This window comes from Urocitellus parryii, chromosome 9, assembly GCF_045843805.1.
Source record: "Urocitellus parryii isolate mUroPar1 chromosome 9, mUroPar1.hap1, whole genome shotgun sequence".
Lineage (NCBI taxonomy): Eukaryota > Metazoa > Chordata > Mammalia > Rodentia > Sciuridae > Urocitellus > Urocitellus parryii.
In genome coordinates, this window is record NC_135539.1 from 20,712,370 (window position 1) to 20,780,258 (window position 67,889).

The 67,889-nt window shown below is 48.9% G+C and overlaps 5 protein-coding genes across 12 annotated transcripts; all 5 read right to left on the bottom strand.

Annotated features, from left to right (window-relative positions):
* Positions 1-4,228: 4,228 nt before the first annotated feature.
* On the bottom strand, positions 4,229-26,063 carry LOC113178314 (major vault protein). 3 transcript variants are annotated; one of them, XM_077802578.1, is made up of 15 exons: positions 25,987-26,063; positions 15,864-16,010; positions 15,523-15,718; positions 13,914-14,037; positions 13,663-13,794; positions 12,241-12,335; positions 11,715-11,951; positions 10,128-10,409; positions 8,866-9,110; positions 8,571-8,768; positions 7,085-7,471; positions 6,022-6,138; positions 5,739-5,865; positions 4,862-5,050; positions 4,229-4,479 (listed from the first exon to the last, which is right to left on the bottom strand). In XM_077802578.1, exons 2-15 carry the CDS (start codon positions 15,986-15,988, stop codon positions 4,261-4,263), a joined length of 2,673 nt encoding a protein of 890 aa, XP_077658704.1. In that variant the 5' UTR covers positions 15,989-16,010; positions 25,987-26,063; the 3' UTR covers positions 4,229-4,260. The 3 variants fall into 3 exon arrangements, with proteins under 3 accessions (XP_077658704.1, XP_077658702.1, XP_077658703.1); XM_077802576.1 differs by lacking the exon at positions 25,987-26,063 and adding an exon at positions 24,861-24,937; XM_077802577.1 differs by lacking the exon at positions 25,987-26,063 and adding an exon at positions 24,829-24,889.
* A 197-nt stretch (positions 26,064-26,260) lies between these two features.
* Pagr1 (PAXIP1 associated glutamate rich protein 1) lies at positions 26,261-29,185 on the bottom strand. Of its 2 annotated transcripts, none has more exons than XM_026400422.2 (4): positions 29,146-29,185; positions 28,291-28,775; positions 28,005-28,087; positions 26,261-26,463 (listed from the first exon to the last, which is right to left on the bottom strand). In XM_026400422.2, the coding sequence occupies exons 2-4, from the start codon at positions 28,767-28,769 to the stop codon at positions 26,264-26,266; spliced, it is 762 nt and encodes a 253-aa protein (XP_026256207.1). In that variant the 5' UTR covers positions 28,770-28,775; positions 29,146-29,185; the 3' UTR covers positions 26,261-26,263. The 2 variants fall into 2 exon arrangements, with proteins under 2 accessions (XP_026256207.1, XP_026256206.1); XM_026400421.2 differs by having other exon boundaries at positions 28,291-28,788; positions 29,146-29,176.
* Positions 29,186-30,623: 1,438 nt separating this feature from the next.
* Positions 30,624-32,894, bottom strand: Prrt2 (proline rich transmembrane protein 2). Its single transcript, XM_026400467.2, has 4 exons — positions 32,873-32,894; positions 31,250-32,194; positions 30,823-30,955; positions 30,624-30,657 (listed from the first exon to the last, which is right to left on the bottom strand). Exons 2-4 carry the CDS (start codon positions 32,129-32,131, stop codon positions 30,647-30,649), a joined length of 1,026 nt encoding a protein of 341 aa, XP_026256252.2. The 5' UTR covers positions 32,132-32,194; positions 32,873-32,894; the 3' UTR covers positions 30,624-30,646.
* Positions 32,895-34,117: 1,223 nt separating this feature from the next.
* Positions 34,118-39,812, bottom strand: Maz (MYC associated zinc finger protein). Of its 5 annotated transcripts, none has more exons than XM_077802518.1 (8): positions 39,543-39,812; positions 39,125-39,195; positions 38,408-38,470; positions 37,480-38,330; positions 37,014-37,077; positions 36,565-36,736; positions 35,532-35,756; positions 35,126-35,213 (listed from the first exon to the last, which is right to left on the bottom strand). In XM_077802518.1, exons 2-7 carry the CDS (start codon positions 39,158-39,160, stop codon positions 35,554-35,556), a joined length of 1,389 nt encoding a protein of 462 aa, XP_077658644.1. In that variant the 5' UTR covers positions 39,161-39,195; positions 39,543-39,812; the 3' UTR covers positions 35,126-35,213; positions 35,532-35,553. The 5 variants fall into 5 exon arrangements, with proteins under 5 accessions (XP_077658645.1, XP_077658641.1, XP_077658644.1 ...); XM_077802516.1 differs by having other exon boundaries at positions 38,408-38,494; XM_077802519.1 differs by lacking the exon at positions 35,532-35,756 and having other exon boundaries at positions 34,118-35,213; positions 38,408-38,494; positions 39,543-39,653.
* Positions 39,813-39,894: 82 nt separating this feature from the next.
* On the bottom strand, positions 39,895-52,892 carry Kif22 (kinesin family member 22). The gene is made up of 14 exons (XM_026400333.2): positions 52,874-52,892; positions 47,409-47,604; positions 45,731-45,858; positions 45,490-45,644; positions 45,093-45,302; positions 44,780-45,010; positions 44,506-44,659; positions 44,267-44,402; positions 42,428-42,596; positions 41,654-41,822; positions 41,220-41,287; positions 40,313-40,525; positions 40,162-40,221; positions 39,895-40,036 (listed from the first exon to the last, which is right to left on the bottom strand). Exons 1-14 carry the CDS (start codon positions 52,890-52,892, stop codon positions 39,989-39,991), a joined length of 1,956 nt encoding a protein of 651 aa, XP_026256118.1. The 3' UTR covers positions 39,895-39,988.
* Between the last annotated feature and the right edge of the window lie 14,997 nt (positions 52,893-67,889).

Genomic DNA, 67,889 nt, shown 5'->3' on the forward strand with positions numbered 1-67,889 from the left:
TTTTGAAACAATCCTTGTAAATTTCTGAAATTAGGCAGATTATTTCATAGACATCAACATTTTTTAGTTGTTTTTTTTATCACCTAGGAAAAACTTATAAGCTTAATTTTAAAGACATCTTTTATCTGTTTACCCAATTTAAATTGAACCATTTGAATCACGTGAATCAAAGATATTTGGATCCATTTTTTAAAAATTTTTTTATGAGCACTCCTCAATTATCTGCCAATTGTCATATCACTGCATGATATGTGGACATACACACATACAGACATACAACATGTAACACAAGTGTAACACATAACAATAGTAAAGGCCTTGTAGCCTTTACAAGAGGCTAGAGAAGCTTTAAAAAAGGTTGAAATTGCAATTAAAAATACACAACCTACTAGAATTAATTCTCAAGAACTGGTATATTTATAAATATTTCCAACTGCTCATGCCCCCACAGGAGCTATATGGCAAAGATTGGGAGTTATTGAGTGGATTCATTTAGCCCACTCTCCCCAAAAGACATTAACTCCTTTTCATGACTCTATTACTCAATTAGTAATTAAAACTAGAATGAGAGTTTTACAACTAGTTGGATCTGAATCTGATATAATCATTCCATTTTCTCTTCAACAGAATAATTGGCTTTTTAAGCTTCTAGTTTATGGCAAGTAGCTTTTGCTGATTTTCCTGGTCAGATAGAAAGTCATTACCCTTGTGATAAAGTTATTCAATTTGCATCAATAAGACCACTTATTTTTCCAAAGATTGTATGTGCCCAGCCCATAGGTGGAGCCCTAATGGTGTTCACTGATGGTTCAAGCTCAGGTAAAGCAGGTTTTTATAGCCATGTCCACACAGAGGTAATACAAACCTCATATACTTCTGCCCAAAGAGCAGAGCTACAAGCTCTCATTTGTGCCTTAAAATTACATTACAAATGAGCCTATTAATATTTATTCTGACAGCTTATATGCAGTTGGAGTTACTAAAAATATTGAAACTTCACTCATTGGATATGCATCATCACAAGAGCTATTTAAATTATTTCATAATCTACAAAAGGTGATGCAAATGCAAAAATACCCAAGTTTCATAGGACACATACAAGCTCATACTAATCTTCCAGGACCTTTAACTTCAGGTAATGCGATTCAAGAGACTGAAAATCGACCTGAAGAAGCCTTCCCTCAAAAGGAGGAGATATCGAAGAAGAATGAAGATGACCCAGCAAGACCCAGCTGAAAAGGTGATCTCATGGGAAGATGTGAAAAAGCTGACAACACATGCTTCATGAATGATTCGACTCCTAGGGAGAAATAAGACCCCATTGATGATGGTAGCCCTGCTGGACTGACAGGTAAAAGGGAGTCGAGCAGACACTAACTGGACATATTTCCCAGGTCCACCCTTAGTATACCCAGCTGTGTGGACTAGAGAATTTACTCCAGTGTTTACTAATGACACACATATTACTCCTAATCATGTGACTAGATTTAATTATTCTGGCTACAATGCCCAATTAGCTTTGTGTTGGTCCCACGATAAACATGCTGTCTCAGAATATCATTTGAGGAAAAGATAGCGATTGGGAGACCTAGACTGATTAATTGTACTACTGATGGAGACTTAAAACCTTATACTAGATCAGTGATCAAAATGGGAGTTTCCCATAATAAACCAGTCATTTCTGCAAAACCTTCACAAATTCCTCATTGTCCTAATAGTTCTACAATAGAAATTGGCACCCTTCCTAGATGGATAGATTGTGTAAATACCTTTCCAGTGCAACATACAGTGTCTAAAGATAGTGGGTATATTTTAGACTGGTCTCCAAAAATTGATAAGACAATTGTGAAAAAGTTCTGCTATGACACCTACAGGATTTGTTAGCAATATTTTGACCTACAGTGAGAGTGGTATTCAAAAGGATGTTTGGTGCTTTATTGCTGCCTCAGAATTCTTACATTTTACAGACAAGCCTTTACGGAAATATATTGGCAAGAGCTGTAAGGAAGTGTCTTGCTATGGCTTACAAGCTGTGTCCAATCTCCTTACATTTTAATAATTGGAAATGTAAAAGTTAAATGGATAGATGACAGATATATTGTAACATGTAACAAATGTAACCTAACCAATTATATTACTAGATTATAACAGAGGAAAAGGAGTGCTGGTACTTCATCAGCCCTCTTTTGTTTTATTGCCAGCTAATATTTCAGAGTCATGGTATGCTGATGCTGGTTTTCAAGTCTTATAACAAATTCATACCCAGCTAGGGAGACCTAGACGTGCCATTGGAATTATAATTGTGGGAGTTATAGCCTTGGTTTCTTTCACTGCATCCACAGTCACAACTTTGGTGACTTTATCTCAAAATATTCAACATGCAAAATTTCTTAATAATTTAGCTCAAAATACTTCCAAGGCTCTGCACAATCAAGTAAATATTGATGAAAGGATTGAGACTAAGTTAAATGCCTTAGAGGCGACTGTTATAAATATAGGTAATGAACTTTCAGCTTTAAAGAAAGGCTTATATGCCACACAAGTTATAAATATATGTGTGTTACAGCTGCCAAGTACAATGCTTCTCTCTGGGATTGGGAGAAGGTTAAAAACCATTTGTTGGGTATTTGGCAAAACAACAATAATAGCTTGGATCTTTTGGAACTCCATCATTATATCTAAGATATTCGAAATAATAGAGCTGATTTTTCAGATCCTTCTAATCAAATATTAAAGGAATTAAGTGGATTTAACCCTGGAAACATTCTTAAATACTCAGAGACAAGGAGATAAGGGAGTTAATTCATATGAGTGAATTACTTGGATAGATCACAGATGCTAAGCTGGGTACAACTGAAATGACAAGGGATGGGGGCTCAAAAAGTGGTTGGAGTCAAGGTCACTGAAGCTTTAAGTGGAGGTTCCAGAGGTGGTGCCATTGCTAGCAATGTTAAGCAAGGTGGAGGGATGGCCATGGTCAAGGTGGCCATGCAGAAAGGAACATACCCACCATGCATAATCTTACTTGTTTCTGTCACTTGTCCCCAGAGGCCCTTGGTAATGTACAGCCCTAATACAGCAGCACTTAATACGTGCCAGGTACCAGATGAAGAACCTTAAATTAATTATCCCTAGAGGGAAGAAGTGGGAGACTGGGGGGGGGGGAGGGGCTGTCACTTGCCTATTCCACAGACACAGCCAGCTTCACCTTGCTGTGAGCCGAGGATGTACTCCCTTGGACTCGGCACGCTCAGACTTGAGTGGAGCCACTGATCATACAAACGCAATTCAACTTGGAAAGAAATGAGGCTCAGGAGGTCAGGCCACAGAGGGGAAATACGAATAAGACCTTGAAAAGGAATCATTCTTATATTTGTGTCAACCCCTTTCCAGTGGGGGATTTGCTGGCCCACTGCATAGATGGGGAAGAGATTAGAGAGGTTGTGCAGCCTACTCTAGCCACACAGCCCAGCCCAAGCTTTCCTCTCCATCCCTAGGATCTTTTAGCTTCCTCAGTGGAGATGGGGCGGGCTTGGCACCTACAGCTCTACCTGCCACAAGGAGCTGGTGTGCTTAGACTGATTGGGCCTGGGTCCTCCCAAATAATGGGCCCTTACTGGTTGTGGGGGAGGTTGGAAAAAGAGTACCCTTGGTGCTCCTGATTATCCCAGACCAGAAACTAGTTCTTAGAACGGTTGGGCATAGTCCTCTTCCTCAGTGTAACATCCCCATCTGAGAAGGGAAAAGTGTACAGGTGCTGGTACTGGCCTGGCACACCTATGGGTGCTGTAGGCTGCTGGTATGACCAGCAGGTGGCGCCAAAGGGGAGTTGCCTAAATAGGCTGGGGGTGAGGGGCCTCCATGGTGGCTGGGGGTAGATTCCAGAACTGCCAGGCCACCCTGGGTTCTTAGAGGCATGAATGGAGAGGTTGCCAGTCCCAGCCATCCCAGAGAGCTTGGCAGGCAGACTGCGTTCTTCCATGGGTGACATCATCTTCCTGACCTGGGATCTAGGAAAGTTGACTCCCTAGAGGACAGACAGCTTGCTAAGGCTTTGCGGATCCCATTGTGATCAGGGCAACTTTGGGCTCATCTCTGACTCCGTTTCCTCTCCACTTTCCAGATGTGCATAGTCTCTAGTAATTACCTTCCAGATGTCAGGGGTACACTTCCCTCCATTAGTGAGCTCCTCGTAGCCCAGGCTTGAGATAAAGAATTTAAATGCCCAGAAATGTCCACTTTATTGGTCAGTTGTAAGAGCTAAGGCACAATTTGGTTGCCTCCAGCAGTCTGAGGGGCGGGAGGTCCCTGAATATGTAAACCCTCCTGGGGGCTGAGCCCACTAGCCGCCTTTCGGGCCTGGGGCTGACCATCAGACCCTAGCCCCAGCAGCCCAAAGGCTGTGTTGAAGAGGTTGATGGGAGAGGAGCCATCAGTGATCAAGGTGGATTTCAGACCAAGGGACTGGAGCAGTTTGACCTGGAGGTGAAGAGGAGGAGGAGGAGGAAGGAAAGACAGGGTCAGATGTTGGTCACTTCTTGCACTTCCAAGTGACCCTCCTGAAACCAACGGATTTGAAGTGTCAGCTCCCCTTCATCCCATCACCCAGCCTGCCTTCCTTGGAAGCATCGGTCACAGACCAACACCCCGGTATTCACCGTCTCCCCAAAGAGAGTTCCAGCTCTCTGCTGAGTCTAATACAGTGCCTGATGTTGACACACATGACACTGTGCTCAAGTGATAAAGGGACATCTTTTCACTCCCTCTCCATGACACTCTGGATGTTATTTCCTTTCTGCCTTCTTAGTTCCAAGGCTGGTACCAAGTCAAACACTCCCCTCCAACCTCCCCTAACCCTCACCTGCATCTCTGGCCCGGCCACAGCCAGGTCCCTGATGGTGCTGGGGCCCAGGGCCTCTGTCATCTGCTTGAACTTCTTTGCCTCCACCTCAGCCAGTTGCTGGGCCTTGCTCACTTCCAGCTCCAGCTGAGCCCGGGCATAGACCAGTTCCAGCTCTCGTACTTTCTGGACCCGCTGGAGCTCAGCCTCCTGCAAGGGAAGAAACGTGGCTGGCTTAAGATCATGTGGTCCCTGGGAACTGTCCAGAAGGTCACCCTAGCCAGCGAGCCTGAAGGAACTGAGGCAGAGGGCACACAGCTCTAATCTTTTAGTCAGCAGGGTGTGAATCCTCGCTATGCCACTGCTTAGCTAGCGACGCACAGGCGCTCCTTAATCTGAGCATCAGTGCAGTGGTGCTCATGCCTGTGATCCCAGCCACTTAGGAGGCAGACACAGGAGGATTGCCAGTTTGAGGCCAACCAGGGCCACTTAACAAGATCCTGTATGAAAATAAAAAAGGGTGGGATGTAGGTCAGTGGTAAAACACCCCTGGGTTCAATCTCTGGTACCACACACACACACACAAAAAAGATAAGACCTAACTCAATGGGATTTCAAGCACAAAATAAGAACATAAATGTAAAGCACATGCTTCACATACTTAGCACAAAGCTGCCAGTGTTTGAGTACTCATCTGCAAAATGGGTATAATAATCTTTATTTTCAAGGAATGGGTTAAATGCATTGCTATAGGGCAAAGGTCTTTGTAAACCACAAAGTACTTGAAGAAGGCTTTATATTAGGGTGCTTAGTATCCTGCTTGGCTTCAGGGACCATAATGAATGGGTCTCTTCCAGGTTCCAAGGCCACACCCTTCCACAAGCAGTCCCCAACTCACCGTCTCAATGGCCAAAGCCTGTGCCTTCAGCTTGGCCTGCAGCACGGAGCCTTCGCCCTCAATCCGCGCAGCCTCTGCACGGGACTCGGCCTCGGCCTTGGCAGTCCCGGTGCTCTCTACCGCCATGCTGGAGGGGGAGGCAGAGTCCCATAAGACTCAAAAGAAAGCCCTGACCACTTGGGGCCTTGATTTAGGCCATGCAACATGCTGTTCCGTCTCAAACACACCCTGGTGCCCCCACCCACCACTTCCCAAGACCATCCTCCTGGGGTTCTCCACCCACCTCAAAGCTTCAAGCTCCAAGAGTTCTTTGCGAGCTTTTTCAGCTTCTGATTGGTCCAAGATCTTCTGCCTCTCTAGTCGGCCTCGGGCTTCTTGTTCCAATCTCTGGGCCTCGTGCCTGGATGAGATCAGGGACAGGCTGAGATGCTGGCACAGGGCCACAGCTGGATAGGACTGCCAAGGGCAGAGACTGCCAAACTATAGGGAGCCAAGACAGACCCTGGCCTGCAGAAGGCACTGGATACGCACCTCCACTCAAAACAGCGTGCACGCTGTTCGCATCTCCAGGGTGGCTCTAGACCTGGGGAAGGCAGCATGCTCAGGGCCCCTGCTTCAACCAATATCCCCTCCAGTGGGGAAAAAAAAACAAGCAAGGGCAATTTCAGATAGAAACAAGCACCTTGGAGATGGTAAAAATGGGTGTCTGGGCAAAGAGGGTGCTACTGCAGTCATGGGAGAAAGAAAAGGAGGAGACCTTCAGACTGAGATCAAGAGGAGGAGTCTGGTTTGAAAATGCTCTGGAGGAAGCATCTAGGCAGCGGATAAGACTGTGCAAAAGGCTGTTGGGCTGGGCGCAGTGGCGCGCACCTGTAATATCAGCTGCTCAAGAGGCTGAGGCAGGAGGATCACCTCAGCAATGGCGAGGTGCTAAGCAACTCAGAGACCCTGACTCTAAACAAAATCAGAACAGGGCTGGGGATGTGGCTCAATGGTCGAGTGCCTGGGAATTCAGTCCCCAGCACACCTCCCCGAAATAAAAGGCTTCAGGTGGGGAAGCCCTTAGAAGTTCATTTGCGGTGCCAGAGATGGAACCCACGCTAGGCAAGTGCTCTACTGCTAATCTGTACCCCCTGCGCCAGGAGCAAGGTGGGAAGCTAAGGGAGTACAGGTGGGATCTCATTCACATTTTTAAGGGGGTCACGTCATCCACAATGTAAAGAGGTCCTTGAGGACAAGGATGCAGCAGGTCGACATAATGGACTCTATGCTACTCACGCCCTGGGAGTATAAGATGGAGACCCCGGAGAGGCATTCCAGGCAGCTGAGCCCCAGGTGTCACTCACTTGGCTGCCGCCTCCTGGGAGTTGGTGGTGATCTCAATGGCCAGCTGGACACTGCGCTGCAGGGCGTCCCGGGTCCTCTGGTCCACAGGCTCCACCGACTGCACATCCACACTGCTCACTACCAGCCCATTCTGGGGGAAGACGGCCTGGTCCCGGGGCTTGGGCAGGCTCATGCCATCAGAGCCCTTGACTTCTGAGGTCTCAAAGCCAAAGACGGCTGTGCGAATGATGCGAGCCGAGTTCTTGTGGAAGTCATCGAAGGTGACGGAGGCCACGGTTCCTCGCACCCGGGAGGCGATGGCCTTACAGGCATCCCCCACAAAGTCAGGCACCGAGAAGAGCTTGGCTGCCTCCTGAGGATCATTCCGGTCACTCAATTCAAAGTGCCTGTGGACAAAGAGGCCCAGAAGAGAAACCTGTTTTCTTAACCAGGCACAGTGACACAAGCCTGTAATCTCAGTGGCTCAGGAGGCTGAGACAGGAGGATGGCACATTCAAAGCCAGCCTCAGCAACTTAGCAAGGCCCTAAGCAACTCAGCAAGAGCCTGTGTATAAATGTCCAAATAAAAAAATAAAAAGGGCTGGAGAACCACTTCAGTCCCTGCCCCCCCCCCCAAAAAAAAAGACTTTCTTTGAGTAGAATTTCAACACTCATCCCCTATAGCTGGGCAGGGCCCCTTACAATAGATAATGCTAACTTGTACCCAGTAAGGTCCCAAGGAACTTACCATGTTTCCATTTAATCTTCTCAGCTACCCTGGTAAGGGGGGATAAACATTCTCCCCATTTTACAGAGGTTAACCGACTCGCCCAAGATCATACAATGTGTGGCAGGAAGGAATTCTGAATCCAGGCAATCTGTCTCTTAATGATTATGCCACAGTGCCCTGGAATATGCCAGAACCATCCACCTCACAGGGTACTGGCTACTCTCAGCCAAGAAATGAGAAACACACACTTGGGAGTTGGTGAGCATTAGTTCTGCAAGTAACTTATCCTAATTCTAAGGGCTGCCATTGGAACTCTCATCATATACAGGGACTGTTCTAATTCTCTCAGCACCCTGTCAACAGCCCTGTGATGTAGGTGATGCTGTTGCACATAGGTAAGCTGAGGAGAGCACCAAGCGGTTTGCACAGGTCCATAGCTAGGGAGAAGCAGACCTGGGCTGTGGTTTCAGAACAGGTGCTTTGGCCACATGGTCTGCCCACTCCTGCCTGCTGTATCCCATTGATCTTTTAATAACCTTTCACTTGTGTTGTGTTAAATGTATGTTGGGAGTCTCCCTGGGGTAGTGTTCAGCTACTGGTTTCCAAAGTCCCAGAATGCGAGTGAGCCCACAACTTTCCTGAATTTGCTAATGCCTGGCTTCCCTCTGCACCAGGCATGAGTCAGGCATTCTGCCCTCATTAGGAGGCATCTCTCTTCCTCAGGGCACCCCAGGGCTGCACCCAGCAGGCCCTCACCCAAGACTCCCAGCCCTTACCAGTTATAGGCAAGCTGCAGCTGCAGTCTGGCATGATCCGCTGTTTCTATGGTGATGACATCTGTAAAGAAGTCAGGTCCCAGCAGCAGACAGAGGGCTCGGCGGGCATGGGGACGTTTGGGCCGCCCCGCTGACAGGGACAACACTGTGAACTGCTCCTCAGGACCCAGCGACACCAGCTCTGGCCCAAAGACCACCCTGAAGGGAGAGCCAGAAGTCAGGTGGGGGGAGAGCCAGAAGTCAGGTGGGGGGAGAGCCTCCCCTACCACCCCGGAGGCTGGGGCCAGCCGCTCACCGGGCTCTCTTCTCTCTGTAGTCGTACACCTGCACGGCTGCGTTGTGAGGGACGCGGTAGCTGACCACACGCGTCTTGTTCCGGGGAGCTGAGGGCTGAACGGTCTTAGCTGTGTCCTCCTTGCCCCTGTCTGCCAGAGGGTCATGCCTCTTGTTCAACAGCTCCTCCACCCCAGGGGGCAGCTCCTTCTCCCACAGGACTTCGTCCTGCGTCAGCATGTAGGTGCTTCCGATCACAGCACGTACCTTGAGAGGTGGGGACAAGCAGAGGTGTTACCATTGAGGGTTAGAGGGACGCCCCCCGCCGTCCTGAGCAGAGCTGATCCACCCTGGAGCAACACAGCGGGTCAGCATGGTCCATGCAGCAAAGCTCCATCTGGGCAAGCTACTCGAGCCTTTTGAGTTCCTCATCTGTAAATGGACATGACAGTGGCCACCTTGTGGGGTCAAGGGCCTGTTTCATGTGTCCAATTCAAAGAACACTTGGCATACAGCAAGTGCTTAATATTATTCCTGGGATGCTCGGAGGGTGTCACAGAGAGATGCAATGCTAGGAAGCACCTCCTCAGATTCTAATCTGAATTTCTAGGTTGGATTCTTAGAGAAAGAGGTTGGAGATGTGGTTCTCAGTCAAACCAAGGTTGAAGTTTTAGGTGAAGCAGCAAAAAGGAAATCTTTCACTAGCCTATGGGCATGGGGGAGGAGGGTATTATTGCTCCCAGGTCACACTCCAGGGAGATGTTCAAGCTAGGACCAGATTTGCAGTGGGGCAGAATCCCCATCCCAGTACCAGGTCATCCCTGCAGTTTGAGGTTTTAGGTTTTTTTGTGTTTTTTTTTTTTTTCTACCAGGGATTGAACCCAGGGGGCTCTTTACCCCTGAGCCACATCTCCAGCCCTTTTTAATTTTTGAGACAGGGTCTCACTAAGTTGCTTAGAGTCTTGCTAAGTTACTGAGGCTGCCCTCAAACTTGTGATCCTCCTGCCTCAGCCTCCCAAGTTGCTGGGATTACTGGCATGTACCACCATGCCCGGCTTCAGTTGCAGTTTTGAAGTAAGATATTTTAGACAAAGAAATGGCAAATATTCCATGGAATGCCCTCGAGTCCACCAGCAGCCCACGCAGATGCTATTATAGATATTGCTGGCGTCCCCTCCCCCACGCCCACCATGTGCCTCTCTCCAGCAGCATCAGATGCTTGCTCAGAGGAAGTCCCCACCATGGTCACATAGCAGTGACAGCCGCCCATCCCTCAGCAGTTACCCTTCCAGTCTTGACGTCCTGCACATAGATGCCCTCATTCTCGTCCAGAGGGATGGCCTGCCGCTCCTCCACCACCTCCACCTTGGCAGATGGCACATACTCCAGGGGCCCTCGGATGAGCCAGCGGTCCCCCGCCTGGTGGGAGACCTTCTCCTCCTCCTCCCCCTCCTCCAGGGACTGCAGAGCCCTCAGCAGCAGCCCCTGCTGCTCCGACAGCACATACACATCTTGAATGCCTCGCTCCAGCCTCTCCCCTGGCTGCAGGAAAAAAGACTTCTCTCCCTGGTGGGGACACAGGTGAGGAGAGGGTTAGGAGCAGTTGCCACCTAGGGCTACAGGTGCCTCCAGTGGCACCTCCCCAGCCCTGTGCTACCCTGGGCTTGTGCTGAGTACAGGAGCCCCAAAGCATGCCCCACCCCCACAGTATAACACTGTGGTGCACTATCTGGACTGTGAGGCTCTAAGGGCTATAAAATCTCACTTGGTCAAACATGTCTCTGAAAGACTGAACTGTCACACCTGGATCATTACAAGTTAAACTTTTTTTTTTGATACCGGGGACTGTACCCAGGAGTGCTTCATCACTGAGCCACATGCCCAGCCCTTCTTTCTTACTTGTTTATGTGGTGCTGAGGATCAAACCCAGTGCTTCACTTGTGCGAAGCGAGCACTCTACCACTGAGCCACAACTCCAGCCCCCTTTTTATATATATATATATTTTTAATTTTAAGACAAGTTCTTGGTAAGTTGCTGAGGCTGACCTCAAACTTGGAGTTCTCCCCTTTCAGCCTCCAGAACTGGTGGGATTACAGGCATGTACCAAGACCTCACCCAGCTACAAGTTAAACTGTTTAGAGTTAACCTATTCACAAGAGTTACAAAGCTGGTTATAGTGGTGCATGCCTGTAATCTCTGCAATTCAGGAGGCTGACGCAGGAGGATCACAAGTTTCAGGCTAGCCTGGGGCCATTTAAGCAAGATCTTGTCTCAAAATAACAACTAAAAAGGGCTGGAGATAATAGTTCAGGGGTAGAGTGCCCCTGAGTTCAATCCCCAATACCAAAATAGATAAATAGATAGATAAATAAAAATAAAAATGAATAAAATAATGCAATATTCTGGGAACATGGCGGCCTCCTCTGTTTTTGGGTTGTCTGGGCCGCATTTACAAGACAATAGCTGAACAATTGGCCTTCAACAGCAACCCTGTACTATAGGCAGAAACTACTGCTGCGCAGCCCTTTAGAGGAAGTGTGCGGTCCCTGGAGTCCCCACATAAAGTTCATGGAGCAGGGGAGAAGGGTAAACTGTGGGATTTGTTTTACACAAGACGACCAAGGTTCCAGAACACAGAAGAGACAGGGTTTCAGAGTCTTCGGGCATGGGGTGGGGAGCAGGAAGCATGTCCCTGAGGTTCCCTGGAGGCTGCCTGGGGTTTCAAATGGGAAGGGTCCTAGGCACACAGAACTAAGTGTGCAAAGGCACCAAGGGTGTTTCTAGAATGTGGAGTGAGTGGAAGTCAGGCCTCCTGTACTCAAGAGCATTTACCCTCATAGGACAGGCTCTAGGGAAAAGGAGGAACTCACCTTGATGACCCGCTTTTGTCCCAGCTGGTTCTTGCCATCTGGTCCCACGGGGTCCAGGACCACACAGTAGTTTTGGGGGCCCAGTGTGGTGATGGGCACGACTCCTAGTACTTCCTCATGGACATCGGGCACGTGAGCTGCTGTGTCCTGGACTGTCACCAGCCACTCCTCCCCAGTGCGGCGGGTCACTCCACGCAAGTCCTGGAAGTTCTGCCGAGCCCGGAGGTGCAGGGCTGTCTGCAGAAGGAGACGCTGGGTGTTCAGTAAGTCTCCCTCCAACTTCCTCCTACCACTTCCTTGGGGGATTCTGGGAACACCACTGGCCACTAACTCTGCTCCCAGGTCTGAGGGACTTTTTAACCCTTCCAGATAGCCCAAGATAGTCCTCAGTTGATGTGACCTCTGGGGTTTTTATAGTGACCCTAGTAATGTCTTCCTTTCACTCTCACATTGTCTGCTGCTATTCTTTGCCACTTTTGAGCATTCCCTAGCCCAGGGTCCCTTTTTTCATCCCCAGGCCACAAACCTTTTCCGTAAGGATTACAGCATCCACCAAATCCAGAACCTCCTCGAACACTGCTGGGAGATATGCACCCACAGAGCGGACCAGCCATTCTTCTCCTGGTCAAGGGCAGGAGGTCAAGGTCAGAAGTTATGCAGCTTCCCCCAGATGTCTTTTCCACAGCTTAGATAACAGGACAACAGGACTTCAAAGGTGAAGAGAAGTCACTGCCCCCAGGTTCAAAGGCCTGACAGGAGCCCTTGGACTCATTCCTTTCTCCCCAGAATTAAAGAAGGAAAAAAAAAAAACTTCTAGAGTGCTCAAGGAGTTGCTACGCGAACACTCTGCTATTCCTTCTCTATGCCCCAAAGACTAAGTTTTTCCCTCCCCTAAAATGGGCAGGAAAAGTGCCTCTATTAGCCAGGCACGGAGGTGCACGCCTGTAATCCCAGCAGCTCAGGAGGCTAAAATAGGAGGATCGGGAGTTCAAAGCCAGCCTCAGCAAAAGCAAGACACTAAGCAACTCAGTGAGACCCTGTCTCTAAATAAAATACAAAATAGGGCTGGGGGTGTGGCTCAGTGGTTGAGTAACCCCAAGTTCAATCCCTGGTGCCCTGGTGCCTCCAGTAGAGTTGTGGGTATCCTTTTGTTTCCTGGAGCAGCAAGGACGCCCAAGCCTCAGCCTTGCCCCATCTGGCCACATATCCTGGGCAAGTCACCAGACCTCTGTGCCTCAGCCTTGCCATATGGAAAACGGAAAAGTGACATCTCAAGATTGTTGGTGGACTCAATAAGCCACAATTTGTAAAGCATTTTGATCCACATCCCGTAATGCACTTCGCTGCATTTGTTCACTGTATTTGAACCTCTACATTGTTGATCCAGAATTAGATAAGACCTGGCCACTGCCCACAGCTCATGGTGAAGGGTGGGAGAGGGAAAGGCCACATCCATGTGCTTATGATCACAAGATCGGGGCTGGGGCAGAGCCAGTGCTGGACAGCCCTCCACAGTTCTCAAGAAATACCAAGGGCTGGTGATGTGGCTCAAGTGGTAATGTGCTCGCCTGGCATGCGCGTGGCACTGGGTTCGATCCTCAGTACCACATAAAAATAAAAAATAAAGATGTTGTGTCCACTGAAAACTGAAAAATATTTTAAAAATTCTCTCTTTTCTCTCTCATTAAAAAAAAAATGAACTCAGTTACTATGCATAGCTATGATGGTGTACTAAAAAAAGGGTGTGTTTTTTCTGGTGCTGGGAATCAAACCCAGGGCACTGAGCACACAAGGCAAGCACTCTATCGACTGAGCTGTAGCCATGCCCTTAAAAAGAAAAGAGAAACCAGGGAAGTACTGCCCTCTGGCTACAAGTGGCTTTCCCTGCCTCCCCTGCAAGCAAAGTCCCTCCTGCCCACACACCATCAATGTCCCTTGGGGTCCCCACCTGTTACCCTCTCCTTGCCATCCCGGTCCAAGCACTCCTTGCGGGCCCTCAGCCTCAGTGCCTGATTCTGTCTGATGACAGTAGCCTGAATGATCTCCACAACCTCCACCTCCTTCCGGGGGATGTACGTGCCTGGGAAAGGGGAGATGGAACAGAAGCTGAGGATAGAAGAGGTCAGGGCGATGGTGGGAAGGCAAAGACCCTGACCCCAACCAAAGACCCCGACCTCTCCTAATGGAGAGTTAACTTACCCGGTCCCTCAAATAGCCATTCGTCTCCTGCTACTATCTTGTATCCATCCTTATCCTCAAAGTCCAGCAGCGCTTTAAGATGCAGGGCAGTGTTGGGCAGGACCACTTGCAGTGGGGTGATGTCCTAGTGGGGGAAGAAGAGGCCAGGGGCACTCAGTGGTATGACCTTGATTGTTAAACCGGATAGTATGAAGATCAGAACCTATGGCATCAATCTTTATATGTCCCAAAATAAGACCCAGGTGGAATACCCAAGGTAGAGGTGGTCCCAAGGACATCTGATCTAAAGAACTAAAGGATGGAGTAGATCAAGCAGGAGGATGCCATCACTGATGAGCTCAGGAGATGTTTAGAGCTAATAATCTAAGAGGGAGACTAAGTGGAAGGCTTGAGATGTGTTAGAAATATCTGAGAAGCTGAATCAATGAAATTTCCTAGTTTGTTGTTCACCGGTGCTCTCTAGGGATTATATGAAGGTAGGAGGATATAAACCATTATAACATTAACAAGCAAGTTTTAAGCATGGTTTTGCCTCATGGTTATAAGATAGTTGTTGGTGTTCGAGACATCACATCTTCTTCAGACAAGAAGGCAAAAAAAGTAGATGCACCTTCTAAAAGTTTGTAGAAATGTCTCCACAAATATGAATTCATTTGATATTTGACAAATGTTCTGAGAGAGAAAGGAAAGGAAAAAAAAAAAAAAAGAAAGGATCACGGAGATTAGGAGACACATTCAAGGTCACACAGCCAGTAAAGAATGGAATCAAGACTTGAATCCTAGGGAATCTTGCCTGCTCTCCCGACTCCAACTACACTGGCCCTGGGCTGTGGAAAATGGAGTAAGCACTCTGCCCTCTGGCCACACACTGGCTAGAGTCTCCCTTTCCCTGTTCACCTCCCATACACAGGACGCTCTGGTCATCGTGACTGAGGACACAGCCTCTGTCTTCATCAAGTTTCAGTTCCAGCAGGGAGATAAGGCAGGACTCTTCTCCCCAGACTGCAGATGTTGGGAGGGTGGTTCTGCAGAAACTCACTTGAAGGAGAAGTTTGGGAAGGCCCTTTGAACTAGGGCTTAATGAAGGAACGGGCTCTTTTTTTTTTTTTTTGGTACTGAAACTGAACCCAGGGGAGTTTTCCCACTGAACCACATCCCCAGTCCTTTTTATATTTTATTTTTATTTTGAGACAGGGTCTCACTAAGTTGCTGAGGGTCTTGCTAAATTGCTGTGGCTGGCTTTGAACTTGCGATCTTCCTGCCTCAATCTTCTGAGTTGCTGGGATATCCAGCTAAGAAGTTAGATGGAAAGGAGAGAGAAGTGAAAGGTGAGAAGAGCCTCAGGAGATAGGGGATGGGTTGGGCTTCATCGCGTCCACTTGATGGAGGGGAATCTCCCCAAGGCTCCACAGTGGAGACAGGAGAGGAGGGTAGGTTGGGGACACAGAGGAGGAAGCAGGGGGCTGGCAAGGCGAGTAGAAGGATGGTGAGTCAATTCTGCCCTGGTGAAAACAAGCAAATGTCCCTCCCAGCCCTTCCCACTGTCCCCTAAGAAGACAGTGCAGAGCCTAGGACTGGCAGAGTTGGGGATGGGAAGCAAGCCAAGTACCTTTTCCAGCACTTCCCCTGGGTACAAGGGAAAGGGGTCCTGGGCCAACCGGATCTCTTGGTCAGCGTGGCGAAGCCGTACTTGCCCTGTGACATCGAACAGCACAGAGCCCTGGGCATCCCGGGACACAGGGTTGGTCACTGTGCAGTAGTGGCGTGGGGGGACTGTTACCATGCGCACGGGGGCAAACAGCACCCTGTTAGAAGGGGAGAAGGGGTGTGAAGACCCAGGTCCCTGTTCCCAGAGGAGACAGCAAACAGGAGAAAGCTCCCTGCCACCCAAGTTTGCGAACAGGGCAGAGACCAATGTGCCCTTCTTGGCCCCGGGGGCCCCACACCAACCTCTCATTATCCTGCCGGATGTAGGTCTTTGGCCCGATCTCCACCCGGGACACGTTGCTGTTCTGGTCCAGAACATGGATGTAGTGGTATGGCGGGATGCGGATGATGGACTCTTCAGTTGCCATGGTGACTTCTAAGCACAGAGCTCTGACAGACAGATGGGAAGAAGACACAAAATAAGCACAGGGGACCTGGGATGAAGCAGGCCCCAGTCTAAAGATGGCCTATGGGTGGCCCTTCATTTTTCAGCTCAAATGACGCCTCCCATTTCCTGTCCCCACTCCCATCTTTCCCACCCAGGACTCCAGAGCCCATCCACAAAAGGTTAGATCAAAAAGTTCAATCACAAGGTTCCCCTCTAGGGGCACAGAGTTAGAGCTACCTCCAGCTGAAGTGTAGATCCGTCTATGGGGACAGGGATGTAGCCTCTCCCAGCACACAGGGGGAAGCGGCCAAGCTGCAGGGCGCTCTGGCTCCTCCAGAGGCAGGCAGCTTTTATTTCAGGGGATCCCAAAGGCCAGGCAATATGAAGTGTTAGCCCTCGGCCAAAGAATATCTGCAGGATCTTTTTCTGCACCCCTCCCCTTCCTTGAGCGTTAAGCAATCCTGGGGTGAACAGGTGAGACGTGATCCACCAGGGAAGGGATCCCTGACCGCATTGATGCTCCCATAGAATCACCCAGATTGGTAACAGCCAGTCATTCTAGTCTTTGCCTCTAGTTCGCTTTCTGGTCTGTTGTCACCCTGTTGTTATGGGATCGGGGAAGGGAAAAGGGGGCAAATAATTTTTGTATTCCACCCACCCCAGGCTACCTGCCTCCATATCTGGGTAGTTTCATCCAGAGGCTGGGCTGTTCAGGAACATCACACACATGACCTAATGCCCATCCCTACATCCGGCACCTCTTGGACTCTGGGCATGTTTTTATGAGTCAGCAAAGGAAATCAAGTTTACTACCCAACTCTAAGTCTTGTCCTTAGATTACAGTCAGATTTTTTCCTTCTTCTGTTTGCTTTTTTTTTGGGGGGGGTGGATATTGGGGGGTAGTTAACAGACGTGAGACTTGGGAACATGAGGTTAAGGGGTTAATTCTATAAACTGGGACTATCATGCTAACCCCACATGCTTTCTTTCAAAAAGTAAAATACCCACCTAGCTTAAGAAATGCTACATTCCTCAGCAAATACCTGTGATCTGCAGGAAGAATGCTGAACACAGTTACCCTGGGGACTTCTGTGACCCTTACACAGACCAGATCCCTGAACTGGGAGATAAGGATAATTCCCCCTAACTGGTTCCAATTACAACTGGTCAGTGTGGGCCTAGCTCACTCAAAGTTGCCTCTAGATCTTTAGCAGGTCATTATAATGTAAAATCTCCCCTCTAAGGGTAAGACCATACAAAGTATGGACATCTGGTGCAATCCTGCCTTCCCTGGGGCCCCATTAAAATTGGTGGGCAGCAGGGGTATGTCGTTCTCCTGAGAGGACCCCCACTCTTGAGAGTATGCCCCCTTTTACCTTTTCCTATCCCTTCTATTAAGCTCCTGCTTGTTACTCTGAGCAACGTGTCTGAAATCATACATACAACAGGGCCCTGGATTCCACCCTGATATCACAGAGCAAAGACTCGCCATTCCAGAGATGATCCCAGGAATGGCGAGTCTTTGCTCTCTGATATCAGGGTGGAATCCAGGGCCCTGTTTGTAAGTACTCTACTGCTGAGCCGCACCCTCAGGCACCACATATTTCTGAAGTCACCACCAAAAGGAGTGGTTCTTCATTCATTCACTCAGGCAGTTTTCCATCTGGGGAACAATGAAAGTAAGATGGTTTTGAAGTGGTTTCTCACAGGACAAATAGGCAAAAGCCCAGAAATTACAGAATCAAAACTGGAAGAGAGACCCGAGATAACAGTTTTACTTGATTTTAGCTGGGCATGGTGGCACATGCCCATAATCCCAACAACTCAGGAGGCTGAGGCAGGCAGATTGCAGTTTGAGGCCAGCCTCAGGAGCACAGTGAGATACTATCTCAAAAAATAGAAAGGACTGGGGTGTAGACCACCCCTGGGTCCAATCCCCAATATAAAACCAAAATAAGACAAAAAGCCCAAAACCAAATCATGAACTTTTACAAGCTCTGAATTCCTGCTTTTCTTAATGCTTTTGGAGACCAGCAACACATCTACATTTCCAGGTGGCAAAGTTGGCAAGAGCCAAGAAGCAAGTATACCCCTGTTCTTTCTTTTGGTGGTAGTGGGAACTGAACCCAGGGTGCTCTACCACTAAGCTACATCCACAGTTCCCAGTCTTTTTTTTTTTTTTTGAAATGCTAAGTCACTGAGGTTCTCTCTAATTTGTTGAGGCTGTCCTTGAACTTGTGATTCTCCTGCCTCAGCCTCCCTGAGTTCCTAGATTACAGACGTGCACCAGCATGATAGGCAAGCTGCACCCTTTCAATGAGACACAAACTTTTCTGCTCACCCCAGTCCCCTGCACTTATCTTATACCTGAGCAGCTGCATGCATATCAGCTCCCTGGCTCCTATTTACAATGCATTAACTCGGGCTAGGGTTGTGGCTCAGAGGTAGAGAGCTTGCCTAGCATGCATGAGGCACTGGGTTCAATCCTCAGCACCACATACAAAAATAAAGATATTATGTCCACCTATACCTAAAAATAAATATTTTTAAAAATCCTTTAACTCAGCATTATCAATAGAACTTTCTACAATGATGGAAATATTCTAAATCTGCTATCTTTAGACTAATCCCATGTGACAATTGAATACTTGAAATGTGGCTAATTTTATCTGCTGGGTGTAGTAGCGCATGCCTGTAATCTCAAGGACTCTGGAGATTGAGGCAGGAGGATCCCAAGTTTGAGACCAGTCTCAGGAACTTAGGGAGACCCTAAGCAACTTAGTCAGATCCTGTCTCAAAAAATAAAAGGGGCTGAGGGTGTGGCTCAGTGGTAAAACATGGGTCTGGCATGTATCAGAGCCCTGGTACTCCCTGGCCATTTTGTTTTTATACCGGGGTTTGAACCCAGGGGTGCTTAACCAATGAGCCACATCCCCAGCCCTTTTTATTTCATTTTTATTTTGAGACAGGGCATTCCTTGCTAAGTTGCTGAGGCTGGTCTCCATCTTGCAATCCTGTGATTATAGGTGTGTGCCACCATGCCCAGCCCCTCAAATTTTTTAAAATATTAAATAGAAAAATGAGGCTAGCTGATCCTATAATGAACAGTATGGCTTTAAGCAGTTGAGACCCAGATAGAGTCAATGAGTCACTCAGGGCCACAAAACAAGTTAGTGATACTATCAGCATTAGATGGATTTCTGGTCCTTTTTTCGTGCAGTGGGACACGAATTCAGACTGCCTGGGGTTACAACTCGTTGCCTGCCTCATCCATTTCCTTCTGGTCTTTTCTCCCATTTCTCCCAGCTGGTGGCTTTCCACATCACATGGTGGTTACCCTGCTACTTTCTTTTCTCTTTTTGGTATGGAGATGTAACCCGGAGCACTTTACCATTAAGCCCAAATCCCCAACCCATTTTTGCTTTTTATTTTGAGATGGGGTCTCACTAAGTTACTAAGGCTGGCCTCAAATTTGGAATCTTCCTGCCTCAGCCTCCTGAGCTGCTGGGATTATAGGCATGTGCCACTGTGCTGGGTTTCTCATTCTTTTATCTTGTAATTTTGTATGGAATATGACTTTGATACTTTCTCTGGCTCATTTTTACTTGATGTTAATTTCCCTAACTTGTAGGAAGATGGCTTTTTCAACTTCAGGGCTCTCTTTCCTGTGTTTGGAGAACCAGGGGCTCCATTTCAATCTCTTGGCCCTGTTCTCCAACGGGCTCTTATCCGAGCCTTCTTTGCTTTCTCTTGCTTGTTCTGCTAGGCTTTGCTTCCATTTTCTAGTTGTTCCACAACATGATCTGGGCCCTACCCTGGAAGGACTCCTTGCAGGAATCCTTCAGCTAGCACTGCCTGGACCCTGGACCCTGGATGGTGGCTCTAATCCCTTATTCAATGGGTGACCTTATGTGAGTCACTTTGACCTCCCTGAACCAGCTTCCTCGCCTACAAAAAGTGGACAGATAATAGCCTCTTACTTCAGCATCCTGAGATTAAGTTTATATACAAATGCCCAGAGCAGCTCCAGGTTCTCTTTAAGCACGGAGTATTTTGCTGTGGAGGGACAGTGTCCAAGGCCCAATTTCCCTACCCAGCACCACAGGTCCCTTCTCCACCTGGCATTCTGCCCTAAGCCACACTTGTTTGCTGACCAGGAAAGTGACAAGTCTTGTGTCACCCCAGCTGCAGGACTAGAGGCATAGCAAAGTAGGGGCTTCTGACAGCCAGGTGAAGCTTTCCCAGGGACTGCTTTGCCAGGTTCTCTGCAGGGTGGAATCATGGCCAAGAAACCAGATGGGGCAAGAGGAAGTGGTCCGGCTGTAGGCACGGAGGTGCGGCAGGGTTCTGAGGCCCCACAGGGAAGATTTGAACTCTAGAAGGCCACATAGGCTGGAAGCAGGCTGTGGGAGCAGGCTCGATTGGCTCCTTATTGGGCCATCTCCCCCCTCCCTGAGGGCTGAGGCCTCTTTACCATCTGCCACTCCAGCTGGGCCCAGTCAGGGGGGCCAGAGCCTCCAGAGCCTCGCCCAGCTTTGACTCAGCTAGAGTCCTCCTCATAGCTGACCAGAGCTGGGCTCCTGCCTCACTGGGAGAACAAGCCCCGGCTTCAGTACCCTCAGGCCCCCATCTTATCCCTGGCCACCTCACCTGCCCTAAAACTGTGCCTTTCACCTAGACTGCTTGCCAAATTCTCTCAGAGCAGGTCTTGACATTACACTATATCTGCGATCACATTTGTGACAAGTCTCAGATTCAGACTTTTGTGGCTTACCAGATGACATGCACAACACGTTAGAGCATTTTATATCCAATATATCAAGGCCCTCAAAAGTTAATGGTAGGTTGGGTGAAATGGTGCATGCCTGTAATCCCAAAGGCTCAAGAACCTGAGGCAGGAAGATCATGAGTTCAGGGCCACCCTCAGCAACTTAGCAAGGCCCTAAGCAACTTAGCAAGAACTTAAGTCAAAAAAAAAAAAATTAAAAAGGGGTGAGGGGGCTGGGGTTGTGGCTTAACGGGAGAGCGCTTGCCTAGCACGAGTGAGGCCCTAGGTTCAATCGTCAGCACCACATAAAAATAAATAAATAAAATAAAGACACTGTGTCCAACTACAACTAAAAAATAAACATAAAAGTGGGGAGGGCCTGGGGATATGGATCAGTGGTTAAGCACCCCCAGGTTCAATCCCTGATACAAAAAAAAAAAGGTCAATGATGAAGGATGGTGTTGGCTTTTGGAAGGTCTAGATTTCAGGCCTGGCCCTACCTCCCCAGATCTACTCCCCCACCCATCTCCCTTCAGTCCCTTTGAGACCTGTCCCCTAGTTGGCTGGGTGGGGGGTATGGAGAACATGCTCAGCCTGGTCTCACCACAAGTGCCTCCAATATCATGAAGTTTTCTGAAAACAGCCAACATTCACCTGAAGTCTCAGAGACCACTATTCCCCTAACACAACACAGAGAATGGATGTCAGGATGGATGGGCAGAGAACTAAACAGCCTGACCTGTCTTCAGCTGAAGCTGGGTTCATCCTCTATTTTTAAAAGGGGCTCCTGGGCTGGGGAGTAGCTCAGTGGTAGGGCACTTGCCTAGCATGTACAAGGCCTAGGCTTGAATCCCCAGCACTGTGAAGACAAAATAAAACAGGGGCTCGTGATCCCAAGCTCCTATCTTTAAAATAATACCAGGCTTCAGCCAAAATTAAAGAGTCCTGAATCCCTACTTTTCAGGGGCCTTCAGAATCACCTGGTAGATGCAGTAAATTGGAAACAGCAGATGCCAAAGTTGTGTATGTGGTGTGCAGTGAGCGAGTGGCAGAGCACCAACTAAAAGCTTAATAGTGATGCAGAATCTTGTCCCCATCCCCTAACTGTAGAATCAGCCATCATTTTTACAAGATTCTCCGAGGATTTGGGCACCCTGCAAAGTATGGGAAGAGCAGGTGCACAGTAGCCACACCCAACCCAGGCTGCACAGGAGAGGTACCTGGAGATCTTCTAAAGACACTCATTTCAGGGCTGGGGAAGGGTCCAAGCACTGGTTCTAATATATAGTCAGGACTGAGAACCAGTGGGGAAGTGTCAATCTGGCAGGTTCTGGCATCACCAGCACGATCTTGGGTCACCTACTAGCACCTGAGCCTTGCTCTGCTCAACTGTGAAGTGGGAATAAATGATGCTTCCTGAAGCTGCAGGCATTAATTAGAGAGAAGGAAGTCTGGAATGCATAGTAGAAGCTCAACAAACAGCTAGGAGCAAGAGTGAACCTGAGATCAAATCAGAATGCTCCTGGAGGGCAGGGGATTTCATTTATTCTCCTTCAGCCCTTCCCCTGTCCCAGCTCTAAGCAGCCCCTTTGTCCCCACTCCTGGGGTCTCTATCCAAGTAGGCCTGAAGTTGGAGGTGAGGATGGTCACCCCAGCTCTGGCACTCGATCTCCATCAACCTTAGGTTTAGAAAAGTGTGTGAAGTTCAGTTTAAACAGGGATTTTTTTTTTTTTTTTTTTTGGTCAATGGAGTTTGCCTTCATGATTCTGAGTTAAACATTCTATTTTATGAGTCACATGACTCCGAAATTGCAGAGAGCTTATTTTTCATTTGGTGGTTTCCCGGCTTACCAAAACCATTTCCTGCTTTAGGGGACTATTAATGGGAATTGAGAATGTGTGGCTGAAGTTAAATCATTTTAAAATTTGTTGGTGGCAAAGTCTTGGGAGCTTTTCTTCTTAAGAAGACCCTACCTGAGATCTAACCCACTTTGGGGGAAGTGGAGTAGCTCAGTGGCCTCAAGGGGGACAGAGCAGTTCTACCAGCCCCAAACTCTGCTCCTTTGATCTCCTGGATGCTGCCAATAAAAGACAATCACTGAAGATAAGGATTGTAATCTAGAAGTGACCCAGAAACCAGGATTCAGACTCTAAGCTAGATCAATATTTTCTTTTTTGGGGGGTGGGGTGGGGATTGAACCCACGTGTGCTTAACCACTGACCAACATCCCCAACCCTTTTTTATTTTGAGACAATCTCACTAATTTGCTGAAGCTGGCCTCAAACTTGCCATCCTCCTGCCTCAGCCTCCTGAGTCACTGGGATTATAAGGCTGCACCACCCTGTAATCAACAGCCTGTCCTGAACCCACCTTCAGCTGAAGACAATACTTCCTAAACTCACCCAATCATAGGACTTGGCTGCAAAGGGGTCCTGTCTGTGGCCCAAACTGGCCTTGAGCTCCTAGGCCCAAATGATCCTCCTGTCTTAGTTTCCCAAGTAGCAGGAACTGCAGGAACATGCCACCATGCCTGGTATCTGGCTGGGATACTTAATCCTGTTCATGCTGTTTCCCAGCATGAACCCACTGGGTCAAGGTTTCCAGGAGAGACTCCCCAACTTGTATTTGAGAAAAGTACCCTCACATAATAGCTCTTAACTTGAATCCTGGTACAGGTTACGTTTGCAGTAAGTGCCTTTAATCAACTCATTTTTCCTTCCTAAGAACTTGGAAGTGAAGGAACTTGCTCAGGATCACACAGCTCTCAAAGGCTGGAGTCAGAATTCCACCTGGGGCATTGTGACCAGAGGACTCTGGTTTTCCAGGCAGAAGCATGAAGATTTGAATCCTACATTGAGGACTTAAGAGCCTGAGTGAGGCTGGGTGCTTCCCAGGAAATAGTGCGAGTGGGGGGTTCATAAGTGAGCATTTTTTCGAGTGCAGGCAGGATCAGCGCCCACTTCTGCTCCTTCAGAACCTGAGAGAGCAACACCAAACAAGGAGGCCTGAGCACCCAGTTTCCTGAGAGCCCTGAGGTCATCTCTAGGCTATCCACTCAAGGTTACAGAGAACTGTCCTAACCAAACAGCCCCACCCCAGGGCAGGCCAGGTGCTCTGTGTGCCAAAGGCTGTCACAAGTGGGAGTTTCCAGGGAGAGCCACCAGCACACTCCACAGGACATCTCTTTCCCCTATCTCTCAGGGGTTCCCCCAAGCAGAGTACACAGGGGACATGTGTCAACTGCCACCACCACCACCCCCTCCTCTGCTCTAGAGTAACAGCTCCAAGATCCCCAGAATCACAGGCTGGTGGGTCCAACTGAGCTTTCTATGTTTCACTTCCTCCTCCCCAAGAGAAGAGAGCCTCTCTTACCAACTCCACCTGTTGGAAATCAAGCCCACCTTAAGATCACTCTGCCCATGATCTGTCTAGTGACTGGCCAAGGCTCCCCACTGGCACAGCCCTGCAAAGGGCAGTAGGAAAGCCTAACATTTGGCAGAGTTAAGGAAACTTCAACAGGGACAAATCACATTCTAGGAGCTTGAAGGGACAGGCCAGAACCCAGGTCCCTACAGAATGAAGGGTGAGGGCAGCCAAGATGTGTATGGGGGTGGGGTCGGGGGTGGAAAAAACCCAGGCCCTTGTGCATGCTAGACAAGTGCTCTAGCCCCAAGGTTCAGCCCCAGTCCCCATCTTTTAAGAAAGTGTGTATATGGGGGAGGCCGGGGGGTGGGTCTCACTATGTTGTCCAGGCTGGCCCTGAACTCTGGGACCACAGCCACATACCACTGTGCCTAGTAAGGTCCCCTTCTTACTTTGGGAGGGAGACTTCTTACTCAAGTCAGAGAGAGGCCTGAGATTTGAAGAGTGGGAGGGGTGGCCCTAATCTACCTTCACTCCAAAACGCAGCAAACTCCAACAAACAAAACCTCCCAAAGCAGCCTCCTTGCTCCTTTCTTCCCCAGGTTCAGGGAGGTCTTAGCTACCCCAGCAAAAGGCCCTAGAAAGCAGGACAGGGTCAAAGAGAGCCTTAGAAGGGATAGATACCCACCACTGGTTTGGGGGCCAGTGTGATTTACTCACATCTAGAAGCCAGGCTAGCAGCAGCACCCTCAGATCAGGAAACTCCCTCACAGTCCAGGGAGCACTTCCTGGCTGCGGAGGGTAGGGTAGGGCAGGGCAGGGCAGGGCTGGACGAGAGAGGCGGGGCAGGGGCGGGGCTTGGATGTTTAAAGGGCCCCTGCCACGTGGCTCATTTTCTCCAGGGGCTACTTTGGCTACAGCTGGTGGCACTGTAGTTCATTCCACACAGGAATTTCTGCCTTAGAGCCAGCTGGCGGCACTGGAATGAGATTAGGAGGATCAGAAGGCCCGAGTTAGGAGGGCAGATGGTGACTGAGTTCTCCTCTATTGCATGTGGCTTTCATTTTCCAATCTGGGTGAATAAGATTCTACCTTTCTGCTAAGTGTGGCCAACTGTTTGGGCTCTAGCTGCAGCCCCCTCGAGAGAAGGTAAGTTTGCATATTTTATTTTGGATTCAGAAAATTTCACCCAGGTCTCCAAATAGACATTCAACCCAATAGACACACATGTGTGCGCGCACGTACGCACACACATACACACACACACACACACACACCCTCTTTCCTGCTGAAAAACTGATGTGACTCCATTTTTGAAAATAAATAAATAACAGCAGTTTCTACCTCAAGGCCTCTCCTAAGGAAGGGGATGTGACCCTTGTCCTTGGAAAAACCCACAGAGCTCTCCTAAGCACATACCCACCCTGCTGAGTTGTTTGTCTACAAATAACAGGAGAAATCTGTGGTGCCAGGTGTCCCTGACTCAGTTAAGCTAGGTGAGGACCCATAGCAATCCCCTAAGGACTTCCAGTCATCATGAGACAGGGAAAATACCTGGGATGCCAGATGAACAGCCCCCCTCCCCCCAGTAGTTTATGGTGGTTGATAACATGTTGGGAAACCATAGTTTAGTAGGTACACCCCTCGTGGCCTAAACCAATTAGTTCAAAGGACCCCCCCCGAAGTACTAACCAATCACCCCTACCCAACTTGTTCCTGCCAGTGAATGTGCTAATCAATATTAAGAGCTGTTGTTTGATTTTCCAGTGATATGGAATGATTTGCTGTGTGATGTTGTGACGCATAGAGTATCCCCTCAAAACCTATAAAATCTCACTGAACTCACTCCCTGGGACTCACTCCCTGGGACCGCTGCGCCGGAAACGGTTGTGAGTCCAGGCTCGAGCTTGCAATAAAGACTCTTGTGTGATTGCATTGGATTCGGCTCCTGGAGGTCTATTGGGGGTCCCACGAATCTGGCATTACACTGCAAGGTGCTGTGTTGGGAGCTTGGGGTTCTTTCTCCCAAGTTTCCCAGCATCCTGGGTTAGGAAAGTTAGGAAAAGAGGGCCCAGGCCCTTTCAGATACAGTCTCTGCATTCTAGAGGCAGTAGCAACAACAGTCAGTATTTCCGTTGCCGAGGGAAGAGACTACTCCCCGATGACCGGAGTGGGGGGCTGGCTGGGTTGGGGTCCTCTGAGTCCAAGCTGAAGAGGTCCCTCCCAGTACGAAGAATCTGCTCCTCCAGCTTCTTATGTCGCTTCATGTCTGAGAGGACCTTGTCCAGGCGGGCCTCCCGTTTTTGGCTCCGGGCTGAACTTCCTAAAGAGGAAGGTAGGAAATATTTAAGAAATTGAGGAAGTGGATCTTACTTATCACTTGGGGAGCTTCCTTAATACCCAGGTTTCCAGGCCTCAGCATGGAGATTCTAAGGTCTGAAACTGGACCATTAATGGGGAGAGGAGCACAGCAATGAAAGTCTTGAGTTAAGAGAAGGCACCACTAACATGATGAGCAAGTGTGATGGCCTTGGGGCAGGAAGAAAAGTTTGTTCAGAGATGGTAGGGGGAATCTCAGATGCTCTCCCCCCAACCCTTGCAATGGAATCCCTGGAGATGTTAAGCAGAAAAGTGACATGAATTCTGTTTTAAAAGGACCACTCTGGGGCTGGGGATGTGGCTCAAGCGGTAGCGCGCTCGCCTGGCATGCTTGTGGCCCGGGTTCGATCCTCAGCACCACATACCAACAAAGATGTTGTGTCCGCCGAGAACTAAAAAATAAATATTGAAAATTCTCTCTCTCTCCTCTCTCTTTCTCTCTCTAAAAAAAAAAAAAAAAAAAAAAAAAAGCTAAAAGGACCACTCTGATGCTGAGACTGGAAGCAGGGAGGCAAGTTAAAAGCTACTGTAACTATGTGGCAAGGGAGATGGTGGCATGGATGAAGGTGTGGAGCTGAAGGCAGACATTAGCAGATGGACTTGGAAACGTTGTGGAGCAGAGCTGGTGGTACTTGCTGCTGGCTTGAATGTTCAGGTAAGAAAAAGAGAAATCAAGAATGACTCAAGAGCCAGGCGAGGTGGTGCATGCGTGTAATCCAAGAGGCTCAGGAGGATGAGACAGGAGGACCTCAAGTTCAAAGCCAGCCTCAGCAAAAGTGAGGTGCTAAGCAACTCAGTGAAATACTGTCTCTAAATAAAATACAAAATAGGGCTGGGGATGTGGCTCAGTGGTCAAGTGCCCCTGAGTTCAATCCCTGTTACCCGTTCCCCCCCCCAAAAAAAGAATGACTCAAGAGTAAATTCTAGAATGTCATGGAAGTGGGAAATTGGGTCAGATTAAGTAATTTACACAGTAGTATAGGGATGTGGTGCTAGATAATAATGAACAGGACTTGGACTTTTGAGGAGAGGATAAAAGGAACGGAAAACATAATAGAACTATCTGTAATAGTCTATCAAAATAAGACAAGGACAGGCATGGTGGAGCATGCCTGTAGTCCTAGGGACTCAGGAGATTGAGGCAGAAGGTTCACAAGTTTGAGGTCAGACTCAAAAACCTGGTGAGGCCCTAAGCAAGTTGGTGAGATCCTGTATCAGAATAAAAAGGGCTGGGATGTGACTCAGTGAATGCCCATTACAAAAGAGAGCGACAGCGAGAGCGACAGCGAGAGCGAGAGAGAGAGAGAGAGAGAGAGAGAGAGAGAGAGAGAGAGAGAGAATGAGAATTAAACCTAAGCTCACTGGAGCAGCTACAAGTTGTATGACAATTGAGGCACCCAGCAAAGGCCTCTTCAGGGGAGTCATTTTTGATGTAACTGGGAGGAGAGGCCCTTCACCTCCCCCGCAAACTTTTCCCTCTTGTACCTGGGGTGCGTCTCCGGTCAATCAAGGAGTCCTTTGGTGTCATTGGCTCATCATCGAAGTCAAATTCCGTAGGCATGTGAGGTCTGGGACAGGTGGACAAAGAATGAAGGGTAAGAGTAGTCCTCCCAAACACCCACACGTTTTTCCCCAACCTGTCGGCTCTTCCTTTCCTGTTCCCTTCCTCCACTTTCTAAGCTCCTGGGGACCCACTTTTTTCCCCCCTCCCTATTTTCTCCTGGCATCAGGAGAGCAGTCCCAGTGACAAGGTGTAAGATTGTGCTCTCACTTTTCCTCTTCTTCTTCCTTGGCCTCCGGCTCCTCATCAGATCTCTCCTCTTCACTCTGGGCTTCGGGTGTAGGGGGCCGTCGGGGCAGGATCTCCGCTTGAAGCTCCAAGGTACCTTGGACAGCCAGCAACTCATAGAGCCGCTGGATTTCAGAGGGCGGGGGCATCCAGGGCTGTCCGTCCGCGGGCAGCTCCACCTCCTCATCGCTGCAGGGCACGCACCAGTCCTCGGATTCTCCCTCCACACGCTCCTCCCCCTCGGCGCTGGGTACTTCTGTTGCCTCCTCAGTCCCGGGTTCGGCATGCTCGGCCTGCTCCTGTCCTCCTTCCCCCTCTTCCTCGGCCTTATTGGCCAAGACAGAGGGACCTCCGGTATCCTCCACGGCCAGAGCCTGGAGGCCGGAAGTCACTTCCCCTTCTTCGGACAGAGGCGCCGCCGTGGTGGACGCAATGTCTCCTTGACCCCGGGCAAGGGACATAAGCCACTAGGGAAGGGGCCTAACAATATAGGAAATGCTGGAGTACCAAACCAGGTCCTCCCGCCCCAAGTGATTGGGATCCCCAGGGTTTTAGGAAAATCTCTCTTCAACCAATCAGGCTCCAACAGTATTCTAAGTGGCCAGAGCGCCTACCCCCAGGAGGGGGCGCTCAGACCCCTGCAAGGTAGGGTCCCACCCCAAGGATCGAGATCCGGCACTCTGACGGTCCCGAGGACCCGCAGAATCCAATTTCCGAGCCACAGAGGGGCGGAGCCACTAGTCTTGCCTTCATATCACTCCTCTCCACAAGTGGACCCCGCACCCTCTCGCCGGACCTCGCAGTTGGGGGCCGCGTCAACTCAGCCGCGGTACGCACCTGGAGCTAAGACCCGCCTCCCGGGCTGCGCAGAGTCACAGTACGCAGGCGCATAGAAATGGCGCGGGAGGCTCCGCTCTAGTCAAAGCTACTTGGGATAGGAAGGCAAGGGAAGGCTTGCACATGCGCAGGTAGGCCTCTGGCATAACAGGCTTTGGCCCACAGTAAAGATGGCCACCACGACGGCGCATGCGTATACCACCCTTTGGGTTCTGCCGGGAGGCAGTGCTCTGGCCGGGCAGACGAACGCAGGGACCAACAGAGACTGGAGGCGAGTCTCATGCAGTCTCCGTTTATTGGTGTTTCAGACCCATGCAGCATTCAGCATACAAAAAGGGAGAATCAGTTTGATATATTTTTCTTAAAGGAGTTTTAGGGTTTTTTCCCCAGACTTTTTTTTTTTTTAAAGAAAGCAAAAAACCCGCCAACTCTGAACCTCGTCGCAGCTGGCTCCCTGCCTTCTCAGTGGCTGTCGCGTGCAACCAACCTCCCTCGTCCTCTTGGAAAACAATTATAGAACTCACCCGCCCCTCCCTCGCTCTGGGCTGCTGAGAGCTTTGGTCCTATTTTTCTTTTTCTTTTTTTTAAATTCTTTCCGTACAAAGCACGCAAGTGGCTCGAGCCCTTACACCTTCAAGCAAGAAGCTCGTGGGCTGAGGTTAAAAGACCCAGGTGGGCCGGTCAACCCTGGCTGACCCCTCTACCGCCGCGCCTCTCCCTACTTCCCTGTGTTCAGAATTGCTTCCACCATTGCACAAGTCCCCAGATGGGGCCTGGCTTACAGCTCTGCGACCCAAAAGGCGCCCGGTGAGGGGGTGGTCTGAGCCTGGGTGGTCCCAGCAGAGAACAGTCGGAGCCCCAGGCTAGGTAGCCCTCTCCCAACACTGCTCCCTTTCCCCCAACCTGATCTAAGTGCTGGAGCTCTTGCAGAATAAATGATGGCAGGAGGGTGGAGGAAAGGATGCTAAGGGAAGATGAGGAGGCAGAAAGAGGAAGGGGGTGGGTGATGTAAAAAGGGGAGGGAAGATGATAAAGGAATGGAGAAAGGGAACGGGGTTAGATGCCAAGACAATGAAAGTCAGGAGAAGGAAGACGAGGATGAGGTTCAGAGAATTCAGAAGGCTGGGAGAAGTGCAGGGAGGTGGGGAGAGATGCAGGGAAGCTGAGAGCTCAGAGAGTTTGGGAGATATTCAGGGAGGCTTCCAGAAGTAGGAAGGTTTCCAGAAGTGCAGGGTTAGGGAGGCCTAGAGGCTGGAGGGGCTATCCACAGGCAGAAGTGCAGGGAGGTTGGAAACAGTGCAGGGAAGAGGGAGGCCTACGGTTGGCAGAGGAGCCTGGCAGGATGCAGGAACAGGAGAGAAGCTGTAAACAAGGCCGCTCAGGCTCCCTTGGTCCCTAGGGATGGGGGCCAGGGCCATCGATTGGGCTCCCCCCAAGGGAGGGATGGGCCCAAGGCAGCTCCCAACAGGAAGAAAAGTCTTGGAATGCAGGGCAGAGCCCCTCACTTATACACTGTGGGAGAGGAGAGGGAGGGAGAGACAGAGACAGGGTCAGGGAGAAAGGAGAGACAAAGGAGAAGTAGGGAGGACAGACAGGAGAGAGCAGGGGCAGGGGTTAGTAAAGCTGCCCTTGTCAACCCTTCCACTCCTCCCCTGCATGTCCCTGACCCCCACTCACCGCCCAAGTTGATGACGCAGGAGGCGATGATGATGAGGACCCCCCCCACCAGCGCCACGATGCTTAAGAGCTTGGCCACACGGCCCAGACGCTGGGCCCCATCCACGTCCCCCTGCTGCAGACTGTTCCGGGACTGGGGTTAGGGTGTGGGGTGGAGGTACCATGGCCCAGGTCAGGAGAAGCCAGCCCAGCAGGGATCAGGTGAGTCGTCCAGAGGCCAGCCCCATGAGGTTACGGGAGGAAGGGGAAGAGGGCACAGGTCAGTGAGGCTGTGTGACATATGTCTCCATATTCCTCCCACCGAAGGGGTAGGGCAGTGGTGGCTCAGAAAGTTAGATCCTGGGCAGGACCAGCAAAGGCTGTATAAGTGGGGCAGTGGGAACCATGCAGAAAGGGTAGGGAAAGTGTGGTTTATCCTGGGGCTCACCATGACGGCATAAGCGAAGGCCACGATGTTGACAGGCCACATGGGGCAGAAGCAGGACAGGATGGCAAGGATGATGTAGTCACGAGGTTTCTGGGTGCCTTCACCTCCCTCTACCCCAGGACCTGCCAACTGGGAGCTGGGGTGGCGGCTTAGGCTACCTCGGGGAGATCCTGGATGCCCACTATGGGCCCTTCCTATTCTGTCCTCCTCAACCAGCTGCTGCAGCACACGGGGGGGAGCCCCATTGGCTGGGGGCGTTTTTGTTGAGGGTGAGGAGTGAGGCTGGGGTGCTGGGCCCTCTTCCCCATCCCCAGCCTGTAAAGGGACCACTGCCCCATTCTCTTGCTTTTCCCCTACACTTTCTGTCAGGACCTCAGGGGTGGGGTCCTCCTGGGTAGGGGGCTCTATTTGAAGGGCTGGTTTGGGGGTGGGCTGGGAAGCTGGCTGAGGGTCTGACTGGGAGTCTAGCTGGGAAGCAGGCTCTGAGGCTGGCTTGGGAGGGGCTGAAGACTCCTGCTCAGACCCCTGGTCTGCAGTGGCTTCTTTGTTCACTTCTGGTTTGGATGCTGGCTCTTTGCATGCCTCTTCAGGGATGGAGTTGGCTTTTGAGTCCCCTCCTGGGCTTAAGCTAAGGTCTGTGGCCTGAGCTGTTTCTGGGGCCCCAGCTGGGGTGTCTGTAGTTTCTGGAGCCAGCCCAGCATCAGGCCCTGAGTCCACAGGGGCTGCAGTGGTGTCTGGGCCTGGCTGTGGGGCCTCTGGCTGGTCTGGGACCTCTGCTAGGGCCTGGAGAGGGCCAGTTCCAGCTTCAGAATGGCCAGGCCCTTCTCCCTGGGTCTCCGGACAATCCTCGACCCCCTTCATCTCAGAGCTTCTGGCTGCCATCTTGAGATGGGAGAGGGGAGAGAACCCCTGTGGGAAGGAGGGAACAGCAGACAGTAGCAAACCCTGCAAGAGGAGGAGACAGGCTTGGTGTGAGGAGAGAAGTGGGGCTGACAGCACTGCAGACCCAAGAGGGCCAGGCTCCTGTCTCAAGGCCAGCCTTGCGCTGTCTCTGGGATGAAGAAGAAAAGTTGGGGTTTCCTTTGTTTTGGGGTGGGACATCCCTGGGGGAGAAGTGCTTTACTCAAAGCTTCCTGCATGGGCGCTGGGGGAAGAAAATTACTTTTATAAACAGGACTCTCCTCAGGGTCTCATCTTTGGTCTGCCCAACAGAATCCAGTCTCTCACACCCCAGCAGATACCCCAGCACCCCCAAGTCAACAAGCTGTGCAGCCGCCACCGGGAAACTCCGACAAGCACATTGGGCAGGGGATCTGACACACACGCATTCCACTCCCTCGGCATCCTTCTCTCCTCCCCGGACGCCCAGGCGGTGCCGGTATTCTTGCTGCGCGTTTGGGGCGCAGACGCCCCTGCCCTTTCCTAGGGGACCTGGGCATCTCCTGAGTTGCATCTGAGCCCCTCTTAGGGATTCCCTCGCCCTCCGCGGGCTGGCACCTCCTCCTCCCCATGGCGCGGGGCACCCAGCACCACCTTCCAGCTCGCCAGGCGCCCGCATTCCCGTGCAATCAGGCGGTCTGTAGGTCCACTCCTACCCGCAGCCACAGTCCGTCCCAGTCTCACCTCGACGCCGGCCTTCAGACTGCTCCCGCCGCCGCCACCGCCGCCGCCGCTGCCGCTGCTGCCGCCGCCGCCGCCGTTGCAGCAGCCGCAGCCCGGGAGGGAGCAAGTCAGCTTAGGAAGGAGGGAGGCGGCGGGTCTCCCCTCCTCTCTCCTCGCGTTTGGTCCCCTCTTCTCTGGTCCCCTCCCCTGCGCTCCACTGCCGCCGCGCGCCCGCCCCCGCCCCTTGCACGCCTCCGGCCCCTCCCGGCCAGCCCAAGGGAGCCTCCCGTGCCAGGCCCTGCGTTACCAAGGCAACAGACCCAGGGACCACTCGCGACCCCTCCCTGCCCCTTCCCACGCGCGCCTCCCGCCGGGACGCCCCCTTCCTAAGTCCTCGGCCCCTCCCGCCAACGGTCACCGGGGGTCCTGGCAGAGACCGGGGGTCTTCGAGGAGACGGGACTAATGAGGCAGGCAGGAATGGGTGGAGGCACCCCTACAGCAGAAAGAGGGCAAGGGAGATGGGGCAAAATTTGGGGAGGCTGCAGAAAAGCAGGGTGGGGTTTCAAGAGAAGGGAGACTGCAGAACAGTAAATCTTCCTATTCCCAGGGAAGGAGCAGCAGAAAATGGATATTGGAAGGCTCAGGAAAGGGTTCTTGGAAAGGACGGAGCTAGGCAAGGAAAGGGAATTCCAATGGAGCCTGCAGGGACAGCTTGGAGCAGGAGGGGCTAGGACTGAGGATCCACCGCAAATGCAGGGAGCCGATGCGGAGATCGTGCAGGTGGAGTGCAGTTATTCTGAATCTTCCTGCTCCTGGCCCCAGGGCTCAGGCCCCCTCTACCTTTCTGCACCTACATTACCCATGATGGCTTTTCAGGGTTAAGGGTGTGCAGGTATTTGTCCAGGGTCCTGAGCAGCTGGCAATGAGTACAACCAAGGGAGAGCAGTGTTTATGTTCAATAACTGTTTGGATGCCTAACCTGGGCCTCTTCAAACCTTTAGTGGTTATTCTGGACCTGTCCAGATTATTTCCCCAGAGACCCGGGAGCCCTAGAACTTGCTCTCCACATCCATTGGAGCTTGGCCACACCCTAAATCTGTGCTGCCACCCTGAGGGCTGTCCTTGGGGAAGGAGGAGCCAGAGCACAGAGCTATATGCAGCAAAGCAAGGGTGGGACTGATACCAGGCACAAGAACCACCCCCTAGGAAGTAAGGACAAGGGGCTTAGTGAAGGAAATTCATTGAACCAAGAGCCAGAACCAGGTTTTATTTAAAATTTATTGTAATAGGGTCCGCGCAAAAGGAGGGGGGTGGAGGGTGAGGAACATGCAGGGGACACAGGAACACGATGACATGGCCAGGGCCACAGCTTCTGTCATGGGGAAGAGGGATGAAAAGAAAAGACCAGGGCAGGAGCTGGGGTGGAAGAGGGAAGGGGGAGACACTGGTTGCATTCCCCCCGCCCCCAGGAAGCACCTCTAGTCCCTGGTTCCCCTTGTTTACCCTGGGCCCCTCAGATTCCATCTCCTGTTCTGCCTCTGGCGCTAGTGGCTCCTTCTTTTGCCCCCTTTGACTTTCCCCACCTCCACAGATTTTCAAGTAGGATGACGTTTAGGGACTAACCCCAACAACCCTACCTAATGAACTTCTGCCTTCCCTGCTTCTGCCCCTTCTCTAATCTCAACTTTCTCCTTCTCTGGGACAGAATCTTTGACTCCCCTCCTTCCTCTCCTCCCTCCCCCTGGAAAATAAAACAAAAGAAAAAAAAAAGCACCAACTCCCCAGGGAGGGGCAGCAGACAGAAGGGAGAGGACTGGAAGGAGGAGAGCAAGGACCACGGAGGGAAAAGGCTCACAAATCCCTGGGAGGGCAGGGCAGGGGATTACAGAGAGGAGAGGGGGTGAGGGCAGTGGCTGCTCCTGTCCTCTGCCACCCCTGCCCACTGTCCAGGGGACTTCAACACAACCAAGGGAATAGGTGTGAATAGGGGTCAGCTCTGGTAGGGAGAAGAGAGGAGCAGGAGAAACAAATCGTTAAATCTAGTGAATTCCCCTAAGAACACATTTCTCCCTCCTTTCCTTCTGGAGGCTCCTTGGTTGGTGAGGGAGTAAAGAGAGTTGGTGGGAGGAGAGGGGGAGAGGAGATTGTACCAAGGGGCTTTTCTCTGCTCTCCCTTCTCCCCCCACCAACTTGGAGCTCACCAGGGCTGGGAGGGAAGTGGCTGAGAGCTCACTGGTACCCCCTCGGGCCCAGAGAGGGAGCCCACAGCTGTGGGAGGGGCTGCCACTGCTGCTGCTGCCGCTGCTGCTGCCGCTGCTGCTGCTGCCGCCGCCGCCGCCATTGGACAAACCTCACCAGTACCTGCACAGTGAGAAATACCAAGGATCACAGCGCAACCTGAATGGCAAGAGCCATACCCCTTAACCCAGACTCTTTTTCCAGACTACTTCCCCTGGGACACAGCCGTTGCTCACTTCCTATCTGGTCCCCAGAGGCTTTGGCCTGACTCCTTACCCAGACAGAGCAGTTCTCCTGAAGGGCCCTCCCTGGCCCTGGAGTCTCCCTAACCTGAGTGATAGATTGGCATCCCTAACCTTCCTGAGATCCCCTATAGGGCCCTTTGAGCCCTCTTGTCCCACACACCCCATCCCGCCCCCCCAGCCATGCCCCACGCCTTGCCTGGTGGGTGCGGGGGTCCCCCTCAGCAGGTGGGCTGTGGCTGGGGGGCATCTCCCGGGATAGGGGGGGCGGCCCCCCCCAGATGGGTCTGCATGTGGCCGGCCAGCTGGGCAGGGGTCTTGCAGTGCACGCTGCACAGCTTGCACAGGATGCGGTCAGCCCGCGGGGCCTGGAGCCCATGGTCCTTCACCGCGTGGATGCGCAGGTATGCTGCTGTGGTGAAGCCTATGGGGGGGCGGATTGGGATGGGGGGTGGGGGTCAGCCAGATGGAGACCCCAGAGACGGGGCTGTTCTCCTAGGCTGGGGACGCCCTTCTCAGATGGCCCTGTCCTCCTCCCACCACATCCTTGGTAGCCTGGGGCCAACTACTCTGCTGGGGCTGGTGGGGCACAGGCAAGGCCCTTCCCTGAGCCAGGGGCCTGATTTGAGTGGTGCCTACTTCTCAAGTCTTGGAAAGCACAGAGCTCATTCTTTCTTCATGGCTGGGAGATCTCTCCAGGGACAATAGGACACTGATTCCTAGCTACTTTAAGGGTTGACTCTCAGGAAAGACGGCTGTGTCCCTTCCCTCCAGTGTCCCACAGTCTCAGCCCAGTTACTGAGTTAAGTGCATTTAAAAGAAACTTTTTCTGCTACCGGGCCAGGATGTGTGCTTAACACCCCTGCCAGTGTACTCCATTTGCCCAGGAGCTGGAGACAAGAACTTGTGGCTACATGGCTGAACCTTGCCTTCTGACCCATGGGGACTGGCTCTCTTAACTAATCCTTTCCCAAAGCAGCCATGTCCCACTTCCAATTCTTCCCTCACACACCCAGGAGGTTGAATCTTTCTGGTAGATCGTCTCCTCCAGCTATGGCTTCTCAGAATTTAGCAATGTTCAGTTGTTCCCAATGCTGCTTGGTTTGCCTCCCAAAGGGCTCTAGATGCCACGAGCTCTTGGCTACAGCACCTTTAACCCACATCTGTGGAAGAGCCACCAGCTTTGTGCCTCCCCTTTTTCCCTAGCCCTCTTGACATCCCTGAGCATGTACCTTTGTTGCAGAGCTCACAGACATGGTGAGGGCCCTGGCTGTGCACCTTCATGTGGTCCGAAATATAAGCCGAGCTCAGCATCTTGCCACACACATGACATGGCACCTTCTCCTCGTGTCGTACTGTGTGCGCCCGGAGCCGATCCTTCGTAGCAAAAGCTGCCTCACATTTCTGGGGAGGGGGGAGGGGCGTGGGGGGGTGTCACAGGAGAGTTAAAGCTTCGGGAGTAAGGAGAAGGGAGCAAGAGGTTAAAGGGATCAGAGCCTTGGGGATCTTTGATCTGTAGGAAATGGGAGTGTGATGACGAGGCCTTGAGGAAGAAATGAGAAAATGGAGTGAAAAGGCAAAAAGAAGAGAGAGAAAAAGGGGGTCTGAGAGGCTGAACTCAGACAACTACAATGAGGCTCAAAATCATGAAAACCAGGACAGGAGGAGGCGGGCTTCCTACCTCACATTTGAAGGGCCGCTCTGTGGAGTGCACTTGTCTGACGTGACTGTTGAGGTGATCCGGCCTGGGGATATGTTGGGGTCGGGGGGGTTAGGGCGGAGGCCCTGAGATTGGGAGGTGCTGCCTCAAGTCTTGCCTAGCTGCCCATCGCAGGCTGTTTAAAAGTCCCTGCGTTTTCTCCCAAAGACTCATGGTCCTACACAAGCAGGAAATCCCTCCCATCCAACCCGGCTTCCTCTCCTCCTCCCACTCGAAGCTATCCTTCCACCCAAAGACCCACCTCCTTTGCAAAGTACCACCCCCTGCTCCCTGGTAACCAGGAGAGGCTTTCCTGCCTCCTCCCTGGGAGTGGCTCCCCTTCCCCATCCTCGGAGCCGCTTCCCTCCCCGCCAGCCAAGGCCAGGCCACCTCTGTAGGCGTCCCTCCCTCCCCACCGGCCTAGTGGGCGACCGTGGCCCCTGCACACCGGGAGAAGCTCTTGCCACAGTGGGAGCAGTTGTAGGGCTTGTGCACAGCGCCGTCATGTGAGCGCACGTGGTAGCTCATGCGGTCCTTGCGCTTGAAGCGCTGCTGGCACACCGGGCACTGGTAGGGCTTCTCGTCCGAGTGCGACAGCTTGTGTCGGTTCAGGTGGTAGACGTCGCGGAAGGCCTTGCCGCACATCTCGCAGGCGTGGTTCTTCCGGATGCGCTTTCCCGAGGCGGTCGTGGTCACTACGCCACCGGCGGCCACTGCAGCCGTGCCACCGCCGGCACCCGCTTCTCCCCCTCCCCCGCCGGCTCCGCTCAGCTGGGGCACGCTCAGGAGGCTCAGGGGCACCATGGTGGGCATCTTCATAGCACCCGAGGGGACCCGGCCGGCCTTGGCTCCGGTGTGGATGGCTTCGTGCCTCCGGAGATTGTAGCCGTTCTTGAACTCTTTGGCGCACAAGGCGCAGATGTAGGGCCCCTTGCTCTTTGTCTTCTTCTCCAAGGCAGACGCAACAGGGGCCACGGCGACCGTCGAGGTTGGGGAGACGACAGCGGTGGCCGCCGCTGCGGCGATGGTGGCGGCAGAGGCGGGGGGCGCGGCCTCGGCGGCGGGCGCCGACACAGGCGGGGGTGGCGGAGGGGGCGCCGGGGGCTGCTTCAGGGCCGCTGTGTCCACTGTGGAGGCGGCGGCGGGGGCCGGGGGTGCAGTAACCACGGCGGCGGCCGCAGCCGCGGCGGCCGCAGCAGCCGCTGCGGATTCCTGGGCGGCGGCAAGGACCGGGAGCAAGTCCACCTGGAGGGGCTCGGCCGCCGGGGCCTGGGGCGTGGGTGGGGGCGCCGGCGCGGCCTGCAGAGACAAGGACCGTGTGGGCCGCGGCCGCGAGTCGGCGCCCTCCCAGCCCGCCACGGCCGGCCCCTACTCACCTGGAATGGACTCTGGGCGCAGCCCTGGGAGGCAAAGAAGCGGGACTGGAGCTCAGCCCCGACCTGCAGGGGGTTCTGGGCGTGACCCTGAGGTGGCGGGAAGGAGTTCATGAGGCCGCCCACCCCCCGGGAGTCCAGGCCCAGCACGGGGAAGGGGGGGGCCAGCAGCGTGCAAGGGAACACGGGGAACATGGCCTCGGCCACGGTGGGGCCCCCGGGGCTCAGCGGGGGCCGGGGGCGCGGGCCGCGCGGGGCCCGGGCTCGGGGCGCCGCCCCCGGCCGGCCGGGCTGGGCCGCGCCGAACGCATGGCCCGCGGGCCGCCCCGCCGCCCGCGCACCCCGGCCGGCGGGAGGGAGGGAGGGAAGGAGGGCGCCTTGCGGGCCGCGGAGCGCGGCGGCGACGGCGGCGGCGACGCCCCCTGGGTGGGGGCGGGAGGCCCCGCGGGGCCGGGGGCCGGGGCCGGGGGCGGGGGCCCGGCGGCGGCGGCGGCGGCGGCGGCGGTTGGAGCCTGGCGGGGCGGGGTGGGGGGAGCGAGGGAGCAGCCTCGGCCCCCGCCGCGCGCGCGCCCAGCCGGCGCCTCGGGGAGGGCGGGGGAGGGCGCGAGGGAGGGAGGGGGACAGCTGCGCGCGCACCGGGCGCGCGGAGGGGGGGTGGGACGGGAGGGAGGGCGGGCAGGAGGGGGTGTGGGAAGGGGGGCGGGGGGAGGGGGTTGTTACCTGGAAGATGAAGCTGCTCCAGTTGCTGGGATCCATGGCGAAGGGAGGGAGGGAGGTGGCTCGCGCTCACCCTGGGGCGGGAGGAGGAGGAGGCGGCAGTGGGGGAGGGGGAACCTGGGGAGGAGGCGCGCGGGGCGGGCGGGAGGGGGGAGGAGGGTGGGGGGAGCGGAGCACACTGCGCGCGGGGAGGGCGGGCGGGGGGCGCGAGGACACACAAGAGGCTGGAGCGGGCGCGAGCGCGAGCGCGCGCGAGGCCAGCGGGAGGGGGGAGGCACGGGAGGGACTCTGGCGGGAGGAGGGACGGGGGAGCCACCCGGCAGCCCAAGTCGCCCCAAGCGCGAGACCCCTGAGACGGCTGCTGATTGGCTGACGATGGTGCAGGTGGTGGGCGCGCGGGAGACAGGGCGGCTTCTCTTACCCCCCTTCAACGATTCCACCCCCCCACCTCCCTCCGCCAGCGGCCGTTATTTCGCGCGCACGCGCACACAGCACCACTGTCGTTGCTGAGCGGGAGAACAGGGGAGCGCGCGCCGGGGTACGGATGGGGCGGAGCCAACTTAGGCGCGCGCCCGCCTAACGGTCGGCATCCTCTGGCTTTCGCTTAAGCTTTTTGTTTCTTTTCGGCCACCGTCCACTCCCCTCCTCATTCCAGCGTCCAGGTTCGTGGTTTCCCGAAGATGGCGTCCAAAGAAGTTTGCCTACACAGCTCCCATCCGACCCCAAGGGCAATTATACCTCAGCCCCCCTCCCCCCAAAAAACCAGGCTGAAGCACGGGAGGAAAAGCTGTATTTACAACACGCGGTGATACAAGGACTTAAAATTATGTATATATATATATAAAAGGCAGCGTGAGGAGTTGGCTGTCAGGAGGGACCACAGCGCTGGCCGGCGGCCAGGCCCAGGATGTTCGCCTGCAACACAGGAAAGAAGGGGACAGCAACGTTAGCGCCTAGGGGCAGAGCAGAGGCCAGGGAGAGCGCGCGTGTGTCTGTGTGTGTGTGTGTGTGTGTGTGTGTGTCCACGCACGCCAGATTACCTTCAGGAACGACTCCATCTGTTTCCCGGAGATGCCCTCCACGCGTTCCAGGTCCTCCACCTGGCAGGGCAATAGCGATGGCGAAAGAGGCCTGGGGGCCACCGCCCACCTTGCCCCACCCCCAACCCGGCTGCCCACCGGGGGTGGTTACCTGAGTAAAGGGGCCATGGAGCTCCCTCCAGCCCACGATGAGCTGGGCCTTCTTCTGGCCAATGCGCTGCAGGCTGCGCAGATCCCGAGCTGAGCCTTCGTTCAGCAGATCAAGTATTTTTTGGCGCCCACGGGCCAGCAGCTCTGGGCTGATCTGTAGCTCCCAGCAGTCCTCAGCCTTCTCCTGGGGCTCTGAGGCATCCAAGGACTCCAGCTATGAGGCAAGGGGAGGTGAGTGACAGAAACAGCAGCAAAGCGCTTTGGACTCTGCCAAGACTAGGAGCCTAGCAGCAGCTACCTCCCCGCCCTCTCCAGCCTCTTCTCTCAGTCAAGTGTCTGACCAAAAATCCTTCCCTAATCTACTTCTTATTTTTGTCAATTTTTAAGAATGGTGATACCAACACCTTTCTCAGAATTCTGGTGATCCAATGAAATTAGTGAATGTAAAGCACAAAGCAAGAATGATCTTTCCTTTACTGCTGGAAGAGTGCATGGGAGAAAGCCATAATAAACACCTCCTCATAGTCCTCTGTTTGTGGGTAGTTCTAGTGGTGTTTCATTTTGGGCACAGGAGCTTGTGTGTGTTTGAGTTTCTTGCGACCTTAGGTCATATTCATGTAAGTGGGCTCTTAAGTATGTAGAGGGCAGGAGTGAGGCTACACATAATCAGCAGCTGAATGAGGGAACCATTCAGAAGGAAAAAAACCTGCCACCTGTCAACCAATATGATAGGGACATCAACATTGTTGCATTTCACCCTTAACTGCCTTCATCACACACAGGGTAAACAAGCTGGAAGGTATCAGCCAGGATGTATAATTTCAAGGCCAGTGCTCTGCCCCCTACAGCTCACTCCCCTTTACCTCTGTTAGATTTGATGTGCATCCTAAACCTCCAGCTAGTCTCACCTTTCTCTTCTGGCCTTTCTTCTTTAGGATATGGATCTCAGCACTTGGGGATGCTGCCTGTTCCTGAACTGAAAACAGGAATTGTGAATTGGAATCAGGGTAGAGGCCACTTCCCCCCTCTGCTGGAAGCCACCAGGTTCTCCCATCTGATTGCCCAGTTCCCTTCCACCCTGGTTAACCATTTGTTGGGTTACCACATGACCTTATTTCTGTATTGGAAAGTAACCTCAGTCTTATATTATCACACTAACCTCTCAACCCAATGTACTAAACACCTGAAGGCAAAGCACCCAGCACTGCTTCAGATCCTCCCCAGCCCTCCCTGAGGCCAGTATATGCTAGAAAGACATGAATGACATGGTGGCTACTCCTTCCTTATGGGGCTACTCCTTCCTTATGGGATTGCAGTTATCTGGCCCCTAGATCCAACTTACTGAGTTGTAGGGGCATCACCACAGCCTTTTTCAGGGGTTTTGCTGTTGTGACTGTGCGACGGGGAAGGGGTCGGAGCATTGTGAGAGAGCAGTTCTCCTTCTCCTTTGCGTCTGAGGCCTCCTGAGCCAGCACCTTGGCCTCCAGTTCTTTTTGCTTCATCTTAAGCCTCTATCGGAAAGGTTCAGGAAAAGATATGAACCAGACCCCACCCCAGAGCAGCAGATTAGGAAGAGGAGGCAGAAATTGAAAAGAAGAAGCTTCCAGGAGACAACTGGGCCTAAAATAATTAATGGCTTTCAAATGATCCAGAGGTGGAACAAGATTGTAAATACTGAAGGGAAGACTGTTCAAATAGGGTCCTCACTTAATGTGGAAATACAATGTAAAATACAATTAGGAAATACAATGTAAAATCTATTTGGAATATTTTCCTCTTACCTCCTCACATCTCATCAAAGTTGTTTTTTTCAAAGTTCAATCATATTAAGGATATTCAAGCAGAAGTTTAAGAACTTTCAGTTGAGAGTGAAAACTGGACTCTAGTCTAGCCTGAGTGTCCTGCCCTGTCTGGAGATCCTGGGAACACTTCTCAAGGCAGTTAAAAACCCTAGCCCAGAGCTAGGGTTGTGGCTCAGTGGTAGAATGCTTGCCTAGCATGTGTGAGGCACCACATAAAAATAAAGGCTTAGAAAATAATTATTAAAACACACACACACATTATTATCACACACATTAAAAAAAACAACAAACCCTAGCCCACCTCTAACACTTACCTCAATCTCCAAGTCCTTCTCCTCCACTGTCTTAATGAGCACCATCCGCTCCCGCTTTGGGGTATTCAGCAGAGGGGTCCCTTGGGTCCCCTGGGAACCCAGCAGGCGGTCCAGGCTCAGGAGGCGTTCCAGCATGGCTGGATCCAAGCTGCTTAGCTTCTGCAGGGGGCTGAGCAGTCAAAGAAGTTATTCCCCATTCTCCTGCCTTTCTCATCACTTTTTCCAGCAACAAGATTCTTCCTGTTGCTTAATTTGGTGTATCTGTGATTCCAGAACCCTGATGTTTAGTTGCTAGACAATCCTAAACAAGTCATCCAGCCTGACTATAATGTTTTCATTAGGCAAAGTAACCTCGAAGAGATGTCAGTTAAGAACAATCATTTAATGAACACTTGAGTGCCAGGTATTAGAGATCTATGACAGTGCCCTGCCCTGGAGACACTGTCTAATAAGTAAAGAGATCATAATAGGTGACAGCAAGGGCTCAGGCGGAAGTCATCTTTAGCAGGGCTATAAGAGCCCCTAAAAACCTCAAATGCCAAGCCTTTATCATGTGGGAAGCAGAAAAGGCCTATCTTCAGTCCTGGCTGAGCACAGAGATGTCTATCACTCATTTCTGCCTGGAATATCACTCCTCATCTCTCACTTCTGACCTGAGTTATCTTTCAAAGTTAGTCTGATGCTGCCTTTCCTATGATGTTCAGATTGATTGTTCATTTTCTTTACTACACTAAGAACTGGCTCATCAAGGACAGAGACTATATCCTGTTCTTAATGTGCAAATGCCTTAGAAGACCAGGATCATAATACATGGGGGCAAACTCTATTTCTTCCAAGCAGCTTACACTCTGCACTACATACCTGGCATCATAAGCTAACATTCCCATCTTTCTTACCCCTTTTGAAAAGTGAGACCTCAGGTCTGACTATGATGTGCTGCATCTCTGAGCCTCCCCTTACCAGAGTATCTATTTGGGAGACAACCTTCCTGTTCATATAATACACTTGTATAAGTTTCTCTAAGTCTATGCACATAGGGGAGGGAAATGCTAACATATGGCTTGAGAAAGTCAAGATTGAGAGATGGGACTGTGAATAAGCAAGCACCTTTTGTGTGTAGCATCCTTCTCAACTATAACTGCTCCCTGGGGTGTGCAGTGAACCTTGACATTCTTAGGTCACCTCTGTTCAGTAGTCTTAGCACTTACATAGAGAGGCTCTATTTGGGCTAGGGGTCAAAATGAGGCAAAGTGGCTCCTTGGGATCAGGGAAGGTTAAGTGTCAGAATCCAAGGCCACTGAACAGAAGTGATCTCAGAATTGGTATATATTGGGCATGAGATAGGACAATCAGAAATGGGGAGGGTAGATAGCAACTAGTTCCTCAGAGAGTCCTGGAGAGGCTTGCCCCTAACACAGAGACTGAGAAGTCTCAGTGAGGCATCTGTCTTCATCTTATCGTCTTTGCTTTGCTCTCATTCTCTGAACCTGAAAAATCTCATTGATTATTCTTGAACAAAAAGTAAAACTGCTCATCCTTCAAACAGTTGCCCCCAAATTTGAAGTTTTGCTGAAGTCATGTAAAGGGACTGGAAAATGGAAAGGGAAGGGGCCATAAGCCCAAGAAAGAGGCTTCCATAGTTCCCAAGGCAGTGGCACCAAGAATAGACTGATCTGAGCACTTCAGTATTTCAACAGAGTATGATTTTGTGTGAATTCACTGGAAGAGGAACAAGTTCACAGCTATCTTTGCTTAAGGATCTGACAAGAAAAACCCACTGCTATTCTGCAGCTGAGACCCAGCAGGAATGGGGGTACATCCAAGGGCATCACTTCTCACCTGAGTTTCTGGGAGGCAGAGACTGGAGCTACTGTGGGCTCAGGGCTTCTAATCTCCTCTTCCTCAGAACCTTGGGCTTGCTTCACCTCTGATGGGCCTAGCAGTTCTTTCTGAGATGGCTTAACAGGTGCCAAGACTAAAAGATTGGGGCAAGGTATAAGAGGGGTGAAGCATGGCTTCAGCAAACTTCCCCAACTGTCCAGACCTGCCTTTCCACTCTTGCATCCCCTAATCCTCACCATGAAGCTGTAGGCTCTCATTAGTAAAAGGCCGGTTGATGACCTCCTTGGACCTAGCAGCAAAGTTGAGTGCAGAGACTGTATCTAGGTAGAAGCGTCTCTCAGGGGCAATGTTGGCAATGAGTATGCTGTGGGCAGAGCCACCCAGAGAGTCCTGACAGATGGGGATTAGAGTAGATGGGTCAGAATCTTAGCCTTCCCATTCCTTTACTACTATTCCCCCAAACCCCAGCAGGCCTAAGAACCTCCTTTCCTGGACCCTTCTGGGCCTGACCTGCAACAGGCGAGTAAGCTTGCTGTCCCGGTAGGGTACACGAGGGAGGCCCTGGTTCAGTGCATCCACCACCTTGCCCAGTACAAACAGGGAGGTGTTGATGGCTCCACTCTCTTTGAGCCGTAGACCCTGGTTGCCTGTGCGCCGGTTGTCTTCTGAGCCAGCCAAATCAATCAGATAGAGTTTTCCCTCCCGCTGCCGAAATGGGGCCAAACGTTCCCTCTGATCCACCTGAAGGGGAAGAGTAAGGGCAGTAAGCTTAGCTCAGGCTTCCAGAGCTTCCCAGGGCCTCCCCTTTGTCAATGGCTCTCACCTTAACCAGGAGCACCGCATGACTGCGGGAAGAACGCTGGTTGAGACGAGTGGCTCCTACAGTCCTATTTCTACTGGCTGGCAGGAAGTGCTGCTCAAAATCAGCAAAGCTAGTGATGGGTTTCTGTGTGAGGCCTGGAATCAGGATGTTTCCTCTACAGTCTTCTCGGATCACCAGGTCTCCTGATGCAGGGTCCAAGAGGTCTAATACCTGAGGAGTAATGGGTAGGGCCAATTCTCCATGCATAGGCTGCTTATTTCCTGGGGACCAGTTTCCTTTTCTCTGTTGGATTCTCAAAGTTATGCAATCTGCTACTCTGAGCAGAGTAGAGCTTCACATTCTAGAACCCTGTCTTGGCTCTTTGTTTCTTCCCTCCCCAACCAGCGACAAGCCTCACCTTTTCCTGGTAGATCTCTAAGTAGGACATAGTAACAGAGAGGGCCCATGGCCGGCCCTCAGCACCTTCCTCCCTTGTCATCTGTAGGAGGTCCACGAGAGCCCGGGGAATCACTCCAGGTAGCTCTGGGCTACCCAGCATTGTGTGAGTCTTCCCTGGGGAAAGAGTGGAGGAAGCTATGAGGTTTCCCTGTTTCCTTAGCTCTTTCTGACCCATAGCTGTTCCCCTCTTGCACCCTCACCTGCCCCAGTAGGTCCATAGGCAAGCACACTGGCATTCTGTCCTTCTAGCAAGTGCCTCAGGATGGGCTGCACTGAGCCTGCATAGATGTCCTGCTGAGAGCTCTTCTCCCCATAGAAGGCATCAAATCTGTAGGCAGGAAGAAAGGAGTTTTAACAGGGTGTTCTGATAACACCCAGAACCAGAGCATACTGATTTTAGATTAAAAAGAAAATCTCTGTCCCTTTTTTTTTTTTTTTTTTTTTTAGCTCAAAGACCTTAAAAGCATCCACGGAAGAGCTCCTTTTTCCCAGTCTTTGTATTGGTGTTAGAAAAACTGAAATAAATCTGATGTTGCTACTCTTGGGATTTTGCAATCTAGTGGGATAGACAAATACCCATACTTTGCTATGAAACAGAAAACAAAGATCATACTGGGAGTTAATTAATTCTACTGAAGGAAGATTTTGCCGGAAGAGAAAGAAATTTGCCGGGCATAGTGGCACAGGCTTGTAATCCCAGCAGATTGGGAAGCTAAGGCAGGAGACCACAGTTTCAAAGTCAGCCTCTGCAACTTAACAGGGCTGTAAGCAATCTGGTAAGACCCTGTCTCAAAATTTTAAAAAATTGGAGCTGGGTATGTAGCTCAGAAGTAACTTAGCATGTATGAGATTCTGAGTTCAATCCCCAGCACCACTACCACCAAAAAAAAATAAATAAATAAAAAATAAAAAAATAAAAGGGATGGGGATATGGCTCAGTGGTTGAACACTCTTGGGTCTAAACCCTGGTACAAAAATAAATAAATAAATTTAAGAATAAAGAGTAGCACATAGACAAGACACGATGTGAAAGGGCTCAGCTTCCCATCTGTTTCATATGGCAGCACATCTAGAATAGTATTTGTAGGGGTACTTAAGAGGATGCTGTTTAGGATTTGACTGAACACACCTGCAGCTCATTTACTTGCCCTGGCAGAGAGGCTATGGCTTAGACTACTTACGTTTAGTACATATTGACAGGATATGCCTGCAAAGAAACTTAAGCCAAATTATTAAGGGCCTAGAATAGGAGACAGCAAACTTGTATAAAGAGCCAGACAATAAATATTTTAGACTTCATGGGCCATGTGGTTCCTTTCACAACCACTTAACTCTGTGACTGTTGTCCAAAGCAGCTAGGACAATATGTAAATAGGTGATAAAACTTTACATAAAGACTCCTTGTCAGATTTGACCTGTAGGCTTACCACCCCTACAGGCCAAGGAGTTTGAACTTAGAATCCCCAATGGAATTTTCAAGTAGTTGCCTTTATGAGTTCCATTTCCCAAATCTGCGTGATCCTCTCTGACACTGCCCAGCTATACCTTGGTTGGCCTATATTCTCATATCCTCTTATCCCCCAAACCCTACTCAAGGATCCCCTGCTCCCCTTTGCTATTTCTTCCTCCATTTGTTCCAGTTTCCCCTATAAGAATGAATAGTAATATATGTCAGATTCACCCTCCAGTCTTTCCCCCAGAGTCTTTCCCTGTTAGCATGTGCATCCATGAACATTTCCTGAATAAACAAATGAAGATTTAGAGAACAAAGCTGTGCTGAGGAGGGAGCAGGATCCTGGGGAGACAGATCTAAGAAACTGACTAGGAAAGTGATATGATCAGGCCTAGGAGAGGAAGGAGGAGTAGTCTGAACCTTACTGGTATTTTAGAGTCTCTTGGTAGTTCCTCCAGTTGGCAACCTCAAGAGAGCAGCTATCTATGCCTCGCACACAGGGGGATTCACTTGTTCCAGATGTTCCATCCACAAATGGCCGCAGCCGCACAGCCACCCTTACTCGAGCTGGAGGTGGGCGCCGGCCAGACCCCATCTTGCTTAGCCGATGGCGACCAGCTCCTGGAGAAGAGAAGGTATAAGCATAAAGTATGGTGGTAACACAGAGGAAACAGAGACCAACTTTGCTGGGGACCACAGCTCACTTAGAGGAAAACTCTTTCCATGCTTGGTTGTGCTGTGGATGCCCCCCACCCCCACAAACTCAGACCCAGTTCCTGCCCTCTCTACAAGTTCACTGAGGTGCAGAGGCTTCTCAAACTATACTGTGTATATAAATAACCCATATTTCCTTGTTAAAATTCAAATTTGGCTTCAGTCCATAAGGTGAGGCCTGAGATTTTGCATTTCTTTTTCTTTTTTTCTGAGGTGCTGGGGATCAAACCTGAGATTTTACATTTCTTAAGAAATTCCTAGGCATTCTTGCTGTTGGGGCTAATGTTGAATTGTCAAGGTGTAGTAGACTAGTACTTCACAGGGTTGTTCTAAAGAATAAAACACTTAATATCCAGGCTGGGGATATAGCTCAGTACCTCCAGTAATGGGGAAAAAAAAAAAAAAAAAGAAAAAGAAACAAACAAATTTGACATCTGAGCCCACCTAAAAACAGTTTTAAGTTCTCTGTAATTTTTTTTTTATGGTATTGAGGATTTACTCTGAGGTACATTATCGTTGAGTTATATCCCCAGCCCTTTTTATCTTTTGAGACAGGTCTCAGTAAGTTGCTGAGGCTGGCCTTGAACTTGGAATCCTCCTGCCTTAACCTCTCCAGCTGCTAGGATTACAGGCGTGTGACACTGCACCCATCTGGGTCTCTATTTCTTATCTGAGGTTATAATATACTTACATGTCTCCCTAAACTATTAATAGAGGTTTTCTCCTGGTGGATGATTATGTGGGTTGTTTTTTTTTTTTTTTTTTTTTTTTTTTTTTAATGGTACTTCTGTAATGCTGTATCACTGACATTAAAAAAAAAAAAAACATTGTGGATGTCTTTCTTTGGAAGGAGTCAGGTTGAAGAGCAGCCCCTAGTCCCCTTCTTTCCTAGTTTAGTCTGAAAAAGGTACTGATATATAATTCTTCTCTCTCATAAGCTTTTCATCACTTGCTTCTGATGATTAAATCTAAGTTATTTGAGGAAAAAAATAGCAATTATGAATTATTTTTATCATTAGAAAACACAGTGACAAATCTGAAGAGGGTATTACTCTATTTTATGTTGGAGGATAGAATAGTAAAGCTGATAGCTAGTAGCAGAATTCAAACCTAGATCTCTTCACTACCAAAATTCTGTTTTTAACAAGGATGCCATATTGCTTCCTTTTTATGTACTACCATGGAAAGCTCTTGTCAATTCTGAATTTCTCTTCCTTCCTGGTGGTAGCAGCTGGTTGCCCAGAGCCAGAGGCCCCTAAGAGGGCAAAAGAATGGTTGGTGCATGCAGTCATCATTACCCCTGGAAAAATTTTATACATAAGTAAGACATGCCCATAAGTAGATGGCCTGTTTGAAAAACTAGCCTTCTGTTTCTTCATCTGACAAATGGGGTCAGTAACTCCGTTTCCACTGCATGGTTCACAAAGCACTTGGCTATCTAGTCCTCGTTTGTTCCTTGTGGCAATCCTGAAAGTCGAGAGGCAACAGGTAAAAATCTTCAATTGCATGTGTGCAGATACAAAATTGAGGTGCAAAGAGCTTTACTGTCTTGTCAAAAATATGTGCAATAGCCTCCTGTGTGATTTTTTGAGAGAACAGAGAAAGAAAAGATACACTTAGGGAAGCTCAGTGATCCATATAAGAGGAAGTCAAGTCTACAATGAGGAAGAGTATAGATTTTGGTCAGACAGCTGTGTTTAAATTCCAGTTCTGGTCAGGCGCAGTGGCATATGCCTATAATCCCAGCTACTCAGAAGACTGAGACAAGAAGATCACAAATTTGAGGATAGCCTGGTGAAACTTGGTGAGACTCTGTCTCAAAATAAAAACAGCTGGGGATATAGCTCAGTGGTAGAGTACTCCTGGGCTCAATCACCAATAACATTAAGAAAACTAACAAGAAAACAGAGGAGGGGAGTGCAAGGATTTTATGAGGATTTAAAGGAATAACTGCAAAATGCCAGTACAGTGATTAGCATATAGTCTGGAGATTCATTATTCAAGGTACAATGGCCTGGGTTCAACAAATTGAATAACCTAGGGAGACAATTTTCCATTTCTGTGCCTCAATTTCCTTAATCATATAATGAGAATAAATTAAAAATACCTATTCATGGGTTGTTAGGGGAGAAAGTAATTCATGAAAGTGCTTAAAACAACATCTGGCACTTGATTTAAAAAAAAAAAAAACAAAAAAAAAAAACCTCAGTTTTTGAGGCTGGGGCTATATAGTTCAGTGGCAGAGTGCTTGCCTCCCACATTTGAGGCACTGGGTTTGATCCTCAGCACCATATAAAAATAAATAAATAAATAAATAAATAAATAAATAAGTTGTGTCAATCTATAACTAAAATAATAATATATTTTTTTAAAAAGCTCAGTTGTCTTATTTTATATTCATCCCCCATTCCCATTTTCCAAATAAGGAAACCTCAGAATAGAGAGGTTAATATATTTGCCCATGTTCAACAGCTAGCAAGTAACAGCTTCAAATGAAAGTCTAACTTCAACGTCTATATGTGAATCCCTCCTCAGTCCCTTCCATCTTTGTATCCCTGTGGGACTTTGAGTCAGAGGCAAGTTCTACCTATTAGCTGTGTCATCTTGGAAAGGTTACTTAACCACCCCAAAGTTCAGTTTCTCTTTATAAAAATAATAACAGTAACTATCCACATAAGATTGATTCAAAGTAAAAATGTACATGTTTAGCAAAGTGACTAGCAGTCAAGTACTCAATAAAAGTTAGCTGTCATTATTATGATTATTATATGTTCTTGCTACTCACACTTCAACCCCTGCAACTTGCTTCTGCCCTTATTATTCAGCAGTGTCACCAATAACCTCTCTACCACAAGATACAGTAGACACCTTCAGTCCCAATCCGATCTGACTGCCCAGCAGTATTCAACATTCTTGGGAGACACACTATTCTCTTACCATGCCATCCACTCCTCTGGTTTTCTTACTACCTCTTAGTTCACTCCTTGGCCATTCTTAAATATTTATCCTCTCTCTAGACCACGGTCTCTCATCATTGACATTATGGGCTAGAAAATTCTTTGCTATGTAGCCGTCGGGTTTTCCCCTGCTCTCCTTTCTATTCCCGATGCCTGGCACAGAATAGGTTCTCAGGAGTACTTGCTGAAGAAATTAAGATTTGATGATCTGGCTTGTTCATTTCATATTTTCATCATTAAAATGTCTCACTGTTATCCTTGCCCCAGAGCTCACAATCTAGGGGTGAAGGAGAGGCACATGTTAAGAACTGCTTACAGTACAAGAATCTCTCTCTCTCTCATCATAAAAACAACTCTGAGATTGGCTGATGCTAGTACTTCGTTTAATTTTCTCCTCTCCTACAATTCCCAAGTTTCATCAACTTAACTCTTCTCTCCTTTATGCATGAGGAGACTGAGCCAAAAGAATGTCTTTGGCCTTCTTTACATTACAAATAACACTTGGTGCTTTTTTCTTATAAATACTTAGCAAACTACTATTCAACCTTTGAAACTCACTTCAAATATCACATCACATCTTTAGTGGGGCACCTGTAATTCCTTATATTTAGGAGGCTGAGGCAGAAGGATTACAAGTTTGAAGCCAGCCTGGGCAGCTTAGACCCTGCCTCAAAAACAAATTAAAAAATAAAACCAAAAAAACCAAAAAGGCTGTAAATGTAGCTCAGTGGTAGAGCACTTACTTAGCATGTTTAAGGCCCTGGATTCTATCCCCAGTACTGCCCTCCTCCCCAAAACTAAACTCTTTAATGAAGCCCTCCCAGAACAGAATACCCAAGGGTTTATTACAGACTCCACACTATCTGTAGCAGTCTATACATATCTCTCATAGTACATCTGTTCATGTTCCTACTGAAACAGACTGAAAGCTCTCTAGGGAAAAAGCAATTCAAGTATTTTAATATCTATTAAGTATCAGACACAATAGGTTTAAGAAGGGTGAAGGGAAGTATTGCCCAGACAGGAATAGCAGGTGGTTGGGCATAATGGTTAGAGGCAGAGACTCTAGAATCAAATTGCCTGAGTGTGAATTCAGATCCCACCCACATTTACTAGTTTTGTTAACTCTGAGCAAGTCAACTTATGCTGCAGTTTCCTCATGTCAGAAACAAGGACAAAAACAGTAACACTGTGTGAGCATTAAATGGTTCATCACCATAACATGCTTACAACTGTGCCTGGAGCACAGCAAGAGCTCAACCTGTATTAGACACTCTCCTAAATGCCTTTGTTTCCCTGACAAACTGTAAGAAGCTCAGATAATTTGCTCTAGTATCCACCATAATCACGGATCAGAAGAGAGGAGAGGAACATGTAAACAAACACTTGTATACACGTTTCTAAATATCCTAACAGTCTTTCAACCCGAAAACAGCATTCACACTGGGCGCGGTGGTGCACGCCTGTAATCCCAGCAGTTTGGGGGGCTGCGACAGGAGGATCGCGAGATCAAAGCCAGCCTCAACAAAAGTGAGGGGCTGAACAGCTCAGTGAGACTCTGTCTCTAAATAAATACAAAATAGGGATAGCATGTGGCTCAGCAGTCAAGTACCTCTGAGTTCAATCCCCGGTCCCCTCCCCAAAAAACAAAACAAAAACAGCATTCACTTCCACGATTAGAGGGAAAGGAAACAGTCTTTTAATTCCCTTTTCTGTGATCTCGGCTCATTTTGTGCTGTTAACTCACAACTAGCTGCAGCCTGGTGCGAACTTCAACCAGCTCGCCTGCATCTCCAGGGATCTCTCTGCACCCAAACACCATGTCCTGCACAGAAACGTTCTCAGACGACCAACCCCTTCCTTCTTGTCCTTACGATCAGAGCATTAGCCACTTTTCCCTTGATTACTCAAGTAACCCCCAAGGATGGGGTCGTTGTTCCTATTTTTCAGACAAAGAAGTTGAAGCTCAAAAAGGAAAAATGCGCCAGGCTCAAACCAAGCAGTTAGGTCTAGGTCGGGTCTCAACCTGAGTCTATTGACCCGAGCGGTAAGCAGGAAGCAGAGAGGACCAGGGTCTGACGCTCGCAACCCCCACTCCCGCTTTCTCTCTCTCCCGGTCCCTGCGCCATCAAGGACTCTCCCTGGCACAATCCAGGGAGCCCAAGCCAGACTTTGACGCATTACCCCATAAAGATCCAGACCTTGTCGGGTCTGTATACCTGAGGTAGCCGCCGCCATCTCGCGTCGCCTCAGCCGCGAGGAGGACCCAGCAACCATTCCACTCCTTCCTTCTGGCCCGCCTCTCCCATTCGAATTGCCCGGTGACCCGCCCCTCTCCCAGGATCCACCAATCACGGCTACTCACTGCCGGAAGCCTCTGCCTGTGATTAGTAACTAACCCGCCTTCTAGTGCTGGTCTGTGGATCCCGCAAGTAAAAGTTTCCCCTGGCGGAGGACGCATGCGCACGCACAACGGCAGCGCAGCCGTTAACTTCGGGCATGCGCTCTGGCGGGAACCCGGATGCAAAAGGCATAGATGACAGTGGTTGATGCTGGTACTGGGAACCGAGCCCGGCACCACCTTCAGGCTTTCAGGTTTCCACGCATAGATTTGCGTGAGTATTTTCTTCTCATTTTTTTTTCCTCCTCAGCTACGAATCAAGTAGACAGTGATCCAAGGCACTTGATCGATTCCTCCAGAAATGTCCTTGTGCTGAATACAATTTTCACTATTTTAGTGGCAGAGAGGTAAGAAAGGGAAACAGGACAATTCTGTAAACGATGGCAGTGATCCTCACTTTGTACATTTTATTGCCTCAGAAGTTGTTTCACACGTCTGTGTGGTGGGGGTGGTTTTGTTAATTGTGGGAGTTAAGGGTGCTGCAATATCCAGTCAGTTTTATAGATCTGGACCACCCTGTGTTCTGGACAGTCACATTGTATTCATCTCTTGCTGAGCCCAAGGCCACTGTATGTCCCCTGTGTCACATGTCTGAGCTGAGGAGACCAGCTCGATGGAGATCAGCTCGATGTCCTTATTTTAGAAGTTGGCACATGGAAGGGAACTGTAAAGCTCTACTTGTTATTCCCAAAATGTATCCTTAGGGGTTCAACAGCCTTAAGTAGTTTTCCATCTCTTCTGGAAGCTTATCCAGGGATGACCATCCCATCAAAAATACCGTTTAGGGATGAGGATATAGCTTAGTTGCTAGAGTGCTTGCCTCACATACACAAAGCCCTGGGTTCAATCCCCAGCGCTGGGAAAAAAAAAAAAAAAAAAAATATATATATATATATATATGTGTGTGTGTGTGTGTGTGTGTGTGTGTGTGTGTGTATTAGTTTAAAGATCTTGCAATTCTAGTGAACAGGAAAATTACCCAAAACAGATCCAATGGGCCACAGGAGAAGAGAAGTGGAAGTCCTCACACCGAGATAGTGGTCATTTTGGCTTCTGAAACCAGGCTCCCCACCACAAGCTTCCTGCCCTATCCTAGCTGCTGTTCTGGCTTGAACAACCCCTACTTGCATACCTACCTATTAGAAGCCAGTACCACTTTGTAACCTGATCTCCTTCACTGCCTTATCTCCTTGTAACCTGATCTCCTGCACTGCGCTGTAACCCCACTGTTTGGGTCCCAGAATTTTCAAGTGTGAGCTCATCTGTGTCCGCTAGCATAAATAAACCCAAGTTCTCCTACTTCAAGTGTCACTTGGTTTCTTGTAAGTCTATTTTTCCACATTTCTGGAGGCACCAGCAAGATTCTAACCATTCTGATTCTTCGAGCCAACAGCCAGTGGCTGGACTGCACTGAGTAGGAAGGGACTCATAAGGTGGTGCACCACCCATAAGTATTCTAGTTCCTCCTTCACCCTGGAGTTCCAACCCAGGCTGGAGGCAGCCTTGCCAATCAGACTCCAACGGCAACTCCAAGAAGAAATCTACCAACTCACCTGGCAACTCATCCGGACCCAGTAAGACCCTGGAAAAGTCAGTCCCCAGTCAGGTCCCATCCCACTGGGCGGAAGGGGAGCTTGATCAGTCCCCAAAAGAAACTCTACAGGTCAGGGACCTCCCAAAGTGGGGAGGAAATGCAATAAATTTTGATGTGTGAATGTTCGTGTGGATGAGCGATCTGATTTGCTGGCATCTCAGATTTGAGTTTGTTGCTCCATGACAGAAAGCTACAGAGTCTGAATGGGTCTGTTCTGCAATTCCACGCTGGCCCTCATTTTGCTTAAGGTGGCATCTGGGCAACCGGATCCAGAGTCATGAGGCTGACCCCACCATTGATGCTAAGAGGCACCTAAGTTCTTTTTGAAGGCAGCCAGGCAGACATCTGGTTGGTCTCTTCTCTTGAAGGGGCACCCTCCCTTGTTTGTCTTTGTATCACCAATTCAAAGAGGGGAACACATAGGGTGGGAAATAGAGAGTACTACCTGACTACCATGGGTGGAAGTTCCTTGAAACCTTAGACTTAAAAATTTCAAGAAGGGATTCTCAGGAGACTATGGGATCAAATGTCTCTAGGAAAGTTGCACACACTGTGCAAATTGGAATGGCCCTCTGAAGAAGTGCTGTTAGGGCCGTCTATGAGGTTGTAATAGGGATCCCCAGATACCCAAATCAGTTCCACTGTATCCTGGCTTCAGATAGCCCAAAGCCTGCCTCCTTGGGTCTGATGTGCTAACAAAAAGGGACAAAGCAGCTTTTTTTTTTTTTTTAACCTGCAAATGCCATGATTTTATTCTCTTTTAATGCTGAGTAATATTCCATTATGTATATATATACTGCATTTTCTTTTTTTAATTTTAATTTGTTATATATGACAACAGAATGCATTAAAATTCATATCACACATATAGAGCACAATTTTTCTTATCTCTGGTTGTACGGGCAAAGCAATTTTTGTGGCCCAGGTAAAGAATCCCAAAGACCATGAGCTGATCAAGCTTGTTTTGCAAGAGGACCCAGAGGATGAGCCAGCTGTGTTGCCCCCCAAACGCTCCTAGCATGCTGTCACCATCGAGGCAACCAATACTGCATCTCCCAGACACCCTGCTGCATTCAGTGAGTCCCCCTCAATCTTTTCAGCAGCCTCCCAGTCTGGACAGCACCCCAAGCTCTCCTCTGGCCTGGAGGCCAAGTCCACAGCCCATGAGGCAATGCCATTGTTCATCCCAAGAACCATCCCCTTTGACTGTGACCCTCAAGAGTCCATTCCAGGAAATGCAGGGGCTACCACAGATCAATGGGACAACATTGTCCAGCCCAGGTGCTCTATCCTGTATTACCAATCTTTTAGTACCACAGATCTCCTAAACTGGAGACCCTACACACCATCCTATTCAGAGAAGCCCCAAGCCATGATCAGCCTCCCAGAGTCCATATTTCAGAACTACCAAGCTACTTGGCATGATTGCCATCAGATCCTTCCATATTTCAACATGGAAGAGTGACAATGAGTCTTGACAGATGTTCACAGCTGGCTCCAAGGGGAAAGCCCCAGCAGGAACCCTAGATGCAGAAGCTTGGGCAACTGAGGCATCCCTGATGCTTGGCCTGCCTGGGACTTCATTTTTTTTTAAAGTTTTGAATTTTTTTTTTTAATGATTAACATTATACTTTATGCATTTACAGATTGTTTTCTATGCATACATGCACATTTTACAAGAAACAACATGGCATCTATGTCAAATACACTGAAAACACTCATCCATGACATGATTAGATCTCATTTATATGATGTACCCTTAGTTAATCCCATTATTAGAAATGTAGGGATTTTAACATTTTTTTTTGTAGGTAAAACAGAAACTTTATAAGTGGCCAATATAGTTTTTTTACATATCAAAGTTATTTTTTTCATATACAAATTTAATAATCTTATGTATTAGAATCAACATCAGTTTGATTACACTTTTGAAATATTGATTTCGGAATTTTCCCTCTGAGAATCCAAACAGTTCTCCCCTAATTTAGCTTGATATTCTGTCTTCTAATGTAAACTTGAAGTTTCAGTTTTTAAAGTCCTTAATGTAAATGAACAAATGAAAATTTTAAAAAAGAACTTCAGAAAAATGGCTAACCAACATTTACCACTGTGACTCTACATCTTATTTTTTTTTGTGATGTAGCTACCTAATCTTAATTTTTTTTTTCATTTTTTATTATTTTATTTTTTTTAATGTTGGTTGTTCAAAACATTACATAGTTCTTGATATATCATATTTCACATTTTGATTCAAGCGGGTTATAAACTCCCATTTTACCCCGTATACAGCTTGCAGAATCACATCAGTTACACTTCATTGTTTTACATATTGATAAACTCATGTCTGTTGTATTCTGCTGCCTTTCCTATCCTCTGCTATCCCCCTTCCCCTCCCCTCCCCTCCCCTCTTCTCTCTCTACCCCCACTACTGTAATTCATTCCTCCCCCTTGTACTGTTTTTCCCTTTCCCCTCACTTCCTCTTGTATGTAATTTTGTACAACCCTGAGGGTCTCCTTCCATTTCCATGCAATTTCCCTTCTCTCTCCCTTTCCCTCCCACCTCTCATCCTTGTTTAATGTTGGTCATCTTCTCGTGCTCTTCTTCCCTAGTCTGTTCTTAGTTACTCTCCTTATATCAAAGGAGACATTTGGCATTTGTTTTTTAGGGCTTGGCTAGCTTCGCTTAGCATAATCTGATCTAATGCCATCCATTTCCCACCAAATTCTATGATTTTGTCATTTTTTACTGCAGAGTAATACTCCATTGTGTATAAATGCCACATTTTTTTTATCCATTCGTCTATTGAAGGGCATCTAGGTTGATTCCACAGTCTTGCAATTGTGAATTGTGCTGCTATGAACATCGATGTAGCAGTGTCCCTGTAGCATGCTCTTTTTAGGTCTTTAGGGAATAGACCGAGAAGGGGAATGGCTGGGTCAAATGGTGGTTCCATTCCCAGCTTTTGAATTTTTTTTTTGAGAGAGGATTTTTAATATTTATTTTTTAGTTTTCGGCGGATACAACATCTTTGTTTGTGGTGCTGAGGATCGAACCCGGGCCGCACACATGCCAGGCAAGCTCGCTACCGCTTAAGCCATATCCCCAGCCCCTGGGACTTCATTATAGTGGATGGACAAGGAGCCCTCAGTCAATACTGTGGTGCCCTCCTACAGGCTTGGCAGGAGCTAAAAAGCCAATTAACACCTTCAAAACCGCAGCAGTTATCCAGAAACCAAAGGAGTCACCAGCTACTTCTAAGAGAAAATGTGTGAGGTCTTCTGAATGTACACTCTTTTTGACTCAGAAACATCAGAAAACCAATGAATGGTCAACATAGTGTTTGTGTGGCCCAACCTACACTGACATTCATTGGAAATTCCAAAAACTTGAGGGCTCGCTGGAATGAATGTCACCCAGCTGATAGAAGAGGCAAACAAGGTCTTTGTGAATCAAGACCATGAGGCCAAATGGGAAGCCGAAAAGAAAATGAAAATCAAGGTGTCTTTATTGGCTGCAGCTCTAGCAAAACCTGACCAGGTAGTCAGCCCCACTATGAAAGGGGAGACCCAATAGAAGAGCCCTGCTCTGACAAGACCACTGAGCCTATTGCAAGGAGACTGGCCACTGAAAGAATGAATGTCCTCACCATAAGGGACCAATATAAGGACCCAACAAGACTGCTCAGGGAAGAAGACAAAAATGGCAACCTAAACCAGAAACCTAGAACCTCATTGGTCTGGCCAGAATCAAGGCAGACTAGGGAAAACCAGGCACCTTACTACAGAGCCCCTGAGAACCCACAGTCAAAATGAAAGTGGGTAGCCAGTTAGTGACTTTTGTGGTTGATTCAGTCACTGAACACTCCATGGTCACTATACCTGTGGCCCTACTCAGCACAGTAGTTGGTACCACCGGCACCTAAATTACCCAGCAGTTGTGTGAATCCTGGATGTGCCAGCTAGGAGGACACATGGTGACTCACAAATTCTTGTACCTACCAGAATGCCCAATTCTCCTGCTGGGAAGAGACATACTAACAAAGCTCAGAGCCCAAATCACCTTCACCCAGGGAGGGCTCACAGGTCTTACGTTGAGGGAACCAAACATCCTTATCATGGCAGGACTGTACCTATAGAAGATGAATAGCAGCTTTACCTCCAAGAGAGGGGGAACCTGATGAAGCCCACCTGCCTGTTGGAGGAGTTTCCTGATGTCTGGGCTGAGAAAGGGCCCCCAGCTTGGCTCACAACCATGCACCCATAATGATAGATCTCAAACCTGGGGCTCTCCATGTTAGGCAGAGACAATATCCAGTGCCATAGGAAGCATGTCCGGGGATTCATGCCCACTTGCAGTGGCTTAAGGATGCAGGAATTCTGGTTGAATGCCAGTTGCCGTGGAACACCCCACTGCTGCCTGTCAAGAAGGCAGGAAGAAATGACTACTGACCTGTCCAGGACCTAAGGGCAATCAACAATGCCATTATCATGCTACACCCAGTGGTTCCCAACCCCTATACTCTCCTGAGCCTCCTGCCACCATAAGCAAGCTGGTTCACCTGTCTGGACCTAAAAGACACTTTCTTCTGCCTCTGCCTGGCCCTGGCTAGCTAGCCTCTATTCACTTTCTAGTGGGAATACCCCCAAAGGGGGAAAAAACCACAAATGACCTGGACTGCCTCAGAGATTCAAAAATTCACCCACCCTGTTGTGAGAAACCCTAGTAGCAGACCTGTCAACTTTCTTGAAAGAAAATCCAGGCTGTACCTTGTTCCAATATGTGGATGACCTTCTCTTGGCAAGCCCCAACTGTGAGAAATGCTGGGAAGGAACAAAAGCATTGTTAGCCTGCCAGGCAGGCTACAGAGTTTCTTGGAACAGGGCTCAATGTGCAGCAAGAGATCCAGTACCTCGGGTTCATCATTTCTGAAGGATGACACACCCTAGGTCCAGAAAGAAAACAGGCCATCTGCTCCATTCCACAACCAAAGACTGAAAAGGACGCCTAAGAATTCTTTGGAGCAGCAGGGTTCTGCCGCATCTGGATACCTAGATATTCTAGGCTGGCCAAATCACTCTATGAAGTCACAGCAGGTTCTGAAAAGGACCCTCTGAACTGGAGACAGGACCAAGAAAAGGCTTCCCAGGAGGTAAAGAGAGTGTTAATCAGAGTCCTTACCCAAACAGTGGGTCCATAGCAGCGGCCTGTGGCCTACCTGTCAAAACACATGGACCCAGTTGCCTCAGGGTGGCCACCATGTTTTCAGGCCTTGGCTGCTATGTATGGTAACCTTAATCGAGGAAGTCAAAAAGCACACCCTGGGATAGGATTAATGTTGAGATTCCCCATGCTGTCATGGCACTAATGAATGGGCAAGGACACAAATGGTTAACCTGTTCCAATGTAGCTCATTATCAAGGACTACTATGTGAAAACCCATGAGTCAGGTTTGAAACCATGTGAATTCAAACCCTGCTGTTACACGGAAACAGATGGCGAGAAACAGCAAGCAGCACTCAAGAGAGGAGAACTCCAAACTTTATTTTACACTGGCGGGCCCAGAGGAAAACAAAATTCCAAATTCTGAGCCCTGGTCCACAGTTTTTCACAATATTTATAGGTTATTTGACATCATCTTAGACCCATCCTATCACTGGGGCTTTCCTCTTAAAAAAAAAAAAAACAAAAAACAGTTCCTAATCTATGCAGCTGAAGGCCCTGTGCAGGGTCTCTAACATAAAGGATGCTTACAGAAACAGATAAGAACAGCTCTTTTCACAGGCATCTGTTACATTTCAAGACGGAGTAGTCAGATTCCTAGGGCAGTTATTTACAACCCAAAAGGTAGGGGCCCATGGTTAATTAGGCTTCCTGGAGAAAGGCTGAGAGAGGGGAGCAGAACTGACCCCTTCCCCAAGTATTGGTTTCTTATTGTAATGTTTTTGTAATTTCATTTCATAACCAGGTCTGGTTTTGCCATCACACTGCTACTTTCCTGCCAACAGACAAAGGGCCTCCAGATCACAACTATGAGGAAATGATGGATGGAGTTGACTCTAACAGACCAGACTTAATGGATGTCTCCCTCACAGATTCGGAACTTGAACTCTTTACAGATGGAAGCAGATTTGTCCAGAGAGGACAATGGAAAGCTGGGTTCAGAGTCACTGCTGCTAACGACATCACATAGGCTGAAGCCCTGTTGCAAGGATGGTACACATAGCTAGCTCAACTTTGGGCACTGGCCCAGGCATTATGATGGGCAAAATCTATACTGATTCAAAGAATGCCTTTGCCACCCTGCATGTGAATGTAGTGATCTACAAGGAAAGAAAGCTACTGACATCAGAAGGAAAAGAGACTAAGAAGAAGGAAGAAAAATCTCCAAATGTTGGATGCAGTCTGGGAGCCATCCCAGGTGCAGGGGCCACGAAAAAGGCTCAGACTGTGTCAGCAGGGGAAATCACCTGGCTGACCGGGCAGCAAAGGAGGCTGCAGAGAAACTAAGTTCCCTCAGAGAGCTGAATCAAACCACCAAGCTCTTGAGGGCCCCAGAGCTGCCTCCTACCCCTAATTATACTAAGGAAGAGGAACAGTGGGCAAAGGAATAAAGGAAGAAGGTAGCTGGTGGAATCTGCCTGACCAGAGACTCTTTGCCCCAGTATTGTAGCACATGTGCATAAACTAACACTAAATTAAGCCCCGGGGTACAAACAACAGGAACCAGGCCTTTCAAGGATGTGCAGATAGATTTCACAGAGGTCAAGACCTGTTGGGAATACCAATACCTCCTGGTCCTTGTCTGTACTTATTCAGGGTGAGTTGAAGCTTTTCCTAGAAGCACAGAAAAGACAGAAGTAGTAAAGGCCCTTTCGAGAGAAGTTATTCCCAGATACAGGCTTCCGCTCTCTATCGGATCAGATAACAGACTGGGCTTCATTGCAGAAATAGACCAAGGCCTGGCTCAGATGTTAAAAATAAAATGGAAACTCCAAGCAGCATATAGACCTCAAAGCTCAGGTAAAGTAGAGCACATGAATTGGATCTTGAAACCACTTTAGCTGCACTCTGCCAGGAAACTCAGTCCCCCTGAATGGAAATATTACCATTAGCCCTACAAAGAGCACGCTGTACCCCACAACCCTCTGGTTAACCACTCACCCTTTGAGATTCTCTATGGCAGATCCCCCTCTCAGGTTTAGGGGAGACCTCAAGTAGATTGGAAACTTAGAAATGTCTTGACATCTCCAAGCCCTGGGAAAAATCCTACACCATACCTTCCAAGAAGTTTCAGAAAGGATCCCCATCCCCATGGGTAACTGGGCTCATCCCCACCAAACAGGAGACATGATTTGGGTAAAGGATTGGAAAAGGAGCCATTCCAGCCCACTGGTCCCCATCTGGTAATATTGGCAATTCCCACTTCTGTTAAGGTTGCATGTGTTACTCCCTGGATTCATCACTCCTAGATGAAGAATGCAATTCTAACAGACCCTAACAATTGGCAAACAGTATGGGACCCAACTACCCCCATCAAATTAAGCACAGAGAATGACCCAGGAATCCACAGTAAATAGAACTCCAGCCCTGCTCTGACCACACTCCAGAGGCTGGTCAGTCAGTGCACAGCAGAAGCTTGAGGATTCACCTATCAAAATATAAATGAACCCCCTCTGTCACATCTATCCCTTGCTGCTAATAAGCACTGTTGCTATATGCCTTGCTGTTGGATTAGATGTCACTGAACCCCAAGATTGGAGCATGGGTCAGAGATTGTGACTAGCCTCCTGCTATCTCCTTAGAGTAGGAAGTTGTGCTGCTGTCTGGTTGTCTGTAGCCTGAACACACTCCCCTCCCCATTCCTTTCAGCTATTAATGCTCCTGGATTACACTTTGCCACCTCTCTTTTATGGGTTCCTATAACCCTAGCAAACTGACAATGGGAAAGGGGACTTATGTTGTTACCTATCTTTCATACTTTGTTATCATAAAATACATACCTCCCTTTCCACATGCTCGCTACACATGCTCCCAGTACACTGAACCCAGCACTCATTTTACACCCTGCCTCTCCACAGACAACCATGCAGACATAAGGGGACAACTTATGTTTATGGAATGGCTACTGTGGAACTTGGGGAATTACTTGTTACCTTCAACCCAGGCCTCATCATCCCTTCAGTCTCTTGGGTGCACCCACTCCCCACTCCACCGGAAGGCCCCCTTATTCCATACAAACCATCCACGCCTCTTAATTTGGACTCCCAGTTGGACCTGTTGCTAAGTGCAGCCCCACTACCTTCTTATTGATACCAACCTTCAGCTGGCCAAGTATTGCTGGTTGTGCTTATCCATGGAAACCCTGCATTACTTATTAGCCATGCCAATACTATTGGGAAATTTTATAGCCACAGAGCCCCCTCCAAATTTATCCATGAGACCCATTTAGGGGCAGTCATACTGACTCAACAGGCTCCTGAATGCATGACAGCAATGAAGGGGCAGAGCCTTTATTAGCAATTTAACTAGGGACCAACGTGACCAAGCATTAACAGGTGGATGGCCCACAAACACAACATGGTGCCACCCCCAACAAGGCCTATTCATTATATGTGAGACAGAAGGCTTATGTATGTCTGCCCACTAATTAGACAAGGACCTGCGCTTTGGCCTTCCTTATCCCTCAGATGAACATAGTAGCTAATAACCAAACCCTCCCCATAACCTCTGTCGGCCCATCTACAATCAAGGAGAGCCATCCAGTTCATACTGCTGCTAATTGGATTGGGGATAATAGCCAGAATAGGTACAGGCATTGGAGGAATCACTTCATCAACCACCTTTTACTACAAACCATCTAAGGACTTAACATGATACTGAACAAGTGGGCCAAATCATTAATACCCCTACCTGGCTGAGGTAGTTTTGCAAAATAGGAGGGGAATAGACTTAATAACAGCTGAAAAGGGAGGAATCTGTCTCTTCCTAAATGAAGAATGCTGTTATGCAAACCAATTGGAGATCATCAGGGATATGGCCCAGCAACTATAGGACTGAGTCCCACATAAATGACAGGAATTAGCAGATTCCTGGAGCCACTGGAATAACATCTGGAGTTGACCTTCATGGCTCCTCCACGTGACTGGCTCCCTCCTCATAATCCTGTTGGCACTTTTATTGGGTCCTTGTATCCTCAATTTCATTACCCACTTTCATCCATGATTAGAGTCAATCAAACTGTAATTACTGGTAACCCAATATAGGCCCCTTGGCCAGGAGGAACCTGATGAAAATGAGGGGTTTCACTCTCCCAACAGGCCTGAGGTTGATGCTGATCCACAAGTTGGAAAAAGCACCCAAAGAAGGGAATGAACAGGAAAAATATCCAAAACAGATCCAGTAGGCCACAGGAGAAGTTATCAGTTAAACCAGAGGTGGGCCCAGAACCAAGTAGAAGTCTCTTCACAGAGATAACTGGCTATTTCTGCTTCTGTATCCAGATTTACTGCCCTGCCCTAGCCGCTGTTCCCACTTGAGCAACCCAAATTTCAAACCCACTTATTAGCAGCCAGTACCACCTTTATAACCCGATCTCCTGCACCACCCTATAAAAACCCTGTAAGCTCACTGCTTAGGGCCCAGAATTTTCAAGTGGGAGCCCATTGAGGTTCGCTGAGTGTCACTGAGTTTCTCACCAGTCTGATTTTTCCATAATACTAGAATCAGGCTAATACATAGAATAATATTCCCATGAGTTCAATGAAAGGGGTTGGTTTTACAGACAGGCTGAAGAAAGCAGAAACAGAATGAAGAAGGGATTGGTCATTTCAAAGTTAATTTCCTCTCAAAGTGGGGATAAGAAGATGAAACCATAGGAAAATAACTGATTTGTTAACAAAGTTACTTCAGATTACCCTTTGCAAGAAACTTCATTATCATGTCAATTGAAACTGGCTATTTAGGAAATTTGAGGTTTTTCCTCTCCTGATTTCTTGGAAGGCTGGCTTCATTTTGGGTGTAGAACTTTAGCACAGATTACTTCATTTTAATTTTTAGTGTGGGCTGTTAAGGCTTAGTCCAAAACAGTGGACTTCTATAATTTTTATTATTTATTTATTTAGGCACTGGGGATTGAAGCCAATGGTGCTTTACCATTGAGCTACATCCGAGGCCTTTTTGTTTTTTATTTTGAGACAGGGTCTCAATAAGTTGCTGAAGATCTTGCTAAGTTCCTGAGCTGGCCTTGAACTTGACAATCCTCTGGCCTTAGCCTCCCCAGTAGCTGGGATTATAGGCATACCCTACCCCCTGTGGCTATAATTTTATTGAACACAATAAATTCCTGTATGCATATGTAAGCATGTCTCCTACTGGTCCTGTTTCTCTGGTAAAATCTGACTGATATAGCAAGTAGCCTTATTTATTTAACTGAACAAATAAAGGTTAGCTATGAATTCCCTTGTTTTAGTTTGTATTCAAACCAAGCTGTAATCCCACTAATTATAATTCCCCCCCCCTTTTTTCCCTCAAAGTTTCCTGCTTCATTATCTTCATAAATTATCCTCTTCAATCTTTTTAAAGACTTGATCCTGTCATTTTTCTCCTTTTTCCAGAATCTTCAGCCTCTTCTATTTTTCCTTCCTCTTTATCTTATAAACATTGATGTCTTTCCTGCCTAAGAAAAAACAAAACCTCCTTCCTTGCATCCCCTGTAACTATGACTTACTAGTTTATCTTCTGGCATTCTATAGCCAAATTTAAAATATTCAACTCTTGCTGCCAGCATATCCTCACTTCCCATTCATTCCTTAACTGTCTGCAGCCTGGCTTCAGCTTCTCCCAATCCACTGCAATTTTTTTTTTTTTGCCAAAATAATAACTGTATGGTTGCTGAAACATCAACAAACATCAAAGGGAGGAAACTGAAGTCTCTTCTTGACTTCTCCGTGATATTAGCCACTCATTGAAATTTCTCTCTTCCTTTCCAGTGTATTCTCTTTACCTCCCAAAACACTCCATTCTCTAGTTCTTTAACTGATTCCACTTCTTTGCACCATGCATCAAATGTTGGTATTCCCCAATCCTCTGACTTCAGCCTTTTTCTTATTTTATATACCCATAATTTTCTTGAGGTTATTTCTTTCACATTCATCACTTGAATGTCATTGTTTCTATGCTAATGACTCATGAATCTGGTTTTTAATTTTTTCTTTTGGTACTGGGAATCTTACCCAGGAGTGCTTTACTACTGTGCTGCTGAGGCTAGCTACAACTTTTGATCCTCCTGCCTCAGCCTTCCAAGTTGCTGGGATTACGTATGTGAATCACCTCATGTGCATGACTCATGAACTTAAGTTGCTCCATTTAAAATCCACTTCAGGGCTGGGGTTGAGCTCAGTGGTAAAGTCTAACATGCATGAGGAACTGGGTTCAGTTCTCAGCACTGCATATAAATAAAGATCCATCGACAACAAAATATTGAAAAAAATCTGCATCAAGGTTTATTCCTGGGGATAGGAAGGGCAGCAGAAAAAAAATAGACATTATTATTGCTGTATGTATATAGGTGACTGTATGACCAATGTGATTCTGCAACCTGTACAATCAGAAAAATGAGAAATTATACCCCATTTGATTCAAATGTATGATTTGTCAAGATCATTGTACTGTCATGTGTAACTAATAAAAACCAAATAAATAAATAAATAAAGATTTATTCCAAAATCCTGTCATTTGAGATCACATGGATGGACCTGGAAGACACTGTGATAAGTGAAATTAGCCAGACAAATACTGCATGGTCTCACTCATATGGGAAATCTAAAGGTGTTGAAAAGTGGGAAGTGGGATGATGGTTACCAGAGGCTGGCAGAGGGTGGTAGATGGGTAAGGGAAGAGATTGATCAAAGGATTCAAAGTTTCTGTTGGACAGGAGAATAAGCTTTAGTAATCTGTTGCAGGAAATGGCAATTATAATTAGTAAGAATGCATTGTATAGGGGTTGGGGTTGTGGCTCAGTGGTAGAGCTCTTACCTAGCATACATAAGGCAGAGGCACTGGGTTCGATCCCTGGCACCACATAAAAATAAAAATAAGCAAAATAAAGGTATTGTGTCCATCCACAACACACACATATATATAATGCATTATATATTTCAGAATTGCTAAAAGCAGATTTTAAGTGTTTTCATTACAAAGAAAAATTAGCACATGGCCAGGCATAGTGGTGCACACCTATAATTCTAGCAACCCAGAAGGCTGAGTCAGGAAGATTACAGGTTCAAAGCCAGCCTCAGCAACTCAGAGGCCCTAAGCAAATTGGTGAGACCTTGTCTCAAAAACAAAAACAAAACATATAAAAAGGGCTTGGAATGTGACCCAATGGTTAAGTGTCCCTGGATTTAATTCCTGATACAAAAAATATATATATATGAGGGGTAGATTTTGTTAATTAGCCTAATATAATTATTTCACATCATGAACATGTCAAAACATCCTATTGTACCTCTTAAATATAAATAGTATTTGTCAAAAATAAAATCTTAACAAAAACTTTATTCTTCGATGCTACTTTGCATAATAATGTTGTATCTCAACCAGGATGTACCAGATACCTCAGAATTCAACAAGTCTAAGAACTAATTAGTTTTTCCTTTTTTTATTCCCCATCTCAGAGGATGATACCCTTCTCTTCCCAGTTGCCCAAACTACATCCTCAGCCCTTTCTTTAAATTTTAAAAATTTTGAGAAGTTGCTGATGCTGGCCACAAATTTATGATCCTTCTGCCTCAGCCTCTCAATTTGCTGAAATTACATGTGGGAATCACCATGTGCAGCATGACTCATGAACCTAAGATCCATTAAAAATTATGAAAGTATCTTTCACTCACCCTCAAATGTTCGGTGTCTACCTTCCCTTCTACCCCCAACCTCTCCAATTCTTCCTCTTCTCTCGGTAACTGCCTTTGTTCAAACATTGATTATTTTTTATCTAAACTTGGTTTCTTAACTTTCTTATCTCATTCTGTTCACCTGCAGTTTTTAAAATTTAACCTTTATTATTTATTTATTTATTAATGTGGTGCTGAGGATCAAACCCAGTGCCTCACCTGTGCTAGGCAAGGGTTCTACCACTAGGGTTCTAGCCCCAGCCCTCACCTGCAATTTATTTTCACCACTTACAACAGAAAAATGATGCATTCATATAAATCCTACTAGTCTTCTGGGTAAACTCTTGGT

Bases quoted from the DNA above. Each gene is read 5' to 3' on its own strand.
- LOC113178314 (XM_077802578.1), bottom strand. From the start codon at position 15,988: ATGGCAACTGAAGAGTCCATCATCCGCATCCCGCCATACCACTACATC. The intron at 13,795-13,913 runs GTAAGTTAACTC...CCCCTTTCCCAG, and splicing joins ATGGCTATTTGAGGGACCGG to GCACGTACATCCCCCGGAAG. The intron at 10,410-11,714 runs GTGAGTTCCTCC...TGTCCCCACCAG, and splicing joins GACAAAAGCGGGTCATCAAG to GGAGAGAAGTCTTTTTTCCT.
- Pagr1 (XM_026400422.2), bottom strand. From the start codon at position 28,769: ATGTCCCTTGCCCGGGGTCAAGGAGACATTGCGTCCACCACGGCGGCG. The intron at 28,088-28,290 runs GTGAGAGCACAA...CACCTGTCCCAG, and splicing joins AAGGAAGAAGAAGAGGAAAA to ACCTCACATGCCTACGGAAT. The intron at 26,464-28,004 runs GTACAAGAGGGA...CTTCCTCTTTAG, and splicing joins TGACCGGAGACGCACCCCAG to GAAGTTCAGCCCGGAGCCAA.
- Prrt2 (XM_026400467.2), bottom strand. From the start codon at position 32,131: ATGGCAGCCAGAAGCTCTGAGATGAAGGGGGTCGAGGATTGTCCGGAG. The intron at 30,956-31,249 runs GTGAGCCCCAGG...CCCTAACCCCAG, and splicing joins CCTTCGCTTATGCCGTCATG to TCCCGGAACAGTCTGCAGCA.
- Maz (XM_026400372.2), bottom strand. From the start codon at position 38,599: ATGTTCCCCGTGTTCCCTTGCACGCTGCTGGCCCCCCCCTTCCCCGTG. The intron at 38,331-38,407 runs GTGAGTAGGGGC...TTGTCTCTGCAG, and splicing joins GCGCCCAGAGTCCATTCCAG to GCCGCGCCGGCGCCCCCACC. The intron at 37,078-37,479 runs GTGTGCAGGGGC...ACATATCCCCAG, and splicing joins TGTGGCAAGAGCTTCTCCCG to GCCGGATCACCTCAACAGTC.
- Kif22 (XM_026400333.2), bottom strand. The intron at 45,859-47,408 runs GTAAGGTTCAGA...TCCTGCCTACAG, and splicing joins CAAGAGACTCTAAAATACCA to ATTTGATGCCTTCTATGGGG. The intron at 41,823-42,427 runs GTAAGTGTTAGA...CCTTTCCGATAG, and splicing joins AGAAGGACTTGGAGATTGAG to AGGCTTAAGATGAAGCAAAA.